The sequence below is a fragment of the Cydia amplana genome, chromosome 1 (genome assembly GCF_948474715.1).
Source record: "Cydia amplana chromosome 1, ilCydAmpl1.1, whole genome shotgun sequence".
Lineage (NCBI taxonomy): Eukaryota > Metazoa > Arthropoda > Insecta > Lepidoptera > Tortricidae > Cydia > Cydia amplana.
In genome coordinates this window covers 5,985,361-6,057,449 of record NC_086069.1, presented here as the reverse complement: position 1 = coordinate 6,057,449, position 72,089 = coordinate 5,985,361, and the positions used below count along the sequence as shown (strand labels likewise).

The window sequence follows — 72,089 nt, the reverse complement described above, 5'->3', positions numbered from 1 at the left end:
TTCCTTCCAAACTGCGAAAGGTTACTACTACCTATGCGTTCTGAAGACCTTTAAGTAGTTAAGAATAGATGACAAATATTTATGTTAAAACTTGTGCCCGCGACGTTATTACAAATTTTTGGCGGCGGTTGGCACAGAGGGGAAAATATATATTTCTAAATCATAAAATTTATTCGATTTTTTAGTCTGTTTAGCCCGCTTTTATGTACCTGCTTGTACCTTAAATGAGGACTTCGCATAACTGTAAGTAACTCTACAACTTTGTTAGGGCAATAAACATATTTTTAGCGTTTAGTCCCATACTGTAGACACGGTGTTAAATTTTAAAGTAGTTACCCTAAATCAACCTAAGTACCTTCACAAAGTACCCATCAGTTGATAGGCAAACTGCACATGCCATTTAGTGACATGTATAATGTTGGCACAAAATCAGCAGTCATAATAGGCTACATGACTAATTTTCATTTATGGTATCAATCGATCGGGTTTGTTTTTAGGATCAAATGTCTATATGGGACCCATTGCATTAAAGTAACACAAAAGTCAGAAATTCTAGTCAAAGTTCGACAGTCGCACTTCACTCGCGAAACGCCCTATACAAAACGGCCAGAGGCCGTGACGTCATCGCCCATCTTGTAGTATGGACAAAACAAGAAAATTGCGTTTTTGTCTGTGAAATATTGCGTTTATGTATATAGTTGCTCTACAATATTTTTTTGGATGACATGTAAGGAATCGAATGGTACCCTTACTTTTATCGTTTTTGGAAGTTAAAAAAAGTTAAATGTTGAAACTTTCAGGTCCTGTATTTTTGTAATTTTTCAATATTTTGTTTTAATATCCACATTATTGTGATAAATAGCTTATTTTCTATCTATTTTACTAGATTTTGTTATAAAATTCAACATGTGTCATCATCCCTATATCACAAATAGTGGCTACGAGATGCCAATGCTATTTGAGCTCGTGTATGTACCTACTTGTATCAGACACGCCCTATGAAAAACTCAAAAATACTCAAAATACGAGAATATAAACGTTTAAAAAGTTTCAAGTGCTTCAGACTTTATGTAGAGGCTAATTTGCTGAGCCGACATGCTCTGAATAGCTGAAAACGAATGGCCGACGAAGGGTCAGCTTACGAGTTGGGAATTGTTGGAAAATCACGATGCGAACAGACGTTTACTGCTTAGTTCATTTCGTTTTATCCTAATGTACGTAAGTTGTACACTATTAACTCTAAATACTTACCCACTTACTTAGTTTTGAGTGTAGTAAAGTACCATTTACGAACGCTTACACTAACGAATAGAACTTTCCTATAATTATATAGTTTAGTTAGTAAGTAGGTGTTAGTTGTAGTCGATTAAGATGCGTCGAGTTAACTTCAGAAATTACTTAGTATTAATATGGTAATCCCAAATATCGTCTAAGGAACGAGTTATTGATTGTAGAAGCATGAATTTGTCTTTAGACTTATGCCACAGGGCGGACACGCCATACATCGAAAATCATTGGCGTTTATATGTGTGAACGGCACGTCTGTACACGCGTCATTGTGTGAGTAAGGCGCTTAGGGCTGAATCTCGTGCGGCGCGCGGGGAAGGCTAAGCCGAAGCCAAGGCCGGCCGGCCGAAGTGACACGACGAGCCGCCCGCTGCATTGGATAATTCAACCGAAATATGTTAACTAATGTTTAAGTTTAATTATGCTCCAATTTTTTTTTACGCCATTATTATATTTACTTACGTTATTGTTGATACCTATTGATTTTATATAACATACATACCTCCGGGAATAATTCAATACGTATGTATTAATAACAGAGATTGAATAACAAAATAAATCAAAAATCTAACCCTAAATTAGCCTTAAATTAACCCTAAGTTGGATCTCCATAATATAAATAAATAAATCAATAAAAACGCGAATATTCCGAGCATAAATTCTTTTTTGTGAAAGAGTGTAAACTAAAAATAAAACATTTACAAGTAATATCTGTGTAGGTATTTACATTAAAATGTTAACTTAACAATGTTCCTAAATTCAACGAACAAAAAATCGGTAGGCGTGTATGCATGTGACGTTCGATATTATTACCTATTATTATACAAAAGTTTCGCCTTATACACATTTCGTGTATTTTAAATTGAAAAACTTGATTACTTATTTCTAAAATAACACACACACACACAGGGTACACTCGGTACTCGTACATAGACATAGCGCAATAGACCGGCATTTTGAACGTTCCGTCCGTCATCGCGTCGCTAACCGAACTGAGCGCGCGGCTAAAACTCTGCTAACTGCTGTCGAGAGGCGAGGTAATCCGAGTCGGGGCGGGGCGGTGCGTGTCCGTTCTGTATGATAATACTATTACTTATTCTGTGCTTATGCTTAAACGTCTTATGCAATTAATAACACACATGCATACAACACTTACGCCATCTCCTCCTAGTCTTCAGCTACCTATCGTAGCTGCTGCTGTGCTGTTTTACAGTTAGGATTTTTGGGAATTCTTAAATTACACATTACAATATATATCCGCTAAATTGCACAACCTCAAAAAACATTTACAGAGAGACACATATAAATACATGAAGACAGATTACTTCATATCATATCCTCTAGCCGCCCAAACGTCAAACCTTGCCAAGCAAAATGAAATTTTATTTTGTCAACACAAAGTTCAAATTAGAATGGAACAGGAGACCTTTTTATAGGTATCTGGCGGCTAGAGGATATGCAATAAAAACTCAAGAACCGGGTAAGCTTAGTAATCAATCCATTCACGTCTATTAAGACCTTCCTATTTCGTTGCTTGTCAAATCCAGAATTTTAACGAGTTGGAATTTGCATAATTAGTACTCGTTTAAAAGTTCCTCTGCAACCTTAGCATCCTTATTATATTTTTTATGGCTAACAACAAGTCTGGAATATTATACAAGATTTGAGAGCGCTTCAACCGAGATTAAAAATTATCGTACATGTACACAAATGCAAACAACAGCTCGGTTTGAAAATTTGAAATCTATTGCTTTATAAATCTATTATTTGGGTTTGCCAAAATTCGTCCCGCTCTTTTAATTAAAAAACTATAAAACCGAACAACAAATAAAATCGCCTCAAATAGAGGACACCCATCTCTCAACCCCTTCTACCGACCATAGATCATTACATTGATTCAATTTCTCCGAACTGGGTAAAAGATGAGGCTCCTTAAGCAGGTCGTCCATTAAAGAGTGAAGGATCCTGGCGTGACGGCCACGCTCGTGCTCCCGACACGACTCGGTAACCGCAACCAATTCATTACTCTATGGTTAGGTATTCGAGTTATTTTAACACGTTCCCTGTCCGGGTGACCCCAATGTAGGGTCATGAAGCTTTTTTTCATGTACCGTGCTTCCACTATGGATTCACAACTTCAAAGTGATAGCACAATTGGACGTGTGTCTTTGTCATATCATTTTGTATGGGGACAATGAACGTGTTAATTTATTCTTTCTCTTAGTGGTTGTAGTACAGTACTCAGATTTGATTGAACCGATTCTATCTGTGTCGATTCAACTCATGATAGTGTACCTATGATAGTAGCTATTCACAGATATCCGCCAGAAAAAAAATAGTATTAAACGTAGTACCAGTTCATCAGCAGATACTTTTGAACGCGAACTGTCGAGATATAAGTATTTCTCTATTTGGAAAAGTATTCCAGGGTGGCAAATACTTTTGACGCGATGTTTTATCCGCTACTATTGATATTGAGTGTACACCTACGACAAGTTAAATGTATGTATAATACTTATATACAAAAGTAACTGATTACATAGCTGTACAACGCTAATGGATAAAGTACCTTAGGTCCTGAAAGTATGCGGGTTGCGTCGTGTGTTCTGGGGTCAGGAATTCGCTCCAATAATTTACAAACGGACCGCATGATCGAACAATAAGCCTTTAGTTATTAATTCCATTGTAGATATTATATTAACAAATATATACTTACTAAGGATTTAGTAAATACAATAACAATCTTCGTTAAACCAAAAACGCTTAATAACAATAAGCGGTTAATGATTTATTCACATTGTTAGTGATGGTACTTGCTACAACTGTTCCAAATTTTAGGTACATCAAACGGTATTTGAGAAAAACGCATTTAACCGATTTGCAAGACCGAAGTGATCTCATAAGAGCTCCGTGAACAGTTTTATGCGGAGCTCTAAACGAATAATCTAAAAACGAATAAACATATTATACTTATAGGCAGCCAGGCTGACTAATAATAACTAATACCTGCCCCCTGCATAAACGTTTGTAAGGCGGATAGAATTAAATAGCTTTTTACAGAATATTAGTCCAGCTTCACAAATGTTCGTTCATCTGATCCCTCATAATTCATAACGTTTTTAGTAAAATACCTATGTACATATCTAAGTCATTGAAATAAAACTATATGACTTATTCTGATTGAGTACCTACCTATAGAATTATAATATGATGATAATAATGATATACGACCTCGTAGATAATAATATACCAGTAATACGAGTATATTCCTACCTCTTAGTATCAGTTTCGTACAAAAAAGGGAACAGCAAAATAATGCAAAACATTCTTTGTAGTTTGAGCTTGGGTGAAAATATACGCGCCTTTGAAACGAGATAATACGTGTTCGTTGATCTCAGTAAGATTACAAGCACATTTTATATTGTCTGCGAATACAAGAAACTGATATTGTTTATTTATTCTATGTTATTATTAAATCCATCCATACTAAAGGGGCCCACTGATTAACAGTCCGCCGGACGGTATCGGCCTGTCAGTTAGAACAAAAAGTTAACAGTCCCGAACAACTGACAGGCCGATACCGTCCGGCGGACTGTTAATCAGTGGGCCCCTTAAAATTATAAATGCGAAAGTGTGTCTGTCTGTTTCCATTTTCACACTTAAACCACTGAACCGATTTGGACTAAATTTGGGATGGTGATAGTTTGAGCCCCCAGAAAGGACATAATGTAGTTTTATCAATCATCATCATTATTCCACACAGACAAAGTCGCGGGCAGATGCTTTTAGTAGTAGGTACATACATAATTTGTCAAGTTAGTATTCTCTACTACTACTAACACACAAAAGTAGTATTTTTATTAATAAAACAAAAACATTTCAACTATCTGTCTTTTTTTTGTCTGTTACCTTCCGTGATTATTTCTCACTTGATGGTTTCATCGGAAGATCAGCGCTGGAAGTCGCCAGCAACATGCTGAGATGGGGCCATTTCGTGACACTTTATTTTTCACTGTGTTATTTCTATGTATGTCTTTTGTCTGTGTGTTTAGTTGTTTACGAATAAAAAACTATTCTATTCTATTCTATCCAAATTTTTTTCAACTTACTTGAAATTTTACTAGACGTTATACTTATACCAACACTGTTTGCCAAAAAGTTATAACAATTAATATAGGTAATATAAGTATTAAAGTATACCTACACTTGGCTAGTCTATTTTATTTACAGGTATAAAACGTCTTAAAGTTAATACTATTTCTGCTGCATCTTTCAGACACTTTAATTTTTTTAATTCTAAATTCAGCATCGATAAAATTTTCCTGCACTTAAATATGCAATGCGTTCAACTTTCCTTTAAGCGCCCGGCAAAGCACTCAAAGTTTTCGAGATACTGTCGAAGTTGGATAAAACCCTAATGTTTTTATTTACCGGCGTAGACACGACACGTCTTGAATGTCTCCTTATATTAGGATACTTTCGAGACTGCGCGATGTATTTTAGATGGTCGCAGATAACGTACGTAGGTAGCTTGTGTGTTATAATATACCAGATAATACTGAAAATTCTTAGGAAGGATCACTCAGAGATCATATTAAGTAACAGAAAGAGGCATATAATTTATGTAAATGAAGTATATCTACTAAAACTATATGCCTCTTTTTATTATATGATCTCTGAAATTTACCTATCTAATATTTAGAAATGTATGTGGTAGAGTTAGACCAAGATAAGTCTGCAACGATTTTGATAATGCACGCAGTGTTAGTGTTATTTTAAACATCAAACTTCTGTGAAATTATGACGTACTCGTTTGTAAAAAAATTTACAGTACATATGGGGCTACTTTTCCGCACTAGTGCGTAAAATAGCACTTTTCGTGCGTATGTCGAAACTTTAAAGTGCCATATGTACTGTAAAACGTTGTTCGATACACGATAATATCCTGAACGAATCCCCCGAAATCCCGAAATAACTATTTCGGGATTTCGGGGTTAGTGCCATAATAAAAGTAGCTCAGTTTAGCGAGTAGAATCGAGCCCTGGATTTAAAGCCCCATAGTCAGAGACACCCTGTATAAATAACTCTATATTTTATTTGGTTGTCATTTGTATTTTAAGGTTACTCGTAATTTGAAAATTATAGGTCGAGCGTTGTTGTGTATTTTAACCCGAGATTTTTTCGTGACATAATTTTATACGCTTTTCTTTGTGGGCTCACCTAACAACAAAGTTACAATATGCTTCAGTTATATTTTTATAACAAGTCTAGTTTTTGTATGACTTTTTACAAAAGCTGTTTGAAAGATAGGTACTTAGGCTGACTAATTACTACAGTTTTCTCTTTACTAAAAACTTTTAGTTTGGCCCCTCGTGCATAGAATGGTTTATGAAATTATAAGTTCTTTTTGCCCACACACAACAGAATATTTGGTAAAAGATGTTGACGTGATCCCATTCCGTTTATTTTGTTTTTGTACAGAAACTGAAAAACTGTTGATTCTTGCATTAAAACTTCTGTTCATACAATGTTAAGTTACCTATTTAGGCAATTAGTTCTTGGCTTTTTCTACTCTGATTTTAATCCTCGAGCAAAAATGACAACAATTGCATCTGTTTTTATTGTATTATTTCTATTTATGTATATCATAGTGATTAAAGTCCTATTCTGCCAATACCAATATAATTATATAAAATTCGTTATTTACTAAATTACAACATGTCTTTCAGCCTCTCAGATAACTACCTATAAATCTACCTAGAAGTTCGCACAAACGAATACCACATACCAAATAGGTACGGTAAAATATGCAAACAAGCAAAACAATAGTCAAACAAAGCAATAGGTACGTGCAAAATATGTACCCCGACATTCTAATATGACATATCTCGTGTTTACACGTGTAGAAGCACGAAAGTAAGACGGAATCTTACTATATTAGGCCTGAAGGTGCGCGATAATAACATGAATGTCACATAAATATATGCTCTCTTACGTTACGGGTAAACGGAGTGACACACTCGTGCACGTTATTTAAATTACTGGTTGTAGGATCGTTGAACTATTTACTACCGGTTTGTTGTTGTTGTCTGTCCTAGGGCACCCCGGAGGTGCATAGGGCCTCCACAAGATCCTTCCACGCCTTCCTGTCTTGAGCAACCGCCTTGGCCTCGTTCCAGTTCAGTCCTACGGCTGTCAGCTCGTTCTCTATGCTGCGCCTCCAGGTGTGCACAGGGCGTTTGCGGGCCCGCTTCCCGCCCTGAGGCCGCCACTCGAACGCGATACTGGCATTGTTTGTATCTCTTCTTCGCAGAGTATGACCGATCCATCTCCACTTCCGCAACGCTACTTCTTGGGCGATCGGAGGTTGTCGGCACATACTCCACAAATTCTCATTTCTTATGGTCTTCGGCCAGAATATCCGGAGGATCGACCGGAGGAACTTATTGACACACACTAGCTTGTGTGTCAGCCCCTTTGTCACTCTCCACGTCTCACAGCCGAAGAGCAACACGGACTTGACGATGGATTCGAAGAGGGAGATTTTTACGCGGCGAGTGAGAACGTTTGAGTCCCAGACAGGCTTGAGTTGAGCAAATGCAGCTTTTGCCTTCTTAATTCTGCTACGGTTTACATAATTCTTTTATGATAATGTGGGATACTATCTACGGCAACACACAATTTCCCCCACCCTGAGGGTCTACCGCGAAAATATAAAATCGAAATTTCGTTACCTGCCTTTCTTGCGCTCTTGCATATTCGAGCGATTGAGAGGCAGATAACGAAATGTAGAATTTAGGTTTTTGAGGTAAACCCTCTGTTCTTGAAAATCCACGGAGTTAGAAAGAAAGTTACTAAGTTACACGGAGAAAGTTACTTAATATACTTAGGTGTAATGTAGTTCGTTGATATGTCATTCTTTTTCTATCTTTTGGAGAGTAAATATGTATGAAGGTGAACTGCTATGCACTCGATGCGCAATAAATGTTAGAGATGCGCATATCGACCGGCAGCCTGGCCGCCATCCAACCAAAGTTTGATACAGTTTTGTTATATGATATAGTAGGAATAAGACAAGCATTTCATTGTACTATCACTTCGTGAAACCAATTCTTGGGAGTCGAAAACCTAAAATTATGATAATAATATGACATATGAGATTGATTGTGATGTGTTAAGGTGTATTAGTACCGTAAAATGGGGTAAGTAGGGTTCGCGGGGAGAGTTGGGTTATGAATGGGGAGAGAAGGGATGAAAGGGGGGTGAGATGGAATTTTAAGGCTACTGCTACAAAAATTATGTATTCCAATTTAAAATGGAGCTATAGATAATACTCATAATAAAAAAAATCGATCAAACAATCTTCCAAAATCACCTTTGTATGAAATCCCATCTCACCCCAATTATGAGGGACTACGGGGTGAGGTGGGATTTCCTGTTTATCGTCAAAGTTATGAAATGGAACTACCCAAAATAAAATAAAAGCTAAAATACAAACGTCCCGAACACTTATTATATACACCATTCAGTTTGCATATGTAAAAATAAAATGTTATCGAGGTTTGAATGTCAGGTTTGCCCCTACTCACCCCATTTTACGGTAGTAATTTATATATGTGTTTAATTACTATCTAAACTAAAAATGTTGCGAGTGAGAAGAATTCAAAATTAACTCCTTAAACCTTTTTTCAAATCAACCTCTATAAATAACATATAACAACTTTTTCAGAAGTAGGTAGCTTTATACCTGTGGGAATTGTTAATAGCAGACATATTTACCGGAATGTTCGAAATATTGCACATCATTTAATTTATATGATCTATATTATGTTTGACATACTTCGACTTCGGTCGCCCACTGCTGAGCATAGGCCTCTCTTCTTGTACGCCACTTGTCCCGATCCTGTGCTAGTCTCATCCAAAAGTACCCCGCGATACTTCGATATGTGTAACTAGCAATATACTAATCGCAATATTTATTTATATATTATTCGCTAATTGTTTCCTCCTCATCCTTGACTTAGAGTGAAGATCAAACCCTAAAACATGGCAAAAATGTGTCAAAATATTTGATTACTAACCTGCTTAACAGAATCATGTAGTTAGGACTTTATTTTCAAAGCCAGGTCAGCGATAACATGGTTGGCTTATGATCACAAGCCTACACATGCCGTTGCTGAGCACATGCCTCCTCTCATAAGTTGCCGAGATCCTAGTTACGAGTAAAGTCAAACATTACCCACCAAACGTGAAACGTGCTACTGAAATAAGTACTTGGCTCATGTGATGCGAGTAGTACTCATAGTACAAGGCGCATCGTCAACCGGAACCCGTCATCGGCATCTTAGTACTTGAAAGGGATATTTCAGGATTTTTTTATACATATCGCGGCAGTAATCAAAAACACTGGAGTTAAACGGTAAAATTAGTCTAATGTTAGCATATAGCTACTATTTTACAGTTTAAATTCGACTATAGTTCGTTTTTTTAGCATTAGAAAGAACTTGAAAGAAGGTAAGCGATCTTGACATGTCATTTAATTGAAAAACGCTTTTTTTAAATCAGTAACTATTAGGGGAGCGGGGGGGAATTGGAGGAAAATACTAAGGAAAATTGTTAATAAAAATGACATATGTTTAAATTTTAATATATTTCAAGTATGAACATAAACCTTGTTTATTTGAGTATCAGATAATCACGTTATGAACCTGCTAAAGATATGCTTTTTGGAAAAACAAATCAAAATATAAAAAAGTCATTCGCTCTCATTACCCCACACTTCGGAAAATGAGAGCCTAATAAATTTTCATAAGGGTAATGGGAGCCATAATTTAGAATCTTGCTGGATATGATTTTTACCATAACTAAATCAGCAAAACCTTACTCTGCTAATAAAGATAAATCTTTAGATCCTTTAAATCCTTCAGATCTTTAGATAGATCTTTAGATAAATCCTAGGCTCCCATTACCCGCTTACCTCCATTTTGATAAATAATTACATAAATATTTTAATCAGCTTTCTATCAGAATCGATTGAATGGCACTTGATAGATGATTAATTTTTGTATGCAATTAATACAAACTTTTTCAACAATATCATATTTCCATGCTTATCTCGTCGCTGACAATTTGAACTTTTTTATAAGCACGGAACGAAAAACAAACAACCCTCTCCTGCGACTCAATGCTGCACACCAACGAGTCGGCCGCGTTACACGAATATTCCCGAAGGTCGAAGAACACGCCCGAGTGGTCACTCGTGCGCCAATAGGGGTAGTTTTCGGTAAAATACCATCGCTCTCATTACCCGATGGCTCTCATTACCCCCCGTTCCCCTACTTATGAAGGCAGAAGAATATAAATGATCGTATTAGATTCATAATTGTTACATATTTGCCATTATTTATTTTTAAAACATGTTTTTCAATAAAAAGACACGTTAAGATTGTTTACCTTATTTTTAATGCTAAAAAAACGAACTATAAGTATAATGCTGTTTTTATCTGAATTTAGAATCATCTTATCATAAAATTGAGATGTCAGAATTTTTCAAATATTGCGAAAATAAACATAAGTATTTTCATATTAGATTCCTACATAATTCAATAGGAGAGTTTCTCTTGGATCAACTAGGTTTTCTTTTCGTATTTGTGTTTATTTGATGTTTAGCTTTGATACAGATTGGATATTTGAAAAAGCTTTTTTACCGAAATACAATACATGAACAACAATGGAAAGGAAACATAACAAACAGTAGAGAATAGAGAACATCATTTGGAGTAAGGTTTCAAAAATAGGTATATACGAAGATCATGTAATATTATATAGGTACATGACACACCATACGAATTTTAGGTCCAAAATATTTACCTATTGATTATAGAATGTAGGTAGAAAAGTTATAATTACAAAACACATTTATGTCCGTAGGTTCTGATGTAGGGCTGAAAGATTTATGGACATATGTACCGATAGCCTAGCACCTTTGCATACAAATCTCTGTGCAGGCAGGTACCTTTTTGTTCTGCACCTGACTGTACCTAACTTAGTACATAGTCAAAACACTTCATTTTAGATCTAGAATAAATAAATAAATATAAAAAACTTGTCCTTAATGTTTACAACTTACAATCGGCCAAATATAAAAAAAATCCGATTTTTTTGCGGTTTTTTCCATTTCTAACTAAGTTGCGTTCGGCGCTCGAGGTCTCAAACTTGGATTATTCATTCGGCCAACATCATAAACAAGTCTGCCAAAGATCAGAACTACCAGATTAGACGCAAACGCTAAATGTATAAAGTTACTGGATTAATGAGATGATTCCAAAAAGTGCTGCCCTCTGCACGTGTTACCATCGTACGTGATTCGCGTAGCGAACGGTATCTGGGTAGGTAATCTGGGTGTCTATTAGATACAGTTAAATTCATTATTTTCTATATCTTTATTAAATAATATAGCCGAGGTCTGCGTAGATTTTTCTTACACAAGCATTAAGCACATAAATATTATACCCAGTAAGAAGCATAATGTTTGTTTATGGCAAATACGGGCCATTGCGATTCAGTGGGCAATGTGGAATGATCCCAACAAGCATTAGCCGGCGCGCTTGTAGCAGTATACGACGTGCTCGGCGTAGCGAGCGGTAATGACGAGTAGGTATAGGTACGTCTTCCGTATATTATTCAGACACGTAAAATATGAATAAAATCAATGCGACGTCTCAGTGCAGACACACAACTTAACAGCCAAGCCACCAAAATTGGTATCTTTGAAGTCTCTACATATATTAAGTCACTGCATATATTAGACAGAAACCAAAATTTTGTACATAGTTTTTCTTCTTATCGTTATTCTTTTAGAAACGATGACACTGAAACCATTATTCTGATTTTAATTTCTTGTTCCGAAACTGTCACGTCACTGTTGCCAGCTGGCAGATGAAATCCATAACCGTTTCAGACCCAAAAATTAATCAGAATCGGGTATTTGTACTTAATAAAACGTAGATTACCCTACAAACGTAGATAACACTACGCATGCCCGTGATTGTTGAAATGTAAATCCTTTAATCCATTTGAATTTGAATTTCCTTGTCCTATTTTAAGATGCGTAGGTATTAGATATATTCCTGCAAACATGAAATGCATCCGTAGAACGTTCTAGGTAGGTTGTTCAACAGAAAGAGGAAAAAATCTAAAATGAACGCTCCTCTAACTTTTCATTAAAGACACCGATTTGTGTATTCAAAATGTTGAGAAGAAACAACAACGGCGAAGTTTTCATGTTAAATAAGCTTATTAACCATTCCTGAACAGAATACACGTGTAGTTTTTAGGGTTCCGTGCCCAAAGGGTAAAAACGGGACCCTATTACTAAGACTCCGCTGTCCGTCTTTCCGTCCGTCCGTCTGTCTGTCACTAGGCTAAAAAGTATGTTTTTGTCATTATGCTTAGCCTTAGGTTTATTCAAATACAAATTAATTTTTTATTTAAACATAAACTTAACGACAGCTATTAGGTTCATTTTTTATGAATCTTCTACATTTTCCAAAATTATTACGTAACAAAATCTCAACGATGGGATGGGGAACGAAATGTTTCTTTAAAATTAAAATTATTCCATTTCTAGGGTTTGCAAAACACATTTTAATCGGTTATTAATTACCGACCGCTATTGGACTTAATTTGAAATCTCAAACAATTCCCTTGGTTACCTACCTTCCTGTTTAATTTACAATCCAATTAAAATATTTATTAGACCATAATTTCACCTTCCCAGCAATCAAATTAGATAACGAAGGGATATTTGATTTCATTAAATTTGATAGCTCAGCTCTTTCTAATGACGACAGGGAGTGAACCCTTAAGGCTCAGTTAAATAGCGATATCCTGGCCAAAATCTTATTATTATTATTAAATCTATTTGGCGATCGTAAAAAATGAGCCAAAAAAGATGTTCCGAACTGATTGATTGGTTAAATAAAAAGACTTACTTATTTATCGATAAAGTGAAAATTGAACTAAGCTTCTTATAGGTCCACCACTTAGGCGTGAGCTGAGGCGGCACTGGTAAGAAGTTATTAATGTTATTATATTTAACTAAGGGCTGGTCGAGGTACGAATTACTGTAAGTAAAACATAAAGTGGTACTTTAACTATATTTAGTACCGAAACAAAACTACATTATCCTAGATAAACAACTATGAACTACTCTACAAACTTCTCAAGGGATAACCATAACTTTATATCAATCACACTCGAACTTTTTTATTATTCTTTTGCATTACTTCTATAATATTCCTTTAATAACACTACACTACACACACTGTACTACACTGTTATTTTATTGCACACATGACACACTACTGTATCCTCCTTCGTAGTCTACCTTTTAGCATAATCATTAACAAAAATCAAATACACAATTACGTTAGGTAAGTAAGTGGCGTTTGCGAAGTTTAATGCAAGCGTTAGGTATACTTTATTCCAATTATTCCATACTTTATATTTTTACGTCTAAAATTCCTGAATCAAAAGAAATATTTTTACAGCTCCCACTTTACTCTGCGTACTTCTTACTACTTAGCAATGGTTCAGTTTCAGGCCGCTATTATTTGCAGTTGGAAAAAGGAATTCCCAACAACACGGTCAATAACGATATTCTAACGCAAAAGTAAACGGCGATAGTTATTTGCCTGGCTGACCAGCTTGGGAAATATGTTTGCTTCTGGGCCTTCCTCCGGGCGATTAATTGAATCAAGTGGAATAACTTGATTGTTTGCGGATATGGAGCCAAAAGCCACGAAGCCACAAAGTGCTGGAACAACATACCTCCGCCTATACGTAACTTCAAGACACTATCCACATTTTAAACTTCAGTTTAGAAAATATCTCTTCAGCCTACAACTGCCGTGCTCGTTGCGTCCCATGGATTTTTTAAATTGTCAGACAAAAGTTTTTTACCAGAGTTTATACATGACTTTAAACTCTTTTTCAAATTTTTCGATTATGAGTATGATAAGTTCTATTTTATTACAACCTCTCAACCTCTTAAATTGTCTTATACTATAATTATATAATACCTACCCTTACCATCATAACATTAAAGCCATTTTGTAACTTTTTTAGTACCTAACTCATCTAACTGTATTATCTATTATCTGGTTTTTTATATATTTTTCAAATGTTTATGTTTATTTTTCTGCTTCCTTTTTGCAATATTGTATGTTTTCCACTAACGTTAGGTAATAGTTCTAAGCTACCCTCCGGCCTGGGGCTCCACAGAAAACCAGCGCTGTGGTATTTATACCAGAACATAATATGCTGAGTGGTGTCCTTTTGTAGCCACTATAGCGGCGCCAAATTTTATTTTTAGTAGTTATCTTACTCCTTTTTCTTTTATTTTTCACTTTGCTGGTGGACTTGTCTATTTTTGTGTAACATTTATTTTCCTGTATCTAGCTTTAAGTGTTTAGTGAGTAAGTTCTTCTCTCTTTTTTGTAACTGAAGTGGCGCTGTATGTAGAAGGTTTTTACAATAAATGTCTTTCTTCTTCTTTTTCTTCTAAAAAGTCAAAGTTGAACTTGTTATAATAATTGCTAATAGGTAAGGTCAGGTGGTCAACGGTGGCTCACTTTTTTTCAGGTGGCCATAGCTCCGAAACTTATTGATCACAGGAGGTAGTTGTAATGAAGGATATTATAGGAAATTTTATCTAATTTATGTCTGCGTTATTGATTTTTCAAAGTATGTGTTAGGTAAAAAAAATTATGTGTTTTTTTTTTAAGTTATAAATGCGTCACTGTGTACTTTGGGGTCGAAACAGTGGCGCGGGCTCATTTACACAGTGGCTCGGGATGGTACACAGTGGATTATTTTAGAGTAAAATATTATAAATAAAACAATATCATGTATAAATTAATCAGTCTCATTATGTATTACTTATTAACAACTTTGCAAACAACTTTAAGACTTAATTGAATCAGTCATTTTGATTATCATCATATCATTTTGCATTTCCGGAAGCTTTCTATTTATCACTGTAGCGCAGTGGTTCCTAACCTTTTCAGTCCGGTCACCCCTATGACTAACTAGGGAACCTGATTTTACCCCTCCTCCCAATGGTAATAAAAAATAAAACGTGTATGTTTGTTGTATTGTTAAATTAGGTTAGCTTAGGCAGTTTTACCCCCACGGGGGTAATTACCCCCAGGTTAGGAACCACTGCTGTAGCGTCTTAGGGTTGTTAGGGGTATTCCTGTTAACTTGGCGGCTTTTCTAATGCTCGTCCCTTTGCGAATTTGATTTAGAGCCTCCGTCATGTTTTCTTCGGTATGGAGACCAATAGAGCGTGGCTTTAGCCGCCGAGGCATTCTAAAAAAAAAATGTCATTCAAAAAACCCACATTATATTATCAGATGTACCTAAAACTACTACTACTATTACCAACCTGGATAAGCAGGTCGTCAAAACATAGACAAAAGGAAATCATGGTTAGGTAAACAGTATATTCAACTTTAGTATACAGTGGATCATACGGTGGACTTCGTACAGTTCACGGTGGTTCATGTACCACTGTGTACCTTTGCGAGCTGCGCCAGTGTGACCTACGGCTCCATTTTGAACACATTAAAATACTTCGAAGTAACAAATGCCCATTCTTTGTTTAATTTTCGCCCATCACCTTCTCAGATAAGTATGGATTGTCAGACTGACACAGCCCGACTGGTGCGATCTTGCTTGAATCCGCAGCACTTCCGAACAACGACGATGCTGATAAAATATAACTATCCTTTTCATGCAAAATGCCTATGTGCCCCAGTAAGTACCCGCCTGCGCCACCGTTGACCAACTGACCCTAATGCAAATACAATACTGTGAAAGCAACCCACTTTGCCTGTTTTTTTTTACATATATTATAAATAGTAGTCGTACCACGAATGAATATCTTCGAACTGCCCTTTTATCTAACCCTTATTTGTGAACGGGATATATACCCGTCCTAATTACCTACTGAAGACATAGACATAGACATAGACATAGAATTTTTTTATTTAACACCACATTGAAAAATGTTTACAGGCAATGCTACAAAACATTACAAGCCTTAGAATTAAACTTAAATAGGCACAAATTAATTTTCACCTCAGCAGCTCGAACAAGGGTACTTTGCTACTTAAAAACAGTGAGCAAAATGCGATTTTGGTCACTGTTTTTAAGTAGCCAAGTACTCTTGTTCGAGCTGCTGAGGTGAAAATTTAATTGTTGGTATATCTTAAGAAAACATGAGTGAATAGAGGTAAGTGATGATGAAGGAATACATTTTTCGGGTTCTCTAATATGTTCTCACTGCTGAGGTGAAAAGTTTTGTGAACTACACGAGATCAAAGTTATTTACATCTCGTGCGCTTTTGAGTCCCTTACTACGCTCAAGATTCTAAATTAGATTCACTCGCTACGCTCGTGAATCTAGTATAGAATCTTTCGCTTGCACGGGACTCAAAATAAGCACTCGAAGAAATATCAAACTTTGATCTCTTGTTGTACAAATAACTATTGTTTACATGTAGATATAAGTTTTTTTAAATTATGATGCTAAAAAGGAGCGAACCTCAGCATGTGTTGCAGCAGGCTTACCTAATACTACAACGCTGGTTTTCAGGCCACGTTGCAGAGGGCGTTGTTGGATCGGCGTTGGTTGGGTGGGCAGACGTTGTTATTAGGTACGGTTAAACCTTAGTCCTTGACGATAAAAAATCAATATGAAATGACACGTTGCTACTATTAATAGGTACATAAATAATGTGTTGATATCGATCCACAATTCAAGCCTTGGTAAGCCTATTGACTCTGTAAGCAAACTATGTATTTAACTTACGATCCTGGAATCGGTGCTATCTTTGCGTAAAACCCAACCGCAATAATACGAGTAACAACGAGGCAAATTTAGAATTTAAAAATTTGATCCTGCTGAATTCGATTTGATTCAACTTCTTCCGCTTAGCAACCGTTGTTTGCAGCGAGGTCTCCATGTAGCCCATGAAACGGAAGCGGTAATACCGAAGGTCCGGCCGTGGCCTACAGCTGAAAAAGTTTATATACTTTGCCACAACCTATTATGAGCAAGCTAACAGTGGTTAAACAATCTGTAAATCAGCAAGCGATAAGACTGTTCAATCAGCTACCCATTGGCATGAAGGCAATCTATAATAGTTTTCTGTTTAAAAAGAAGTTAAATGCTTTCTTGTTGGAAAAATGTTACTACTCTGTGGAGGAATATTTTAGTAGAATTTTAGATTAATGCAAGTATTATGCCTGTAAATATTTTAAGATTTTTAATTCATATTTTTGACATGATTAATAAATATTAATTTTGACTTTACAAATGAAATATTATTAATTTATTATATTGTTCTAATTGTGTTTTATATTTTAATTTTCCTTTAATAAAATTTAATTTCAATATTTATTGTTCGTGACATAAGATTTATTTGTGTATATAGATAAGAAAATGTATATGTAAATTAATTTCAAACACAATGAAAATTGTTTATGAATAAACTATGACTATGACTATGGCTACTGTTGTTGCGTTGCCTTGAGGATTGAGGACGTGCGAATCCGGAACTTGCGGATTCAAACCCTGGCTCGTGTAATGTGTGTAATCAGTTTTTCCGAAATAATGTAGGTACGATATCATTTAATATTTACCAGTCGCTTTTCGATGAAGGAAAACATCGTGAGGAAACCGGACCATTCCCAATAAGGCCTAATTAGCCCTCTGGGTTGGAGGTCAGATGAAAGTTGCTTTCGTAACAACTAGTAGGTACCTTTACCTACGCTAATTCTTGGGATCATTTGCCAAAAGGCAAAAAGCCGAGACAACGCCAAAATGACGATATGTACCTACTTCATTGGTGCGAGAGGGATGCACTGAGAATGCTATCATATTAGTATAATAATTTTTAGACGTGAATTCACCTTAAAGCCAAAATGCTCATCAATATGTATTGTTTATTTATGCTATCTCGACAATATCGTGGCAAACTACTTGCCTTTGACTTGAGGAATAGGTATATAGATAGGACATGTATACTACATAATTTACTGACTATTAATTAACGTGCCTACCTGTGCATTGTTCGACATCAGACTAATTTACGGGTTAAGTCATCTGTGAAATTCTGGAATTGGAAATGAATTAATATTTTCCATTTGATTTAAGCCAATGTAGGTATTTTATAAAGTAGGTACGATTAAAACATCTCAGGTTGAGTGAGGTAAATTAATGAGATCAGGCATCATGATTTCATAATTAAAAGGCATAATTATGCTAATGAAAAACTCGTGACGAATCGAATTAAATGATAAACAGATAAAAGGAAAATTAATAAGTTCCATTATGAGGAGATAAAACTACAGTAAGCAAATTAAACTAATTACCTAACTGATATATAGTCCTTAAGAACTATTATATAATCTTTGGTCCTAGTCATAGCCCTAGGTACGACCAGTGATTCTATAAAAGGCATCTTTCTGAACGATTAAAATAGCACCCGCAGTCAGTTTTCATTTCAACATCAGACATTAACCTAAGTATTAATATTTCATTATATTCTACTATAATTACCGCATACGTGCGTCATCCTCTTCTCCTGTAGCTTTGCAAGAGCAATTTGTACATAGCAGTGTCAAATTTGTATCCTAATCAATTTTAATTATCTCCTATAACCCTTAAATGCATGATTTTTTCTTTTTGCCAGAAATTAATATATGTACTTATCACATAATTGTTTGCCGTTTCTAGGAAAAATAGTAAAAAAAAAATTATATCATTGATTTTCACTGCGAAATCAGTGTTAAAAGTTGCATAGGCTATTTCGAAATATATAGCTATTAGTAAGGGGTATAGGAAAAATCTTAACTGCCATCAGAAAGGTACACTATTTATGATGTGCTATGATAAAGTTTGTAAATATAAAATAATTACAAACCCCGAAAAATCTGCCCCAAATTAAATACTAAAAATCATCAACTTCCAGGTTTTTCCAAGTTTTCCGACATTTCGTCTATAAACAAATGTAATTTTTATAAATTAAAATACTGCGTACATTTATGTAAAAATCGGAAAATGTATTAGTTTTACTATTGAAATAATATACAGGAACAAATAGAATTTGTTTAACCCTTAATCTGTGAGCTGTAATGCTTTGTAGACATTTGACAACACTATGCATTTAAGGGATAATGAATCTCACTTACTCGATGAATAAACCACAACCACCATTATAATAATATATTATTTATAAATACGATAGTTAATAAAGTTGCCACGCAAATTTAGCAGGATCGTCGCCACTTTTGCCTTGGGTACCTATAGAAGGTGATTTTTTTTAACCTTTTCGACGCCGTGACAAAAGCTGTCTCTCAGACGCCACGTCATCGAAGTGTCAAAACTGAAATTGAACTTTATGCATATGCACGTAGGTCTATGTTGCTCTGTGCTCTATGACCGATTAATACGTCTTTGGCGTTGGACCTGCGGTGCGTATATATCGGTCATTGGCGTCCAAAAGGTTAAATGTAATTGCGTTCACCGTAATCGTATTTTTATCGAACTAGGAGCGGTTTCATTTAGATCTCAGCATGATTACGGGCGCGGATTTCATATTAGCTATTATGTGCAAATTGATACAGGGCCCCGAGGGAAATTTCACTTAGATATGAAAGAAATTTTCAATTTGATGCTTTTTGATGCTTATCACCAGTGATTTTATTTAAAATAAAGCTTCCATTCTACAAATCTTTTCGACTTTTACGTTTTGTAAAAATTGCCGTTTGACCCTGTAGGTAGGTAGGTGTTATTTACCAAGAATTTCGTGTTTTAAGTTCACTACCTATTAGATAATTAGTATTAGCAGGCGTGGCTGACTCCGCGATTTCGTCGCTTTGCTACAGGTGGCTAAAAGTACATCCGTTCCACACCAATTTTGGTAGCTAGCCATAAACCGCGCGTGGCGCTGTCGCCACCTAGCGGCCATATCTGTGTTGATCGTAACAGACGCGTTTTGTTAGAGAGCGAGTCTTCTGTACCTAGTACCTACTATTATTTATTCTGTGGTATTAGGCCGTAGTAGCCTATAAGCATTCATTAGTATTTATATGTAGGTACTTAAAGAATAATTTATAATTTTTATGAACTAGGTATAGATATTTTAATAACAAAACTTCCGTGAGACAAATTCAGGTAACAGACATATTAAATATATTAAAAACGGGTCACTCGCGTATTTTAACGTATACGTGAGTGACCCGTTTTTAATATATTTAATAGGTATAGATACTTATCATCATATACAGTGGAAGAAAAAATCAGGTAAATTTCTGACAGTCTTTATTGTTATTAAGTAGAAGCTAACAACATCATCAATCTGTAACATTGTATAATAATATAAATCAGGAATGAAGGCACTCGGCGAGTTACACAAGGCCCTAATCTCTAGTATACATCGGTGAGTTAATGCGAGGAAGCCTCAATATTATAATACGATAAAGCAAAGGTGTCTCCCTAAAATAATGTATAACCCTTTGAACCCTTTGACACTTTACAATCCCAGTCGGACAGAACCAGAGGGGCTACCGCGAAAACCGAAATTGGCAAATTGCGGAGATCTTTCTCTTTTACTCCAACGAAGTCGTAATTAGAGTGACAGAGAAAAATGCCCGCAATTTGCGAACTTCTATTTTCGCGGTTATAGCCCAGGACAACCATCTAAACGAGTAAACATCACAGCACTTGAAGCACTCAATAGTGCTATGCTTATTAAGGACAAGATATACCCTGGTCGACTTGAAGTATGTTTTAGTTAGCTAACATAATAATGTAAGTATTGTTACTAGTTGAAGTTTGAAACTAGCGACTACTAAATAGGCACAAAAAGTTCCATCAAAAGAAAATCGAATATAAAATACCACAAATCGACCTAAGTAGGTATACAATATTTTTCGCCTTAATAGATGACCCACGCTAGAACGGTCTCGGTCCGGGCCGAAGCGTCCGACACTTCAGTTTTCTATAGAAAACATCACGTGATAGCCCATCATAGAAAATGAACTGACGGATGCTTCGGACCGGACCCGGATCGTTCTAGCGTGAGTCGTCCTTAAAAAACAAATAAGACATACCGTTACCCAACCATCATTCTATCTAATGCCTCAAGGGCTACACAAAACATAAAAACCAACATTGACTGTTAAAGTCTCGAAAATTAGATATTTTAAAAATAAATTCATAGACAAACAAAAAATAACAAAAATATTGTTTCATATAAAAATACAAAAATATATCGTGGAGCAGTTATCTCCGTGTACTACCGGAGGTTTCAAAATAAAAGAAAAACTAGACGCCTGTGCAAAGACATATTTTCAGCACATCTTTTACATAATTACAGACAATCAGTCGCCTTACTAAATATATCCTAATTCTTTTTCATATATTTCCTGAGATAATTGAGTCCGAGGATCAAATGTGCTTTCTAATTAGTAATTACCAAAGTAAGTGCAAAGACAAGTGTAAGGAAAATACATCTTTGTTGGAATTGCACGTAACCGTACCCATACTTTTGTAACTTTACAGAAAGCGACTTTCCCGTACGGACGCAATGATCTCAGATGACCTTATCAAAATACAAAATATAATAATATAAACTATTTCGACTCAACATGAGTCAAGCTAAATGTTGTGTTGCCAACATTCAAAAATATAAGTAAAACTATAGTTTTCAGCTATAACTTGCGTACCTATATAAAATCATTGTAATATGCATACATAATAAATATCCCAAGGCACCTGAATTTGTACTAAGGACTATGTGTAAATATATATATGTATTTGATATAATATCTTAAATAACTAGTATTTACATTTAATTTAGGTATCTTATTTACATGGCACATGATTGGCTTTGTCATATTGGAAATGCCTAGTTTTAGTAGCAATAATATTTACATTTGTAATCATTTAACTTAATAACATTTAAAAAAATAGATTTTTTTTACAATTGTTATCAACATGGCACTGGATTTTTCATAAAATTCACTCATTCATAACCGCTTATCACATTAAAAATACAAGGAATCATTGAAACAACTTACATAAAACCTTTTTCAAATAACCCGTAAAAGTAAGTAGTAGGGCAAATTCAAATTATTAAAGAGAAATAAATGTCAATATTAAATTTTTTAACGGCATCTGTTGTTTCTGAAATACTTTTACAAACATTATTTGTTTCCAAGAATGCTCAAAAAAGGCAAATAACACTATTTCTTATTATCTACTAATACCCATAGTTAAGGCACATAACGTCAAATCCCTACGGTTGCGATACAAAGTCGTACATAACCAGTGTCATGTGTCTTCTACAAACGGATTCACACAAGGCTAATATTACCCCATAAAATATTCCCATCAGAGATCTAATAAAGCACTACGACCTTGACATGGTCACGTTTCCGCCATATTTAGACTGCAATATGAAAATGGAAGCGTTTGTCTGTTCGTTTTTGTTGCGGCTACAATAGTAGCGCAAAATTACCCAACCCAATACCCAATTTCGTCAATTTTACCCAATTTTGACCAAGTCAAGTTTAACCAACATCATAGTCGCATCTAAATTCAAAATCGCTATTTATTCCAAGCCATGCTTAGTACCGACTACCTGAGTCAAGAAACCATGAGCTTAAGTTATGAGCGAGCTAAGACTTGTCCCATTAGCTCATTACATACTGCCGTATTCAAACTTCAAGATATTCACAAGAGACGACACGTACTAGATCCATTTTAGATACGTTATAGTTTAGATTTCAACTAGTTCTCTTTTGCAGCGCAATTCGGGCAACCAATGTCACTTTTACGATAGATCATGTTAGATATCTATTAGATGTGAATTAGATTTCTAAGTAATATCTTGTGGGAATCGTTCAAGAGTATCTCCAGAATCGCGGAAATGTCAAATTTGACAGGTTAGAACTTAAACATATTGTTATCGTATCTTGGCGATGTCTAAAAGATATCTAATAGATGTCTATTACAAAATCCGAATCGGGTCCTATAGACATTTCGTCAAATATTTGAACCTAAGCGGGTAGACCCGCGAGTTAAGCCTATGAGCTAATAAAACTTGTCCTCACCTTCAAGGTTGTTCCTATTATTGGGCTGGTTGGAATTCCTCCGCAGCGTCCCCATGGAGTCGTATTCATTGGCGATGGCCTTGGGGTAGAGCTTGGGCGTGGTCGCGGTGTTGTGGTTGTTGGCGTTGGAGATGTTGTTGCTTTTGGAGAGCAGGATGCCGCTCGGGTTGCCGATGCCCGTGAATGATGGCTGGCGCTTTGCTTTGCGTGGCTGAAGCAAAAATAAGTTTTTGGCAAAAGAAATATTTTTGGTACAAGCTCTTATCGCTGAATGTACTTTTCTTACGACAAACAACTAATACTAATCGAGACAATTCTAAAAACCCCTAACACGATTAGGTTGCGTTGTTTCATCACAGAGTTCCTATGGCCACCTCCTGTCTCCATCATCAGATCTGCTCGATGGTACCATAATATTACATTGTCACCCGACTAACATGTGTATGCAAAATTTCAGCTCAATCGGAAACCGGGAAGTGGATCAAATTTAACTTGCAAGATTTGATTACAGACACAACAGTCAGGTGAAAGTAAATAAGAACCTATCCGGTGGCGAATGCACTAGTCCCAAAACGCACTATTAGTCAATACACTCTAATTTCGAAAGCCCCTCTTCTCATAAGAAACTAGGCCCAAAATACCATATTTCCAAAAAGGCTCATTCTCGATTTACACGAGAACCATTGAGAACTAGTCCCAAAATACACCTTTCCCAAAATACCCCAAATTGTGTTCACCTGTGCGTGGCGTAATACTTTATTCTCATAATGCGTAGGTCTCAAAACACTCTAGTTCCAAAATACCCTATTTTTTTGGAATGTCTCTTTGTGACTGCTTTCAGCCGTAATCATTACCCGTTTGATGCCTAAAATATTTTTTTCAAAAATAGGATTTACGTATTTAATTATTATTTTGAGCTATACAGGGTGTAATCGTTAAGTGTTGCTCGGCGATAGTTCCGTAAATATAGCAGATATCAGAAAATTTCAAATTGATATCGAAAGTGCATATAGTGAAAGTGAAGGGCAATATACACACGAGTGTTTTAATGCCTGTGTTGATAAAGCAGTGTATGGAACTATCATAATTAGGTGGGCGAGAAACTACCCTCATAATAATCTCTCTCTTAATGCCATAAATGAGGGTAGTTTCTCGCCCACCTAATTATGATAGTTCCATACACTGCTTTATCAATACAGGCATTAAAACACTCGTGTGTATATTGCCCTTCACTTTCACTATATGCACTTTCGATATCAATTTGAAATTTTCTGATATCTGCTATATTTACGGAACTATCGCCGAGCAACACTTAACGATTACACCCTGTATAGCTCAAAATAATAATTAAATAAATCCTATTTTTGAAAAAAAAATTTTAGGCATCAAACGGGTAATGATTACGGCTGAAAGCAGTCACAAAGAGACATTCCAAAAAAATAGGGTATTTTGGAACTAGAGTGTTTTGAGACCTACGCATTATGAGAATAAAGTATTACGCCACGCACAGGTGAACACAATTTGGGGTATTTTGGGAAAGGTGTATTTTGGGACTAGTTCTCAATGGTTCTCGTGTAAATCGAGAATGAGCCTTTTTGGAAATATGGTATTTTGGGCCTAGTTTCTTATGAGAAGAGGGGCTTTCGAAATTAGAGTGTATTGACTAATAGTGCGTTTTGGGACTAGTGCATTCGCCACCGGATAGATAAGAACTTGTAAAAAACAGTTGAGTCAGATTATTTGTAGATAGACAGTATTTAGAGAGTAGTAAACTGCACTACATATAAATACTTAAATAGAAAAAAAATAACACGATATTTTGCTGGCTAACGCAGTATGCGTATCCGGACGCAGCTCCGGTGTGTGAACGAGACAGCACCATGCACGTATACATACATTTGTATATCGATGTCTCGCTCGCACACCGGAGGGGCATGTTTCAAGAACAAAAATATTAAGATTAAAATTAAAATACTTACAACATCCTTCAGCGGTACTGTGACATAGCTGTTCTGCTTGGCCGTAATATAATGTGGGCTTGAAGGAACACGAGTTGACCGTCGCCACGGTAAGCGGGTACCTCGTCTTTGGATGTATATCACGCCCGCCAAGCAAACTAGGCAGCCTGAAACAAACAAAAACATATGTAGGTCGCTAAAATTTTAACCTTTTCCACGCCGTGTCAAACACTCGGACGCCACATCATTGAAGCGTCAAAACTGATGTTGAACTTTATGTATATGCACGTAGGTTGATGTTGCTCTATGCTCTGTGACCGATTAATCCGTCTTTGGCGTTGAACCTACGGTGCGGATATATCGGTCATTGGCGTCCAAAAGGTTAAAGAATAGATAAATAATAATGAGGGCATAATCTGAATCAATACGGGCAAGATACTGTAGATTTATTTAAGCTTTTTGTATTTTACACGAAGTTTCGCAGTGAAATAACCAGACACTAACTTAAAAGAACATCAAAAGTTTGTTTAATTATAAAAAACAAAGAAATATTTATAAACATGGAACACAAAAACCGCTACAAAAAAAAATACAAACAATGAAATATGATTCTTTAAAAAAATGTGGTCAAGATTGTGCCCTTAACCATTTTGTGTGTTCCATCCTTGTCAAGGGGAGTGCTAACCGTCTCTCCTTTCAATAGACACGGGCAGATACAGTTCGCATTTTCTTATATACTAACTCCAGCTAAAACTTCAATAGTGCGTTTTATGATATTTGTTAAAAATATTAATAAAAACTGGAATATTATAACATTTTTCCGCATACCGTACAAGAGTAGAGCTTTAAGAATTAAATAAAGCTATTTATTCAAAATTAATATAGTTAATATTGGTGAAAATCCAGATCATAACGAAATTCAACCAGACTCGACTCGTTGGCGCCATCTGTCGATAGTGTTGCGCAACTGATAAAGTGAAGGTCAAGAGCACAGGCAAATAAATACATGCACAAACATTCAGAATTAATAATGTCATTTAAAGCGATTCAACTGTTTAACTTAATACAATTAATGTCATATTAATTTAATTTCTATCGTATAAACGTAACTAAAAAACAATCTAGGTAATATAAGGATGGTATTCCACCTGTCCAATTTCTTGGTCCAATTCCAATGTCATTGCGTCTCACTCTCTCATTAAGCAAAATATGAGACGCAAATACACATTGGACAAAGAAATTGGACAAGTGAAATACCAACCTTACGTAGAAACGTCGGGTTTAATAAACATTTACCTAGTGATAAACCCAACAACACACCCGCACACAAACCCGTCTTGCACTAGACGTTTATTGTCTTTATATAAGAAACAGACACGAAAAATGAATATATTATTTTCTGCTCTTCCAATGTAAAATTAAGTCTCTCATATTGTGAACCTTATGCCATGACAATAAGTACCAATATGTTATAACTTACCCATAACGAAGGCGGCTACAACGCAGCCCACAATGCCTCCTACGCTGAGCGAGTCTCCCGCCCTCACGAACGAGGCCATCTCGACGCTGTCGCTGTACGCGGGCAACGCGTATAGTTCTGTGAACAAACGTGTCGTTGAGAGGGTGGAAACTAGATGGCGTTGCACTCTAACATGTATGAATGCCTTTATTATGTTTCCGTTGTAGTTCTTTGCCTATGACACCAGTAAACCCAAGTCAAATTTTACCTTTTGTACTTGTAATGACAAATAGCACCATCTACAAAAAACGATAAAGTACGCGGTATAGTATAGGGGTTACATCTCTTTATTCATTTACTTTTTTCTGAAGACACAGAGCGTTCGTATGCCTCGGACGAGGATCGTTTTTACAAACAGAGTAGCTTTTTGCGATATGGTTTAATCATAGACTAGGAATCCTCTAGACGGAGTTTAGAGGAAGTATTTCATGAAACCGATGCTGCCAAAAATACGGGGGTGCGGGGGGAAGAGGTGAGCGAATCCCGTGCCGTGATTGGTCCGTTCAAAGACACGGACCAATCACGGCACGGGATTCTGACACTGACTCGAAGATGGAGTAAAACTACCGTATATAGTGGCAGAGGGGGTATCGTTACTATGCTCAGTCTAGAGGATGTCTTGTCTGTGGGTTTGATACTGTGAGGCGGGATCGGGAAATGATATGTTAATTTCTTAAAAGAAAGAGGATTAGTTTAAACGGTCGTATTGGTGCATTACTAACCATTGCTCATGTCGTCGTTGTCGCAGAGCGCCACCTGCAGCACGGCGCCGGCGCAGGCGCCACTGTCGCAGCTGCGGCGCCGCGTCCGTTCGTTATTCTCGCACTCGCTCCATTCGCCCCAAGCGCTCCAATTGCCTTCCGATTCTGAATAAAAAACGTAGGCATTATTAAGTACTAGAACTTTTCGGTCCGGTAATCCAAGCATTATTAACATCAACTAAGGGAGAAGGGAGGCACGTATTCCATCTGTCCAATATCTTGGTCCAATGTGTATTTGCGTCTTCGGACAAAGAAATTGGACAGATGGAATACCACCCTTAGATATAAAAAGGTCATATAATTGGTTTGCGGTTAGTGCCGACCACAGATCACCTCGACTACAATATGGTGCATAGTTACAACTCGCGGTAACCGGTAGTAATATAGTGTGGTTAAGTATCCGTTGCACGGCTTATCCTTATTTACAATACTTATTTACTAAATGTATTTCTAGGGATGAACATGGGATGCGTAGTATTCAATGGTGTACGATGCAACTCATTAGTTTAAACGGCGAATGAGTTAAAATCAAGACGAATAAGTAAATTTGCACTACCCGGTTGTCAATGGTGCCAGCTAAGTGTCAAAATGAGTGCAACAGTGCGTAAGGTTGACCGGAGTATAGTTTAGTACCTGCGCACGGCAGCACGCAGACGCGGGTCTCGAGCGCGGCGCCCGCGTCGGCGCAGCCCTCGCGCGAGCGGCACGTGCGCGTGCGCGAGCGCCGCCCGGCCGAGCCGCAGCCCGAGCTGCCGTCGCCGCTAGTGCACGGGCTCCACTCCGACCAGCACGACCATTCACCTGAAACACATATGTGCACTATAGTTTTTTATATATAATTAGAGAAAGTCACCACTGTTGACAGTGCAGTTTCAAGATTAAAGAGTAAAGCTTTGGTTTCCTCCGAAAGCGGTGCCGTCATATAGCGGCCGTCTCCATACAAATACTACGACATATTTAGCCGTATTATTTAGTATGGAGACGGCAGCTATATGACGGCACCGCTATCCTAGGAAAACCGATCTTTAGCGAAGCAAACGAGAGCTAGTTGAAATATAGGTGCGTACCGGAACAGGCGTGAACGTTACAGGCCCGCAGCATGTCGGGCGCGCCTGCGCAGGGCGGGCGGCGACAGCGCCGGCGCCGCGCCTGCTGGCCGCCGCCGCACGGCGCCGAGCACGAGCCCCAAGCGCTCCAGGGCTCCCAGCCCGCGTCGTCCGCCGACACGCACGACCCCCGCGGGTCGCAGTAGCGCTCTTCCTCGCGGGCCAGCGTCAACTGGTCAAACAAAACGAACGCGTTAATACAAGGAGTTAGGTTAGGTTAGCCTCGTCTCCAGCGGGCGGCGGGCATGGGGGCGTCCCCGCCCATGACGCTGGCTCCCGAGATGGTAAGCGCGACCTTGTGTCCCGGAAGCGCTTCCACTGGGACGGATATTAAAAAAAAAACATGGGTATGGATCTAGTCAGGATAGCCGCTGCGGGGTCGCGGACGCATTGCGCGAGCTTCCCCGTAACCCCGCAACCATAGCGGCGAGAGGACACCATGGGGTTTAGTGGGTAGTGAGGCCTCTTTACAGCCCTGAGTCCCACATAACCGTCCGGGTTTCTCCCCGGCCCGGCGGTATGCGTAGAAGCATTCCCCATGTAAAAAAAAAAAAAAAAAAGGTTAGCCTCGTCTTTTTTGGTAAGGACGGCTAAGGAATGGAATGCGCTCCCGTCATCCGTATTCCCTGAGAAATATGACCTCGGTCTCTTTAAAGCTAGAGTGAATAGGCTATTACTGAACCGGTGAGCTCCATCTTAGGCTCTGTCTTCACTCTCCATCAGGTGTGTCTAGAGCCAATCGCCGATCAGTTTATCATAAAACAAAAGGTATTTGTTTTCATTCGTAAATGAACAGCCATCTGCATCAGTAGTTTTATGCATAAACTTCTCTACTTACTTTCACCTGTTCCGGAGACGGCGCCTTACACGAGAATTTGAATCTCTTTTCCGTGTAGCTCCCATCCGAAGCGTTACCTGTGAAAATAACAACTCGATTACGATTAAAATTTTAACAGTCAAGTAACTAGTTTACGACGTCACCCGACTAGATAAGGAAAACTTCTAACTTTCCTGCTCCTTCGATTCTGCGATTGCGCATGTCCCAGACCCACAGACAAGACATCCTCTAGACTGAGCATAGTAACGCTACCCCGTCTGCCACTTATACGGTAGTTTTACTCCATCCTCGAGTCAATCCCGTGCCGTGATTGGCCCGTGTGTTTGAACGGACCAATCACGGCACGGGATTCGCTCACCTCGTCCCCCCGCCCCCCCGTATTTTTGGCAGCATCGGTTTCATGAAAAAATTGCTCTAAACTCCATCTAGAGGATTCCTAGTCTATGCCCAGACCTGACAAATCTCCCCCTCTAATTTCCCGGAAGAATCCAGAGGTTAAGCAATCAAACTTCTTAAACCAAGTGTCACAAGTATCTTACCCGGTATCTGCACCCAGGGCGTCCAGGCCGTGCCCTTCCTGATCTCGCAGGGGCGCATGTCGCAGAGCTGGCGGTCCGCCTTGCCGCCGTCGCAGTCGGCGCCGCCGTACTTGGGCTCGGGGTTGGAGCAGGTGCGCTTGCGCTCCTTCCAGCCGGCTGAAGGCCCGCAGCCCGGCCCGCCGGCGGCTGTGCAAGCCGACCAGGGACCCCAGGCTGACCAACCGCCGTCTACGGGGGCTAGCGCTGGATCTAAAAGGATTAATACATGTTAGGTTATTTTATCTACTCATGCTACACCACTGACAATCCAACCTCTAGACTGAGCTTAGGCCAATTCTTTCATGAAACCGATGCTGCCAAAAATACGGGGGTGCGGGGGGACGTGGGGAGCGAATCCTATGCCGTGATTGGTCCGTTCAAAGACACGGACCAATCACGGCACGGGATTGATTCGAAGATGGAGTAACGCTACCGTATGTGTGGCAGAGGGGGTAGCGCGACTATGCTATGTCTAGAGGTTGGATTATCTGTGTGTTACACACACTACGACAGTTGTCGCTACAGTCCAAGTATCATTTCCGTGCATTTTCGAGTGTTAAGGTGTGAGTGGAAAGGGAAAGCGCCCTCCCCAGCAATTCCTCGAAAATCCGCTCTTTTGTAAAGTGTACAGGGAAGTGGTACTTTATTATCTATACAGCACTTACCGGGACAGGGCGGCAGGTTGTTGCAGTAGAGGTCGTTGGTGTCCTGCCCGACGCACACGCGGCCGCCATGCTTGGGCTCGGGCGCGGTGCAGGCGCGGCGGCGCGACTTGACGGCGATGCCGCACGAGGCCGAGCACTCCGACCAGCCCGACCACGCCGACCAGCCGCCGTGCACCGTGCAATTCGTTACGGATATGCTTGCACCTGGAAACAGCGTAATAGTAGTTTATGTGACTGCTACATAATGAGAGGCATTAAAATACGAGTGTGGGTTTAAGAAACAAACATTAGTGAGTTTCTTAAAAGGATCACACGACTGTTTTAATGCCTAATTATGTACAGTTACATACACTACTTTATCTAAACACATACTTAAAACTAACTAAAAGATAAACTGTACGTCAAATGGCGGCGAATGAAAACTTTTTTCACGCATGTCACACATCCGTAGTTTTTTTAATTCCTAGACAAAAGAATGAAGTCCCTATTCTCATGTCACTCGAGATCAAATATCGTGCGGTTTTAATTAAGAAAAACATATTAAATTGACGTTTCGTATCGATAACTGTTTTAATATCTATGGATACTAGAATAGAGACCCACTTGAGTTTTGACTGCTGTTCCAAATTTAAACTCATAACCTTACAAAAATCTATAACGTTACCTATGTACTCGTACATTAAAGTACAAATTTTCCTACTACCACAGATAAGAAAGTTCTCATAGTAAAATTGGTTGTAATAAAGCTTGTCATTTCCTACGGTTTCTGAACGCATTATAGAGCACTAATGACATGTGTGTAGATAAATGTAATAAACGCCTGTGAAACATCGACGTGCCGTAGGCTTGGAGGATATAATCAAACGGAGACGCCATGTCTGTAATTTTCTGTACAAAACCGTCTGCCGATTTTTGCGGGGGAGGGGAACGTCAAATGTATGCGTAACGTAAAAATAGCCATGTCAGATAAACGTCAGTCCATACATTGTGTATGACCGTTGGCCGCCTATTTTCGACAGAAGGGAAAGCCTGTTAATGGCTACTCCGTTTAGTTGTATCCTCCAAGGCCGTAGGTGCCACGCGGACGCGTCAAGAGTTTTCGTACTGGTTTTGTATAACGCCAGTCGTCATCTTGCAGTTCATTGCCCAATACTGGAAAACAACATTACAGGAAACAACATTGACACGATACCTCTAGCTGGAAAACGTCGTAAATCGTCATAAACGAGTAAGATCTAGGATGCACAACATCTATGATTCGCTATTGAAGTGTAATATTACTACTGTAATGTTTATTTATCGACTTGTTGACAAAAATATGGGTATATCCGTATAAAATTGTAAGAATAATGATAGATTAGATTAGATACATTTATTTCTTAAAGAAAAAGACACATTATTTTACACAACAGGATAAAACAAAGGCTTTCATTAAAAGATAAACTACATTTCAGGTATTTGATTATTACTATAGTTACCTTCACACGTCCGCCCGCCGTTCACCGGTTTGGGGTTGTCGCATTTTCTCGTGCGACACATGCACATGTCGGGTTTCTCGTCCCCATACACCGAGTGCGACGTTCCGTCCTGCATGCAAGGCTCCCATTGCGACCACGACGACCAACCGCCGTCCACTGCAACAATAACGAAACTAGAACAATTGGAACTAATCGAAGGCCCACAGACAATGAGACAATCCAACCTCTAGACATAGCATAGTCGCGCTACCCCCTCTGCCACACATACGGTAGCGTTACTCCATCTTCGAGTCAATCCCGTGCCGTGATTGGTCCGTATCTTTGAACGAACCAATCACGGCACGGGATTCGCTCACCTCGTCCCCCCGCACCCCCGTATTTTTGGCAGCGTCGGTTTCATGAAAGAATTGGCCTAAGCTCAGTCTAGAGGTTGGATTGTCAGTGTCGAAGGCCATACCAAGGATCTCAACAACGTTCGTACGTTCGTTGCCCACATTTCATTTCATTTCATTTATTTTATGCATAAACCATGGTTATAATAAGGTGTTACATAAACATTTGGTACATGGTCGCCCTGCAAGGGCGTAGCACTGTCTTAAAAACTAGTTTAAAACTAAAAAGTTTAATTATACTTACAAAACACGATCATTTTTAAAATTGTTAGTTGTAGTAGAAATATAACAGTAATAAACAATTCACAATAAATATAGAACATTGATGATTTATCGTCAAGAAATAATTATAGTAAATTGGAATTATAATAATAAAATTAGTTTATCTACCCAAATATCATAAACCCTCCATGATGCGTTCAAGAACCACACATTATGACCACCATAAAAATATACTGTTTTGTTAGAACAAATTTCTTATCTGTAACAATGTTATTATTGCTAAATAATAACATCGATTTCGATAATATTATGCATTCAAATTTCGAACATCTTTGAAAAACAAAGAAATTTGATTTGACCTCTATTCTAATATCAGTCGAGATGACGTTTAGTTCGGAATGAATTGTTAATTTTCAAACAAATTTGACAAATGTCGCACGTAAGTAAGATATCGAACGATATGATAGTTGGGGCCGACTCTAGTTTGTCTCTGAATTCAAAAAAACTATGACAGCTGCCAGAAAACTTTTCAATACTGCCATTACAGGTTAAAATTTGTTTTGTTGCATAAAATTATTCAATTTGTTGAATTTAAACCATAAAATGAGCGATCAAGATGATATAGATATTTCGGCGACGCCTCCTGATATCCGTGACAAAGCAACTAACGTTATAAATGACTTATTACCAGCTAAGTCAAGGAAACAATACAAAGGAACATACTTCTGTCCGAGCTGGGCAAGTGAATTATAATAATTGCACCATCCAAACTGTAGGTAAATAATTATTATTGTTCTAAATCAATTTCTTCATTTTCGCATTTGTTTTCTGTTTTATTTTACTAATAATTATTGTTAGTGGCCCTGAACAACACCGCGATGCCGGTCATAATATGCGGCTCCTGAATGCATCATGAAGACTTATGATATGTGGGTAGATAAAGTAGTGTATGTAACTGTACATAATTAGGCATTAAAACACTCGTGTGATCCTTTTAAGAAACTCACTTCGTTCGTTTCTTAAACCCACACTCGTGTTTAATGCCCTTCATTATGTACAGTTACATAAACTACTATAAATGTCAAGTCGTTACATCGCACGGTAGTTAGCGTCCGTACCTGGCGCTGTTTTCTCTGGGCAGCTAGCGGTGTTTTGCACGAAGTACGCGTCATGTAGGTGTGTAGTCGTCCGCACACACGTGTCTCGAGCGTCGTCCCACCCGCAATGCGGGTCGGCCGCGCCCACGCAGCCCGAGCGACGGGCGTGACGCGAACAGCGCTCGCTGCCGATGCGCAGGACCCCGTTGTCGTTGCCGATGTATAGCGACATCTGATGGATTGTAAAGGAGATTTCGTTAAGTTACTTTTGACGACCGGTCTGGCCTAGTGGGTAGTGACCCTGCCTGCTAAGCCGATGGTCCTGGGTTCGAATCCCGGTAAGGGCATTTATTTGTGTGATGAACACTAATATTTGTTCCGGAGTCATGGATGTTTTCTATGTATATAAGTATGTATTTATCTATATAAGTATGTATATCGTCGCCTAGGACCCATAGTACAAGCTTTGCTTAGTTTGGGGCTAGGTTGATCTGTGTAAGATGTCCCCCAATATTTATTTATTTATTTATTTATTTACTTGACTGATCTTGCTATAGTCCGTTTTTTTAGCATTAGAAAGAAGGTAAGCGATCTTGACATGTCTCATGAAAAATGCTTTTTAATAATCAGTAACTTATACTTATGAAAGCAGAAGAATATAGATGTTCGTATTAGATTCATAATTGTTACATATTTGCCGTGACTTATTTTTAAAACATGTTTTTCAATTAAAAGACACATCAAGATTGTTTACCTTTCCGTTTAGGGCTACTTTCCAATGATTTGACGAAAATAGCCAAACTACTGAAACTGCAATAATGCATGAGAATAGGCTTAATGTTCTAAAAAAATAGTCCGTCAAAATATTTAACACTATTTTTTCCTATTTTCAATTAACTTGAAAATGAGGAAGATAAATTATACGGCCTGTCAAAGTTCCGCGCGTACTTTGACGTACATTACATTTGTATTTTTTCGTTTGATTAACAAAAGAAAAAATACGTATCCAATATTTTTTGATAATCTATCTGACAAGCTAACTACAATATTTTTATCCAGGAAACTACCTATTTAATTAGGCAATAGATATACTTACAGTATCCTTAACAAACTGCATAGCCAGCACCGCGAACCCCTGCCCGTCCCTCAACCTCCACCTCTCGACCAGGCACGCTCCGTCATACCGCGGCAACACGGCCAGCTTCAACACATCACTATCCTGAGTCGCGACGAACAACACCAGCTGTTTGCCCACGTCCTTGGATTGGGCGATGTCGACGGTCACGTGGGTGAAGCGGTCTTGACAATCTATCTGACGGGCTTACTACAATATTTTTATCCAGGAAACTACCTATTTAATTAGGCAATAGATATACTTACAGTATCCTTAACAAACTGCATAGCCAGCACCGCGAACCCCTGTCCGTCCCTCAACCTCCACTTCTCCACCAGGCACGCTCCATCATACCGCGGCAACACGGCCAACTTCAACACATCGCTGTCCTGAGTCGCGACGAACAACACCAACTGTTTGCCCACGTTCTTGGATTGAGCGACGTCGACGGTCACGTGGGTGAAGCGGTCTTGACAATCTATCTGACGGGCTTACTACAATATTTGTATCCAGGAAACTACCTATTTAATCAGGCAATAGATATACTTACAGTATCCTTAACAAACTGCATAGCCAGCACCGCGAACCCCTGCCCGTCGCTCAACCTCCACCTCTCTACCAGGCACGCTCCGTCATACCGCGGCAACACGGCCAACTTCAACACATCGCTGTCCTGAGTCGCGACGAACAACACCAACTGTTTGCCCACGTTCTTGGATTGGGCGATGTCGACGGTCACGTGGGTGAAGCGGTCTTGACAATCTAGCTGACGGGCTTACTACAATATTTTTATCCAGGAAACTACCTATTTAATTAGGCAATAGATATACTTACAGTATCCTTAACAAACTGCATAGCCAGCACCGCGAACCCCTGCCCGTCCCTCAACCTCCACCTCTCGACCAGGCACGCTCCGTCATACCGCGGCAACACGGCCAACTTCAACACATCGCTGTCCTGAGTCGCGACGAACAACACCAACTGTTTGCCCACGTTCTTGGATTGAGCGACGACGACGGTCACGTGGGTGAAGCGGTCTTGACAATCTATCTGACGGGCTTACTACAATATTTTTATCCAGGAAACTACCTATTTACTATAAGGCAATTACTTACAGTATCCTTAACAAACTGCATAGCCAGCACCGCGAACCCCTGCCCGTCCCTCAACCTCCACCTCTCTACCAGGCACGCTCCGTCATACCGCGGCAACACGGCCAGCTTCAACACATCACTATCCTGAGTCGCGACGAACAACACCAACTGTTTGCCCACGTTCTTGGATTGGGCGATGTCGACGGTCACGTGGGTGAAGCGGTCTTGACAATCTATCTGACGGGCTTACTACAATATTTTTATCCAGGAAACTACCTATTTAATTAGGCAATAGATATACTTACAGTATCCTTAACAAACTGCATAGCCAGCACCGCGAACCCCTGCCCGTCCCTCAACCTCCACCTCTCTACCAGGCACGCTCCGTCATACCGCGGCAACACGGCCAGCTTCAACACATCACTATCCTGAGTCGCGACGAACAACACCAACTGTTTCCCCACGTTCTTGGATTGGGCGATGTCGACGGTCACGTGGGTGAAGCGGTCTTGACAATCTATCTGACGGGCTTACTACAATATTTTCATCCAGGAAACTACCTATTTAATTAGGCAATAGATATACTTACAGTATCCTTAACAAACTGCATAGCCAGCACCGCGAACCCCTGCCCGTCCCGCAACCTCCACCTCTCGACCAGGCACGCTCCATCATACCGCGGCAACACGGCTAACTTCAACACATCACTGTCCTGAGTCGCCACGAACAACACCAACTGTTTGCCCACGTTCTTGGATTGGGCGATGTCGACAGTCACGTGGGTGAAGCGGTCGGAGGTGACGCGGTACACGGGCTCGTCCGATATGGGTTGGATGGGATAGTGCATTAGCATGTAGTTGTGGTATTCCAGGCTTTGTTGATTTCTGGAAAGAGGTGTCGGGATTAGTTGATTGACGAGCGTGTCTTACCGATCAGCATCATTTATTTTTTTACGAAAGCTTCTGCCATCTGACCTTCCAACCCAGAGGGGAAACTAGGCATTATCGAGATTAGTCCGGTTTCCTCACGATGTTTTCCTTCACCGAAAAGCGACTGGTAAATATCAGATGATATTTCGTACATAAGTTCCGAAGAACTCATTGGTACGAGACAGGGTTTGAACCCGCGACCTCTGGATTGGAAGTCGCACGCTCTTAAGCTTTGGATTCCTCCGAAAACGGTGCCGTCATATGACGGCCGTCATATAGCGGCAGCAAAAGACGGCCGTCTTTACGGTGGCGACATGTGGAAAGTACCACGGCGTCATAACACACCGTCAGCCACCAAGGTCAAAGCGGCAAATTTGAAAAATGTAGGCGCGATAGGATAACGTCCCATAGAAAATTTGAATTTCGCGCCTTTTCCTACTGATAAGATTTGCTTGATCATCTATAATTTACTTGGAGGATGAAGTATCATCAGAAGAGGAAAATAATCGTAGTACCGAATCATTTATTCAAATCTCGTGTCATTTATTCAAAATGGCGTCACCGCTATCTAATAAAACGTTCACGAAACTATCGACAAGGTCATGACGGCCGTCATCTTACGTTACGTTGACAATCAACGTAACGTAACGCCGTCTAGGAAACCGCGCCATCTTGTTTACATAGACAACGTTCTAGTGACGTCAGTCAACGCTATATAGCGGCCGTAATATGACGGCACCGTTTTCGGAGGAATCCAAAGCATTACCGCTAGGCCACCAACGCTTTTTACCGAATTAATAATCAGTACCAATGATATTTTTTTGGGTTTTTCTTCTGTGGTGGTTCACAATGAGTATAACTTACCTTGGGTTCTGTACGCATCTGTAGTGCTCCCTTGCCCAAGTAGAAGGCGACCTGTGTTCCCAGGAAGATGTCGGGGTGTTTTGAACCTTGAATGGGCCTTCAAATGCAGCATCAATGTCTGACATGTTGTATATGCATACAGCACTGCCGGCTATACCGTTTCTGTAAACAAATGGAATAATAAGTTACAACAATTTCTATTTTAAATTTCCGTTCGTAAAGAAGGAAATCTTTATATGACATATCCATCGTAGTATCTAGTATTTATGCCTGCGCATAATACAAATAAAATCTACATTATTATTCGTGACGGCGGGATTATGTTTTCTCGCCCTTCAATCAACTTCTTTTACAGCGCTTCATGCGTTTAGATCGTAATCTTCTAATGATCTGACTGCGTTGTAAAGTAGATTGGGTATGTCGTAAGGCAATAAATAAACCCATCAGAACGTGGTAAAAAAAATGATTCATAAAATAGCAAAGTCAGTAACATCCACTTTTTTGGAGTGGACGTTGCTGATTCTGCTTATATACGACTCAAATGTGTAGAGCAGGGCTCGGAACCGGTTTTTTGCAAAAACTTAGAAATAACCAGATTTTTCGAATTATTTTATACTCGAAATGTAGGACTCAGTTGTGTTTTTAGGTTACGACTTCGTATTATTAGATTGCCCAATTAGAAATGAAGTAATTAGCAAAGAACGAAAAAATACCGTTTCCGTTCCCATACAAAAAATACCGTCCGAAAATATCATCCGTGGCCCTGCTTTGGCTGCACTGTAAGTTACAGTAGTGAACACACCTGGGCGTGGTGAACGTGGCCACGAGCAGCTTCTCCTGCGGCAGGTACTCGACGCCTTGCACCTCGTCGTAGTGAAATGGCACGTCGCCGGGCACGGGGCACGCGAGGCGCGCCTTGAGGAACGAGCTGTCATCGCGGGAGTGTTACAGCAGTAAACACACCTGGGCGTGGTGAACGTGGCCACGAGCAGCTTCTCCTGCGGCAGGTACTCGACGCCTTGCACCTCGTCGTAGTGAAATGGCACGTCGCCGGGCACGGGGCACGCGAGGCGCGCCTTGAGGAACGAGCTGTCATCGCGGGAGTGTTACAGCAGTAAACACACCTGGGCGTGGTGAACGTGGCCACGAGCAGCTTCTCCTGCGGCAGGTACTCGACGCCTTGCACCTCGTCGTAGTGAAATGGCACGTCGCCGGGCACGGGGCACGCGAGGCGCGCCTTGAGGAACGAGCTGTCATCGCGGGAGTGTTACAGCAGTAAACACACCTGGGCGTGGTGAACGTGGCCACGAGCAGCTTCTCCTGCGGGAGGTACTCGACGCCCTGCACCTCGTCGTAGTGGAAGGGCACGTCGCCGGGCACGGGGCACGCGAGGCGCGCCTTGAGGAACGAGCTGTCATCGCGGGAGTGTTACAGTAGTGAACACACCTGGGCGTGGTGAACGTGGCCACGAGCAGCTTCTCCTGGGGGAGGTACTCGACGCCTTGCACCTCGTCGTAGTGGAAGGGCACGTCGCCGGGCACGGGGCACGCGAGGCGCGCCTTGAGGAACGAGCTGTCATCGCGGGAGTGTTACAGTAGTGAACACACCTGGGCGTGGTGAATGTGGCCACGAGCAGCTTCTCCTGGGGGAGGTACTCGACGCCCTGCACCTCGTCGTAGTGGAAGGGCACGTCGCCGGGCACGGGGCACGCGAGGCGCGCCTTGAGGAACGTGCTCCAGTTGTCGCGTCGGAGCTGACTGCCGCTGTCGTTCTTGCATACTCGGGCGATGCGGGAATATACGGCCTAATGAATTACAGAGTTTATGTTTCGAAGTCTTCATGTGTTTATGGTTACATTGCAGTTTCTTCACCCTATTTTATTTATGTAGCCTTTTATAAAAATAGTTACTCATTTCACAACACAGAATGCTACACACTTTGACCATTGACAAAAAGATACTACACTTTAACCACACTTATCCAGAATTCAAAGATCACAACTAAATAGTAATCACAAGCTGCTAATTTATACTTTAAAAACATCATATTTAATTGTTATTAAAAACCTCGCTTTAGTCATTGTCACTACTTGCCAATTCGATATGTAACATATTAAATAGATATCATTAAATAATTGTTACTATAAAGCGTTTAAAGAAAAATCCAATCGAATACAATAAAATTCTAGCATTACAAAAGCAATATAGAAGTGTCTAATTAAAAAATAAAATAATCTCACCTTGCCACAGTTCATGAACTCCACAGCGTACTCTCTGAACACGAAGTAGACGTAGAAGTCGTCCTCGAAGCTGCCGACGAACTCGGGCTGGTTGAGCCACGTCAGGTCGTACTCCCGGGTGCGGAGCGTGCCCGAGTTGTGGGCCGAGGCGCCGCGCGTCCTGCGAGCGAAGTGGTTAAGTGTTTCGGTAGATGGCGTGCATATAATAATCATAACATATTATAAGGCACCATCTAAATGCCACCGACTGTGGCAAAGACAAAATATAAATGCTGATTGTTAATAATAAGGCGTTACTGCTTAAAGATTATATATCTCTTAGATAGCTCTTAAGAACATTGCTTTGTTTAAAACATAGTCATGTAGTGTTGGGTGTATGGTCGATTTTTTTTTGCGCGTACAATACATCTTTGTTACACTCGTTACTGAACATAAGCTTGTTTCATTTTCTTTCGGAAAGCCGGTTTTATAAAACAGGTAATTTTTCCCAAATTATAGGCCCACGCATCTACAACAGGTTACCGTCTGATATAAAGGATATTGCCTCCGATCTCATTTTTACAAAAAAAAACTCAAGTGTTTCCTGATCCAAAAGGCGTTTTATTCGGTCAAGGAATTCATGAAAGGCTAATTAATGTTAAATGGAAAGCTATAGTATTATAATTCCTAACGTATTGGAACGGGGTATAGCTACTCTATTGTCAATTTAATTATGTTTATTTTTCTAATATTTACAATGATACCTAATTTTAATTGTATATATTTCCGATATACCTATTGTATATAATAATGTAAATAACGCGTCTGTGACAATGTATGATCAATACAAATAAAGAATATGAATATGGATATGAATATAAGTAAATTTTCTACCTGTAAATGGAAGTCTGTGAACTGGCGAAGTCGGTAGGAGTGGCCGCATAGAATTCGCCGCTGCTGGATAGGATGGTAGTCACGTTGGAGTGTGGGTTGTACGGACAGTTCGCCACGCCGGACACCCATTCTGTCACCGTGTTTATTGACTCGATCTGTAACAAAGAATATGGCTTAACAAAAATATAACGGCCAAATGCGAGTCGGACTCGCGCACGGAGGGTTCCGCACCATCAACAAAAAATAGAGCAAAACAAGCAAAAAAACGGTCACCCATCCAAGTACTGACCCCGCCCGACGTTGCTTAACTTCGGTCAAAAATCACGTTTGTTGCATGGGAGCCCCACTTAAGTCTTTATTTTATTCTGTGTTTAGTATTTGTTGTTATAGCGGCAACAGAAATACATCATCTGTGAAAATTTCAACTGTCTAGCTATCACGGTTCGTGAAATACAGCCTGGTGACAGACGGACGGACGGACGGACGGACGGACGGACGGACGGACGGACGGACAGCGGAGTCTTAGTGATAGGGTCCCGTTTTTACCCTTTGGGTACGGAACCCTAAAAAACACCAAGATCGCAATATCGTCAAGATTTCATGGGGCTATTTTTTTCTAGTTTTCTTTAAGCGCCAATTAAACGCTTGTTTGAACAGTTATATATGAATATCACTGTAGCTAATGGTATTGGCTTACATAGCCACGAAAAACGTTGTCGCCCTACCTGACACTGTTTTCAATAGTCTGTAATAGACTTTAAGGCCAATGGTGCATAATAAGTACAAGTATAGCAAACCTCGGAGTTTCTCAAACTGAAGTCAAGAAGTGTCTTATTTCCGCGCAGATGATCTACACCCTTATTCATAAACGCTTGCTAAGTTAATCAGCTGATGATCATCGTTTGTCCCTCTCTATGGTATAACGACAGATAAGGACAAACGACGATCATCAACTGGTTAAGTTAGCAGCCGTTTATGAATAACGCCATTAGATTTTATCTTTACATGTATCTGACGTAAATCCTAACTTATCAAACTAGTGTTAACATACCTCTCTCCAGCTGCACTCAGGGCTGAACGCATTAGTTCCACACGCGAACAGCTTGTGGCCGTAGCTGAGCAGCACTTTGACGTAGTTGTGGCAATCGTCCTCCGTCTGGCCCTTGTCTTGGCACAGGTGGGACTTGTTGGCGGGCGCGGGCCAATCAGCGCGCTCTAAAGGACGGAGACCGCGCAACGAGAGCCGGTATAGCGTATCCCTGTGGTAAAAAGTAGTTTGTGTTACAAGGGATCAAAATGATATATTTCCGTCAAGGGCGTACATTGAATCCTGAATGAAGCGATGGATTCTAAAGTAGAATCCTGAGCGTAATGAGAGATTCAAGTGTTAACGCCCAAGACGAAATAATTTTGATACTATGAGGAAAATAAAAAAAATTTAGTGTTGACACAATCTGATGCTTAAATAGATTATTTAAGCTAAAAAAATAATGTGCAAAAAAATGTAAAAATAGTGTGCTAGAACAGAAAAGTGTTACTTTGATCCCTCCGAGCAGGGAGGAAAAGTGCCACTTTGATCCCTCCTAGCAGGGAAGAAAAAGCTCTTTTCCGAATAGGTGGTGTAAAAAAGTTTTTTGTAGTTTATGTTACAATTTGTAAACCTTATAACGAAGGCATAAGGTCCACTCTTGAGCATTGAATAGTGTATAGTACTGTTGAAACTTTATGAATACTATGCTGGTTGCGTACAGTTATTAGGTGTTAAACATACCAACAGCAGTGTGTGACGTTAAGTTTACATTGTTGACACACAATTTTAAAGACCGTTGCCTTTTACGAGGTATTTCATAGTGATTCGCCTGAATAGATGAATTTGCAGTAAGTCATGCAGTGTAGGCGCATTATTCCATTCTTACAATATTAACTTATCGCATACATTACAATAACACAACCCTTCGCTTACCTCAGCCTTATTAAAACATGTTATTGATTTTCTAGGGAAATATAGGTTATCGAGTGCATAATACGATTGTAACGTAATTTGTTCGAATGCTACTGGGTGTTCTAAGATTTCTAAGAATTAAGGAAACTCCAGCTACCTGTTGATGTTGTTCTTATCGGTAACGATAATTAACTAGAATATTTATTTATTTTTACTCATGATAGTATTAAAAATACCAATCGGTAAAACTTTTCGACCAAAAGCACACTTTTTAGTATATTGTTTGTACTCCATGGTTACAATCCTATACGAGTACAATAACCTCTAAATAAATACTCTCTCACACCTGAATAAACGAACAATACTTAATAATTCCAGGCAACCTTTAGATAGCGGAGATTGATGAATTAATCAAATTCAGTAGCCTTGTCTTGTACCTTACTTATATGTATGATGTTATAATATATTAGGTACCTAATGAACTTCAACAAATACTTGCATCAACGCTGTTTAATTAGTTAATATATGTGTAACGTGTATTTTATCATTTTTATACATAAAATCCTTTGGAACAGGGTGAAAATCTAAAAAACACCCCTAAGTATTTATAACCGGCAATGATTCGCAACCAAAGCTATAAATGTGCGAGTAAATAAGCCATAAAATAAGGCTATGCACTAGACCGCAGCGTAACCTAACACTCCGGCGCAATCGTACGTTTCCTATATCGAATGACCCCCACGGCCACCGCAATGACTTCGATCGGAGACAGGTAAATTATAACAACTATCAATCTCCATGCTGTTGTAGATGGTGCCGTTGTGAAGTAAGATCTTCGAGACGGGCCTAAATATTTTGTAAACACTTATTGAGCGAGCTTCCGTGCAGGGACCGCCGAAATTTTGCTATTGCAAGTGACTTGAAGTTAAAATTTGAAGTTCAAAAATGCGTGGCTAACGATGACAAGAGCCCATCGGGACCTCTGCACAGATGCCCATTTAATACCACAATCGTAAACCTTGTTAGCTATCAGTGAAAAATACGTAGATAAGGATGTCACTGCTTGTCTGTTCTGTTTGTTGGACCTCTGGTGTCCTCACCACAAATCCACGCAGCATAAATGAGTATCAATAAACATAGATCTCCAGTCTGTATTATGTTATCGGTATCTGCTTAATATATTGTTGAGTGTAATATTTCTAACGTTGTGCAAGCTGTGCACTATCCGATCGGGGGCTACTCTTGCAATAGCTATATGATTTCATATTTGTGTCGTAAATGTCGTAATTATAATCGTAGCATACAACTGAATACGTCCGGGAGGTGGAGGAATGATAAAATTGCAGTAAATTTTATAAATAACTTTGGAGACAAATTGCACAATGATTCAAACGACATATCATAAGTCTGTTTTTTGGCCTCCTGGCTTTCAAACAATCGCCAACGGCAAAAAACAGTAAATTAAACAGTTGCTAAATGTACAGCTTTAGTTAAATTAGACATGAGCTCACGTAATGGACAATTTTAATTGACTTGATTGGATTGACGGATCGTAATAATTGTTTGTATTCAGAGGCCAAAAATGCCAATTAAATTGTAACTCGTTTCTAAGATGATTAAGAAGATTTTCATGTTCTCTGGCAAGCATAAAAAATAAACTAGTTGTTTAACAAATATTTTGATTTAAAATCGTCTGTTTCTCACAAATATGAATGATACATACTTACAAATAAGGAATAAAAATGACTTGCACAAAAAATACAGATTTTTATGAATGACAAAAAACCTTTTACCAGTTTAAAACTATGCAAGAAGAAACTCAAAAGTTAATTAGATTTGAGTTGAGTTGATAATGGTTTGAGTTAATCCATTCCACTGTCCTCATTTTTTGTATACCACACTGCATTAGAGCTTCCTGCATGAACAGCGGACTCTAAAACCACTTGCTCAAACAGAACTGTTTTAATACTTGCCTATACACTCACTACTTGAAGGGCCCTCTAATAAAAGCTCGTATAAGTTCTTCTGAACAACTCACAAAACGCTGTTTTATAAGAGTATAGACTTAGTGGTATTGACAAAGTGCATTTCGGTACATTTCTCTTTCTGATCGCCGCAGCAGTTCTCACTGGCTAATGTTACGTGATCCATATACATCGTAAAGTTTTGTTTAAACTACCGTGCGTAAACTTTGTATTGTAGCCAAGGAAAACATAAAATGCTGCACTTGCTTGCTGGAATTACAATGGTCTGGTTTTAGGCTGTATAACTGAATAGGTATGTTGAAGATTCTTCAGTCGGTTAGCAGGCAACGTCGTGACTGCTTCTTGTTTTATTTAGGACTTAGCATTAAGCCGCGATTTGTCAATAAAGATTCATATCTTCTCGTGCAAAACATATACAGACATACTTATGCCGTATTACCCTCTCCACAGACTAGGTGCCTCGACCAAAAATATACATAAACTAGAAAGGTTTGTAATATGTTGTGAGTTTAACTGAGCATAGACCTAGGATACCTGTTGGTTGAGATTAAGTATCATCTGAAGCGTATAGGAGCTTTAAGGCTTGGCCAGACACAGAGCGCGACGCAGCGCCGCGTGATGCCGACGCGATGACTGTTCAAACAGGGCGCGCGCGGACCGCGCTCTCAACACGCCCTCATCGCGCGCGCGAACGCGGCGCGGCCGCGCGCCACCGCTCGCTGCCTAACGTCCGATCCGACTGATGTGACCCAGCGCGACGCGGCGGCCCGCCGCGTCCCGCCGCGTCCGCGCGGCGCAGCGCTGCGCGGACGCAAGGGGCCGCGCGGCGCGGGGCGCGACAGAAGCGGGGCGTGATACCGGCGGGACGCAGTCTGTTTGACGTCGGTAACCTGTTAGTTTGTGCCGCGGTCGCGCGGCGCGGACGCGTCGCTGCGTCGCGCTCTGTGTCTGGCCAAGCCTTTAAATCACGAGTCAACCGATTCACCGTATGTTTGTGGTGAAAATTGAGAGGCTAATATATTTTATCGTCGTACATGACACCAAGGTGAAACTTATTTCACCTCAAATTGTTTCCTTCGTTTTGAAGTACATATTTTGGTTGGTACCTTCGAGCTGATCTATGGACACAGGAGATGGCCATAGGAACTGTGCGATAAAACAACGTCAGCTGGATTAGATCCCCAAGAATTAAGACTTTTTATTTTACGGGATTCGAGTAATTTGCGGATAACGAGAGAGTTGACTACGCGTACCTTGAAAAGTGGCTTCTTCTAAACACACAAGTCTCTCCATTTAAGACAAAGTGTTGTAATACTAACGTAATGAAATATTTTAAATGAAATTTTTTTTTCTTTGATTGTCGCTTAAGTATTAATAAATACAAAATGACGTAATTATTTTGATTAAAAAAATATATTAAAATTGGCAGTTCGTTTTGTACGACGTCCGGTTAGTACGACGTAATATCAGCGGTCCCTTGTGCGTCGTTATAACCGGACTCTACTGTACCTAAAGTAGGACGTTTCTAGGGAGCCCGGGTATATAGTGCGTAGCTTGCCAAGCTTAATGTGTGGTCGTCATAAAAATCATACAATACATATTTATGCGTTTTATGGCATTTGATAATACGATACGATTGTGAGTTTAAATCGTGGCATATACTTAAGAGTTTCATGGATTAAATACATTTTAAGGTTTAACTCAGATATTTTATTCACTTGCTCTCAGGAGTCTCAGGTATCCTAGGTCTCAATTTTCCAGCACTAACATATAGTATATCTTAAGGATGGTATTTTAAGCACTACGTTCCCGGTAAGAATAAAACTGGCTTAGTCATCAACATGGCCTCATTTTTTCTGTGTTAAAAACTATGTATGTACTATAAAAGTACATAAAGTGGCTTATGAATGTATTCCATTTATAATGTGTCCATGTAATATTGCAACTTGCTGAAGCTATTTTAGAATACTATCGGGAAAAGCAACACGATCAGGAAGTTCAATATGAATTTAGTGAGTTAGATCAATAAACTTATCGGACCATTTACGCAAATCTAGACACGCGGTAGCGTGTCCAGCCAAGTTCATCTCTTTCTAGTTGACCTGACAATCGACTTGAATATTATTAGCCATATATAATTCCCAGTGGGGCTTATACTTTATCGATCCGAGTGCCAGTTTCATGAAAGTTATACGCAAGGACCGGAAAACCCCTCTTTACGCTTAATCCTATCCATTCGGTAACCCAATCAATTCGGTTACCTTATCATTCGGTAACCCTATCATACTGTTACCTGATTGTAACGGTAAGCTTATTGAAACGGTAACCTTAACCGTTAACCGAGTTAATCTCAAAACCCCATCGCGTTAGGGTTTTTGTTAGGGGTTTTTAACCGGTTTTTATTCAGTTATGGTAACCTTTATTATCGGTTGCTTATTGGTTTGCTACATTCGTATTTAGTGATGTGCCGTCAGTCAAATACTAAGAAAAATTGTTAATAATAAATTAACTACATATTTTATAATAGTTTATTTTGTTATTTTTGTCAATTTTCTTAATTTTGCTTATTTTAATGTTTTTGTTTATTTTATTTATTTTGTTTATTTTTTTATTTTGTTTATTTTACTTATTTCATTTATTTTATTTGTTATTAATTTTGTTAATTTTATTAATTTTATTTATTGTATTTACTGTATATATTGTATTTATTGTATTAATTTTAGTTTATTTACTTTATTTATTTTATTTACTTTATTTACTTTATTTACTTTATTTACTTTATTTGCTTTATTTGCTTTATTTGCTTTATTTGCTTTATTTGCTTTATTTGCTTTATTTGCTTTATTTGCTTTATTTGCTTTATTTGCTTTATTTGCTTTATTTGCTTTATTTGCTTTATTTGCTTTATTTGCTTTATTTGCTTTATTTGCTTTATTTGCTTTATTTGCTTTATTTGCTTTATTTGCTTTATTTGCTTTATTTGCTTTATTTGCTTTATTTGCTTTATTTGCTTTATTTACTTTATTTACTTTATTTACTTTATTTACTTTATTTACTTTATTTACTTTTTACTTTATTTACTTTATTTACTTTATTTACTTTATTTACTTTATTTGCTTTATTTGCTTTATTTGCTTTATTTGCTTTATTTGCTTTATTTGCTTTATTTGCTTTATTTGCTTTATTTGCTTTATTTGCTTTATTTGCTTTATTTGCTTTATTTGCTTTATTTGCTTTATTTGCTTTATTTGCTTTATTTGCTTTATTTACTTTATTTACTTTATTTACTTTATTTACTTTATTTACTTTATTTACTTTTTACTTTATTTACTTTTTACTTTATTTACTTTATTTACTTTATTTACTTTATTTACTTTATTTACTTTATTTATTTTATTTATTTTATTTATTTTATTTATTTTATTTATTTTATTTATTTTATTTATTTTATTTATTTTATTTATTTTATTTATTTTATTTATTTTATTTATTTTATTTATTTTATTTATTTTATTTATTTTATTTATTTTATTTATTTTATTTATTTTATTTATTTTATTTATTTTATTTATTTTATTTATTTTATTTATTTTATTTATTTTATTTATTTTATTTATTTTATTTATTTTATTTATTTTATTTATTTTATTTATTTTATTTATTTTATTTATTTTATTTATTTTATTTATTTTATTTATTTTATTTATTTTATTTATTTTATTTATTTTATTTATTTTTTTAATTTTATTAATTTTGTTTATTAAACATAACCTAACCATTGTTCATTAATTTTTGTCATAAGCATTTATTTATTTAATTTTATTGTTAAACATTTTTTTTTACTCTATTAAACATTTAGAAGACCTGACGTATTTTCCTTTAGGTATATAGTTAAATGTTCCCAAGTCTTAATTCAGGCGTTCTGGGTTTCTGGCTTATATTGATATAGCTTGCATTTTTATACTACATACATTACTACTTAATTCCTTTTACTCTTTCGGGTTTAAAAAAATCCCGTGAATTGGAGAAGAAAGTTTTGTTGGAATGTAAAAAGCATACTAAGTCTCAAGTCTCAGAGTTGGACTAAAAATAACTTGAATAAGAAGAAGAATAAGAACATACATTTTATTCTTATTCCAATCGATTTGAATAAGAATAATTCTTACACTCGTTATTTTAGAATAAAATAAAAGTTAATAAATCATGTCACTTTTATTTTATTAAATGAAAAATAAAAAACGGAATATTTATTCCAGGTGTAGGATTATTCTAAATAACGTTTTATTCAATTAGAATGTTAACTATAGATAGATAGTAAAATGAATGTTCGGTATTAAAACCTTCTCCGTTTAGTTATATTGATTTTATACATTTAAAACATTGACATATTAAAAGAGTGTGACTTTTCTATTTAGATTTGCACCAAAAACATGTATTCTTTATTAATAAATAAGAAACAACGATGATACGTGTTTAAATATACAATACATAATCCACTTCAATTTCACCCCTCTTTTCAATGGTCGGATTGATTTGAATTTTTTTTTAGCGTAAAAGATTTTATTGTGATAGATAGGTACATTTTTTGAAGTCTTCGAAACGGTGATGATAATTTTATAATGAAGCTACATATAAAGTAAACTGCGAAATTATAATTATGATGGTTCAATGTATATTTCTTTGCGTATTAAGTATGTATGTATTTTGTTTATGATTCCTATCAGCCTTGAGGTCATACGTGTGCTATCTCTTTCACACCTACGGAAAGTGAATGAGATAGTAAATTACTGCAGGTAAGAAAAGAGTCCTACGCTTATCAACTAGATTTGCAGAAAGTTGCAGGCGTGTTTCCACTTGAGACCGTCATTTATTACTCATTGGTAATAACAATAGGATTAAGTCGTGGTGTGGTGAATTCTTTGTCAGCATTTGCTAAACACGTGCGGCAAGCGTTGTGTCAAACGATATTAATATCTGTTAATTTCCGTCTAAATAATAAATGCAAATTTTAAATATCAGAAGAACTTTTAAAAACACCATAAGTCTTGGTAGTAACTCGGACACTGAAACCACATACTAAACATAATTCGAAAACAGAAAATAAACATGAGTATTTTCCCCATTTGTTCCTGCCCAACGTGACCGCCGCGATACATGAGGCGGGGACATATGGGAATGATTTAAATGAAGCGCCTATACCCATCTGTGCCCGGCGGGGAGAAATAGGAATACACCATATCGAGCCATTCCTTATCCTACCTTTAAAAACATCTTTCTTAGGGTTCCGTACCCAAAGGGTATAAACGGGACCCTATTACTAAGACTCCGCTGTCCATCTGTCTGTCACCAGGCTGTATCTCATGAACCATGATAGCTAGGCAGTTGAAATTTTCACAAATAATGAATTTCTATTGTTGCTATTACAACAAATACTAAAAACAGCATATAATAAATATCTAAGTGGGGCTCCCATACAACAAACGTTATTTTTTTGTTGGTTTTTGCGTAATGGTGCGGAACCCTTCCTGCGCTAGTCAGACTCGCACATGGCCGGTTTTTTTTATTCATAGCAGCTGAATTGTACCTGATGATTTAGATCACATTAAAAGAAATACGGGTATCGTCCAATACCAAGACTATGCGGCAGTAAATTAAATTTGTAAGATTTTATTGCATAAAATCAGGTATAAATTAGACAAGAAACATAGTAGTTTCTTGTCTAATTTACTTCTATCTATACGTAACGCCTATACGGCACCCAGACTGCATGTTTAATCTAGGAATATTATTTAGAATATAAAATCATGATCTTGGGGCACGGCAGTGCCCCCGCCAAGTCGAGCGCGAAGCAAACACTGCCGTACCATCCTTTACTGGAACCATTTCGCCGCATTTTCAGGCCCCTATTTGAGAACCTCTGGATAAGACCAGAACGCAGAAATTTTCGTCATCCAGTAAGTTATAATCACATACTTAAAATCCAATTTCAAGTCTGTAGGTCATTTAGTTCCGAAGTTAAGCGAAAGCAAAGTTTCGCATTTATGACACTCATTCACTCATGATCATCAGAATAGAACTAGTACTTCCCATAAACTCAGAGAGCTGAAATTTGGTACAGAGTTAGGGTTTAATGGCCACATAAAGGGTACACCTAAAAATATTGCAATATCACTCACGTTTTAAAGATCTAAGAACTGCATAAGTAAGTTTGTAATCCCATATAAATATATGATATTACAAATTTACTGTTGCAGTTCATAAATGAAGATATATTTAGTTATGATATGTGTATACATAGTATGGGTATGAGTACCCGAAAAGAAGGACTGCCTACAAAAAGAGATGAGATCCCTTAAAAAAACATTACATGTAAAAAGGTGCAAGTCTCGCAACGCTTTTACTACAAAAAAGTTTTGAGATGTAATGTGAAACCAAGTCGGTTATTTCAATCAGTGCCAGGGGGTATTAAAACCGTATCAATAAGATATCTTTAATTTGTAATACATATAATGACTTGGCAATCGCACATAATGCTTTACTCGTACCGTACTCGTAAATATGTGTAATGCTCAAACTGCAATTAGCGCTAGCGTTATGTTCAATTAGAATTATTTTAATAGGTGACGATGATCCTTTTGCCATTATGCAGCCGTGCGATGGCCAAGTCATTATACGTATTACAAATTAAAGATATCTTATTGATACGGTTTTAACACCCCCTGGCACTGATTAAAATAACCGACTTGGTTTCACATTACATCTCAAAACTTTTTTGTAGTAAAAGCGTTGCGAGACTTGCACCTTTTTACATGTAATATTCTTATTCAATTTTTTCACATACTAATTATTTCCGATCAAATTTATTTAAATAATTTTGACGGGAATAAAATCAACATGATTTTATTCTTAGGAATTCTTATTTAAATAATGATTTTATTCTTGAATGACCAACACTGCTTACTAAGTATGTATGTATCTATTTAATTTAAACAAAACTATTTCACCTAGCAATGTTATAGATACCCAATAAATATAATGAATTCTGGTATTAATGAAAGATTTGAAGTATTAAAATAAGTTTATTTATCACTGCTATAGATATATATTTTCTGATCGCTGCATTAAGCGGTACAAGGTAAATTACGGCTTTTAGCTCATACAAACTCACCGCATATGAAAACATTTTAAACTAAAGTCTATTTTTTATTCGGTAGACTAAAATGACATTTCATAGTATGAATGAACATCATGTGTCATTTCATTTCATACTGTGAAATGTCATTTTAGTCTACCGGATAAAGAATAGACTTTAATTGCTTATTATAAAATAAGCTCGTAATAACTAGTACATATGTCATTTGTTAACAATGGTAAAATATCTACCACAATCCACTAGCGCATGTATCTTTATCACAAAGTGATTTTTTTTAATCACTCTATCTCTATTCTCTGGAATCTAAAGATAAATTATACCTAACTATGTACCAGTAAAATTACTAGTTAGGTAAAAATTTTTCTTTAAATCAGTCTTTAATCTGTAGGTACATACCAAGTGTGAACCCGAAAATAAAAATAATAATCTAAGTAGCATAAAATATAACTATGTAAATAATAGCAGATATTACTAGGATAGGATGTTGTTTACTTGCAACCCCTTTTCTAAACATTTCTAAACTAGAATTGCTCCGAAACACAACAATAGGAACACACAGGTATAAAGATAAACAAAGGAATAACCACGCTGCCTGCGGCTGTCGCTCCAAAATAATACTGTAATCGCTCACTTATGTTTTCAACTTTAGCTTAAGGACTCAAAGTGCAATATTGTTTGAATTGACAATAAGCGAAGTTACCGGCAAAAAAACTTGTTTGTGCTGGAGGCTTCATAGACCGCCCATGCCAACCACGGTTATTCAATAATGAGTTGAATTTAAGTCTGCGTAAAGATTACAATCGTTTGAACTGGTTCAAAACCTTATTATGAGGTAACAGAATCGACTGGGTTTTTATTTCGGTTACCGGTAACAGGGGTTAACTCGATCTGATACGGTTACCGAATCAAAGTGTTACCTTATCAGACGGTTACCGTTATGGTAGGGGTTTTTATAACCACTTCTAAAATAACCCTATGAAAAACCCCGGTTAAGGTAACCGGTTCCGGTCCCTGGTTATACGGCATGTAATACGAGCATTTCATCGTTATTTTATTTTATTATTACGTGTATTATATTTCGTACAGGATTTCGTAGACAGGCACGTAGCAGATTCTGATTTCTACTGCTGTGTAGTGTGTAAACCACGCCATAATTATAGGTACACGACTGGCTGGTAATCTTCGGGCCAATTATACCCACTTTTCACGCGGGAGGGAGATGAAACTTGCGTCGTGACACTTTCTTATTGAAGGATTTTTTACGTACATACTTTATCCACAATAGATCTCGTAACAATTTCAATTTGAACGGTCGTTACAATATTTATTGTAGTGTTCTCTAGATTCATGAATTTCTTAATTTGTACGAGTCTTTTAAGTATTTACTTTGTTCCTCACATGTGCAGTTAATCTTATAGAAAAGGCAAACATATTTTTTTAATTCATTAACATACATGACGTGTAGTTACAGGCCCGCTAAGAAGATAAATCGCTCAAGTGCCATTACGGGAATGGGCATTAAGTAAATCTGCGTAACATTGCCCACGAGCAGCCCGTAACATTGCCCGCGATGCGAAATTCTAGGACGAGCCAGATTAGCGTGGCCTGAGAATCCGTGAGAAATATCAGTAGTTGAAGCGCGCTTTTATATTGGTTCAACAACGCGATAAACTCCAGCGAATGCAATGACACCCATTGCGTTTTTTGCCTCTACTCATTTCCTTTTACCGCGACATAATATTAACTACCAACAGCGGATGAACGAGTGGTCTTACACGTTTTTTACTTATCAGTACTTATAAGGTTTCTATTTCACGGTATTTTGAAGTCGCTCTGGCCAACTGGGAATACCTTGCTTTATACAATAAGATTTAGATATTTTTTGTTTGCCGTATGTAATTAATCACTGTCATAAGTCATCAGAAGTGCCGGTTGGAAAATGTAATGTCAATTAGCGACTAGCAAGTACAAATATATGCGCATACATGGACCTGCAGCCTACAGGTAAACAAAAAAGTTTATATACAAAGGTGCGTACAAGTAACTTTGTAGCCTGTAATAAACTGGTTTGACGAACTATTAAAGAAAATAACCTCTGCTCGATATTAACTACAGATTTTAGAATTTTGAAACTTATGAATACTAAACCGGTCAAGTGTGATTGCATAGAAGATTTAAAGGACTTTTATTACGTACTTGTTAGGTAAGTTGTCATATTAAATGTCTAAGATATAGACAGCAGTAGCAGCTAACCTACTCTAAACAGTTTTATGTAGGTACCGAACATTAGAAAAATGTATATAAATTTCATAAGATCAACTTCCTCGCTCCTAAATCGCATACAATCTCGCGATCAATAGGCACGAAATTACTCAACAAAATACCAAGCGCCAGACAACATTATTATGCATTTGCAGCGGCCTCAAACGCGAAATCAAGCCATTTGTATAGGTGCCTAGATTGAGTTGCAGTGACATTCCGCCATAACCTGTCCGGTGCAATGATAAGCAAGTACCTGACAGGTGAATGACTCAGTGTTTGTACAACTTATTAGGCACCATTTATCAACATTAAAATCGTATTAAGATAACGTTTACGGGAATGTTTTTTATCGTTTGTGTTGTGAGTAGCAACGCGCCGAGTTTATAAATTGCAAATGATACAGATACAGGCCCTAAAACAATTCAAAATATTGCGGTGTAAAATTTATTTCTTTTAATTTTCGTGAAACGGAACTTTCTTTCAATTTTCGTGAAAGGTTCCGGATACGAGTATGTCCGAGACAGATCCTGCGTTTATTTACGAGAATATTGTCCACCTTTTACATTACTAGTTGTGACAGCAATTACGCACGCCTTTTAAGCTATCTGTAGCCAGTCGACCGTCTCAATCAAAAGTCATTGTAATCTGCGAAACCTCAAACATGTCCAGTTTTTTCCGTACTAATTGACAGTCAACCGTAAACATGTTAATTAGGCTTGCAAGGCCGGAATGCATTTCGGTGTAGGTACATTCGCGGACATAAATAGCTAAGGCACTCACCTTGCGCCCACGATCAGCTGGTCCCTTGCCACATCGAACAGCAGTTGTGAAAATGACTTAGTGCTGTTATCTTGGAACATATCGCTGTCGGACGCCAGGAGATCTATAACGGGGGAAACTCGTTAATTTGCAACAATGTAAACATGACATACCCAAATTAAGAGGCAGGGGAAGTGCTGTTATTACTCATTTACCGAGCGTATCGGCCTCAGGTATAATAATTATAATCTCCCATTATTACATATCTTTTTTACTGATCTAAAGGACATCACTGACTTGGTTGTCTCTAGGCTTGGATAACAGGTGTTTAGCTAAATGAGGACATTCAATTAGAGATCAAAATTGCGAAAACCCGAAATCGTTCGCCGTTCGCATAATATCTGGGATACAGTCATGTCCTTTTAGCTTTTAAAAACTTAGGTCGCCACTGGCAAGCCGAGAAGAGCCGGAGGCAAAGCGCTTAATAATGGAAATAACAGCAGCACAAACCAATTAACATACGAAAACTTCACAAAAATGAATACGTATCATGTTTAATTTCTCACGAGCGCGGCATACTCTCGTGCCTGCTATATGGTAAATACTCTATTAGCTGTGTAAACTTTACGACGGCACGTCCATCAAGCAGATAACTCGTACGAGCTGTTTCGCGGTAAATATTTAATGTATTTACGATTGTTAATTAAAGCTTGCGAGTGCCGGGACGACCTCAATGCAAAATGTGGACGGCGGCTAAGAATTAAACCTGTTCACATATTCTTCACGTGTATTGTGGTCATGAAAAAACATTTCTGAGTCGCTTTGGGGCTTGATTAATTCGAGATGTCGCCGCATTTGCATTTTATCTCTCAACAACGCATAATGCGTTAGCATACGCTCTCAATGTCAACGAACTGAACGTAAGTCAACTTTGTAGCAATTTTTTTATTCAGACACCGAAAACAAATGAAAAAACTCTTTTGTGTTCACCGGCTTTTCAAAAAGCTGGGAACACTTGTACGTTTAAAACTTACGTGAAAACCGTATGTTTATGGGCAGTAAACGAAAATAAAGAACCTCACCTTGTCTGTTGACTATCCTGAAGTCATCTTCGGGCAGTTGACCCTTGCTCAAAGTTCCGAGTAGTATTAAAGCAGCGACTTTGTACAGTCTGGGCCCCATCATGGCTGGCGGTTAAACTGTCGGACAAAAGATAAGCTCACATTAAACACAAAGGCAGGCACTTGACGTGTTCTCTCCATAAATAGAGGGCAGGAACTCAAACCACACGGCGCTTCCATGCACCTAATAGAAGTTTTATGCAAATTACTGTCTATTTTTATTACATACAAGTTAATTACTGAATCTCTCCTTTATGATAGCCGAATGGGTCGGATGCTCTAGTTCTGATACAGACTGGTCCAATGTTTTAATCAATAAGCCAGTTTGAAGTAAGCTTAACATGCAAAAGGCTCATTGAAAACGGTCAATATTCATTTTAAGTTTTTGTTACAATAAAAAGTGGTCTGTCTCGTAATAAGTAGGTAGACTAATAAATAAGTCAATGCCAATCGTATCGTATGACTATATCATATGCGTAATGTTTTATAACTACCAATAGAAGTGAATTGACTAGATGATTTCTCTCATCAGCGCGATTGGTGTTTTTATTTTATCTTTGGAGAGCGCAACAGTGTCGTGATAAATTATTACGTTATTGCATCGATTAGTTGGTAATGCAGTCATCAGCGCATCGTGTACAGGTTTTTGTAATCATTGTTGTATTTATAAAGGTCGTGATTGAAACGGTACTTATTTATATTATACTTACTAACAATTCACATGGGAAACGTTTGATTTAACATCACCTCATGACTCAGGATAATCCAAGATGAGCAGAGATGACTACAAATAAAAATGAAAATGAAAATATTTATTTCAGACACCAGGTATCCATATTTTTGTCTACAAAACTATATTAGTAGGTAACAAAGAAAAATAAAATAAAACTAAAACTATAAAAATAAACGTTAATTATAGTAAAATATATAATGCTCATTGGATCTTACATGTATTGAGATCCAGTGAGTTATAAGAGGGCTATCGACCCTTTCCGCAATCACCTTCAGGAGTGTGTTAGAGCTGTCCCGCACGCCACAAATGAACCTTTGATTCTTAGTTTTCGAATCATATAGGAAATAGGAATATTATAGCGAGATCGTGATGATATATTTTGCCAATAAACTATTAACGCTAAAAAAATACTGCACTCGAAAAAAAAATACTTTAGTTATAGTAATCATTATATGTATGGTTACTTGCAAGATTTGTACTATTTGTAGGTATTCAATTAAAAGTTTCACTGAATGGATCCGTCATCTATCCGTATGTTTTTTCCGGCATGACACGATTCAATCAGATTCGTCTTACTGACAATAAGGAAGAACGGAGGTCACACTACTGATATCTACGAATATGATAGTGCTTTTAAAAATAACCAGTAAATACTTAATACTGATTTCCTATAAGTAATACACTATTGGAGAAATGATTAGGAGTATACAAGTCAATATAATACAATAAAACAATAAAAAATACAATAAAAGTCACCTAAACATAAAAAATTGCTTACAAAGGTTGGACCCACTAGACTCAACAATACGACAACATTTTTATCGAAGCGTTAGCTTAGCATGATATGACGTTGCTGACTCAATAGCTAATCAAGCCCTTATGCTTGTTATTATTGAGACATTTGTTTGTGTAAGACTAATAATTATGCCAGCGTAGGCCGATCCATCATTATTTAACCAACTAACAATTTTCGTAACCCACAACAGGCCGTCTGATAACACACGTCTGCTTATAAATTCACTATTTAATCTGTATTAAATATATGCCTCAAGTGCGTTCAATAGATTCGACCCACATTTCGAGAGCTCCGTTTCATATCTGAAAGATAGGTGTATGATATTTACATTAGGCAGAGTACAGATTAGACTAGACAGACAGACGAGCGGATATAGCGCATCGCGAATTCTAGTACCTATCCAGACTATCTACCTCTTACTCGTAATTTATCATGCAAAACATGTCACTTCAGTGCACTGTTTACTGGATCCAATAACTGTTGTGGTGTGTAAGAGTTTGAAGAGCACAACTAAGCTATTTACTAGATCCCTAAGAATCTACCGTGCGTAAACGCATTCCCACTCCATAAAAAAAAGCGGCCAAGTGCGAGCCGGACTCGCCCATGAAGGGTTCCGTATTTAGGCGATTTATGACGTATAAAAAAAAACTACTTACTAGATCTCGTTCAAACCAATTTTCGGTGGAAGTTTACATGGTAATGTACATCATATATTTTTTTTTGTTTTATCATACTCTTATTTTAGAAGTTACAGGGGGGGGGGCACACATTTTACCACTTTGGAAGTGTCTCTCGCGCAAACTATTCAGTTTAGAAAAAAATGATATTAGAAACCTCAATATCATTTTTGAAGACCTATCCTATAGATACCCCACACGTATGGGTTTGATGAAAAAAAATTTTTTGAGTTTCAGTTCGAAGTATGGGGAACCCCAAAAATTTATTGTTTTTTTCTATTTTTGTGTGAAAATCTTAATGCGGTTCACAGAATACATCTACTTACCAAGTTTCAACAGTATAGTTCTTATAGTTTCGGAGAAAAGTGGCTGTGACATACGGACGGACAGACAGACGGACAGACGGACAGACGGACAGACGGACAGACAGACAGACAGACAGACAGACAGACATGACGAATCTATAAGGGTTCCGTTTTTTGCCATTTGGCTACGGAACCCTAAAAAGGTCCCTAAGAATCTCTCCAACTGCTATGTAAACTCCGAAATATAGATTAAAATAATCATTTGAAATGGCGCTTACAGATAAGGTGACCACGATCTCGAGGTCAAAACATAGGTACTATACAACACACAATATACTGACAGTCTATACGCACCTTTAAATTTTTTGTTAGCGTAAGCTACTGTAGGTAAATACCTAAAATATAAATAAATATTTATATCAAGTAGGCGCGGCAGGTGGATAACCGCTTGGTAAATAAGATCGATAAAAACCGTATCAATTTTATAGAAGTGCTTAAACATTGATTAAGTACTTAGTAAGTGGGCAATCACCTACATCTGGACAACTATAGTCATTAGCAACAACATCTATAGTTGACTTATTAGTTAAAAGTAGGTTAAAACGAAATCAATCATATGCTGCGTAGTTAGTTGATACGAATTATTATGTAGTTACGAAGAGCCCATTCATTTTTAAACGAACATTACAAATAACTCAAAAATAAGTACAATCACTTATATTTAAGTGCAAGGTTATTACCCCGTTTTTAGGGTTCCGTATTAAGTGTACTTTTTGTTATGCCTACAAAAGTCAGTTTATTTTCTAATTCTGGACACTACTTTCAGTGTGTAATGGAAGTTAGTACCTATTACTTAGTAGTTACCACTAATTAGTGGTTAAGGCACTACTTCAAATAACCCTGATGACCCTTAATAGCTCTGTTGTATTTATAATGTATTTAGCATTTTCTGTAATTATTTCGCGGATTTAATTAACCCTCGATAACAGTTGTTTGTTATTTTATTAACGCATACTATGTTGCAATAATAATAATGTTTAAAGTATTTTAAATTAGTTATTACAATTCAGGCAGAGCAAGTGTGTTAATTGCCTTCGCAGGCCTGATTTAAATCGTAATCGTGTGGTGGAGTTAACAACAGTTAACGCAAACAAGGCACGACCTTAAACAAACAAATAATTTTAAAGCATTACCGCCTGATTAACCCGGTTCGATACGGAAAGTGTACACATATAGTAGTGCTCCTTTACAGATAAGATATACCGGCACTTATATGTTATCGCTCAATAAGTATAGTAATGGAAAACGTGCGTTACGGATTATGCAATCCTGTAATAGGAGTTTGGAGTTCAAACGGTATGGGGTTAACAGCGTAGGTATCATTAGAAATACATAGTGTATAGTTGGAAGCCAATTTAGATGAGCTCAGGCTCGACATTTGTCTCATTTCACAAGTATGACTTATTGCGGTAGTTTTTAACACAGTAGTTGTCATGGAAATGGTGACCACATGAAGATCGTGGTTCATGTCCTTATTTCTACAAAAACCTGGTTTGCCGGTGCATCTTCACCCGGTTGTCTTAAAAGGGATTGCACTCCAATATTATGTGGTTCAGTATCGCGTAAAGGTTTTTTTTTATTTAGTCAGTGAACTGATAATCGGATACCTCTTTTCTTGCCGTCAAACGTAACCTGTTAGTAGAATCTTCTCCCAAACAGGTACAAATTTGATGTGTACGTAGTGACAGTAGTGTATTTCATAAGACAGAAAAAATGTTTGCAAACAGTTTCAAAACGCATATTAAGTATATAAAGCCATAAAGACATCAGCCTATTTGCTGTCCTCGGCAAGAAAACGAGTAAACGAGCCAAATGGCTGCAATATGTACACAAATGTCATCTAACCGACTAGTACACGTAGTTGTAGGTATACTAATGGTCGATAAGGTAATATTCCACCGGATGCGCAAACCAAAACAAAAATAGAATAGATGCAACTATGCAAACTTGCAAAGCCAAGCAGATGGGTGTTGTTAACATGCGGCAACAAGGTATCATTTTGCACGTTTATGAAACAAAACTAGATTCCGTCATGACTGAGTCTTGCCAAGATCCGGTTGGTTAATAAAAAAAATTAAAAAAAAACAGTTTGCATGTGACACCTCTACAAAGGCTTGTTCGCTTAGGGAGGAAAAAATGACCATTCTTGGATAGAAATCCATCTATTCATATCTATCTAGTTATTGAAGTTTCCACGTGCGTGTGCATAACAGGGCGCCTACCTACTACTAAGACAAAAGGCTACCTCCAGGTCCTCCAGGATTTCCTCCTTTTCTCTTTGAATAAAAAACATCGCCAAGTGAAAAATAAGTTATTCAGAAAATCTATCAAATAGAAAAACAGCTTTGTGGAAAGGTAGAGTTAAACTGTGTTCGTCTGACGGGTTTTGACGGCTAGGTTGCGGAAACATGTTCATGTCATCGTCATCATACACATGGAAAGCTAAAACGCCCCAAAAACTAATTTGGGTGTGGTACATTTTCGCAACCACTTTCGTACTGGATTGTATATAATTGCAGGTACGTAGACAGAGCGCGTACGTGCCATCGGCCGTGTTCACACTCGTGTGTTAGAGTCGGAACACATAAGTAGTAAACAAACTGAACAATGGAGGCCCAGAGTCGGAACAAGGGCCACTGTTTCTCGGAATAGCGTCGGGCCCATATATCAGAGTGAACTGGTTAGGTTAGGATCGCGCGTGCGGCACGGTAACTTTTGGCTGTAGGTGTACCTACGTATACCTAATAATTTTTTGGTCTTGTGCGTAGTCAACACATGTCATATAATTCGCCAAAGACGCCGTTTCGTGTCGGCCTCATTTTTCTTTTTTGCGGTGAACTCTGAATCGAACTATAGTTCGTTTTTTTTGCATTAGAAAGAACTTGAAAGGTAAGCGATTTTGACAAGTCTTTTAATTGAAAAACACTTTTTAAAAATCAATAACTATTACTTGTGAAAGCAGAAGACTATAAAATATCGTATTAGATTCATAATTGTTACATATTTACCGTAACTTATTTTTAAAATGTGTTTTTAGGGTTCCGTACCCAAAGGGTAAAAACGGGACCCTATTACTAAGACTCCGCTGTCCGTCCGTCCGTCCGTCCGTCCGTCCGTCCGTCCGTCCGTCCGTCCGTCCGTCCGTCTGTCACCAGGCTGTATCTCACGAACCGTGATAGCTAGACAGTTGAAATTTTCACAGATGATGTATTTCTGTTGCCGCTATAACAACAAATACTAAAAACAATAAAATAAAGATTTAAGTGGGGCTCCCATACAACAAACGTGATTTTTGACCGAAGTTAAGCAACGTCGGGCGGGGTCAGTACTTGAATGGGTGACCGTTTTTTTGCATGTTTTTTTGCTTGTTTTGCTCTATTTTTTGTTGATGGTGCGGAACCCTCCGTGCGCGAGTCCGACTCGCACTTGGCCGGTTTTTCAATTAAAAGACACATCAAGATTGTTTACCTTATTTCTAATGCTAAAAAAAAGAACTATAGTTAGTTTTCATGATGTGAATATCGTACCTAGGTAGGTAGGTAGATACTTGGAAATAGTTGTAGGTAGGTAGATATGATAGTAATTTATGTAAGCATTCATTAAAATCAAGTGAGTAGGTAATGAATTTAAATTCTTAATGAAGCATTGACCATGAAGAAGTCAATGGCATTGGCAGGAGCTCAAAGAAGATATTGTTGTATCTCATGTACACACACTTCATTGTTTTAAGTATTCATGCGACTCTCCTAAAGTGATTGGGGATGTGCAAAAAGGTAAACCTAGACTTAAGTTTTTAGTCTGGTACTGTAACATTCCTCAGATAGGTCGAAAAATTTGCACCAACCATTTAAGTATGATCTATCCAAGATGAACATATTTCTGGAAACAATCAGATGAAATATCAACCTTATTCTCTATGGAAGAAAATTTTTACAAATGTTTATCAGAAATAATTTCAACCATACAAACCAGTTAAAACAGACATGTAAAACATGACATAAATTAATTTTACAACTGACAAGCTATTATTCCTGGCAACCTAACAAATGACTAACTCTGCCTCATCAGACAAACTTAATTGAGCTTTTTAGTACTTCAGCATTAGAAAATTTAGAAAGGGACCTATATTCCTTAACAATTTAGATAACCTCTTCTCTTAATTAAGGAACATTTTATAGCGAGTTGTACTAGAAGTTTTGATGGTAAGAATTTACACAGGACTCATTAACTCTTTAATGTTTTTTTTAGGATTCATATTTCAAGGAGTGCTATGTGGGTAGGTAGATAGGTAAATAAATTTATATGATATGTATTTTTTTTATAAATATTACTTTGTTTCTAATCGCAATAAGTCTAAACAATATTTAAAATGCTAAACTCTCATTTTGATTGGATCACTCAGCGACTACTAAACAATAAATGAGTTTGGCCTCATCTAAATGGTATTGTGGCCATGGTTATGATTTGATGTTCATTGTGAGAGTAATTTGCATTTTCGTTGGCACCGCAGCCGACAATTGAAGCTTGCAACATGTAATCAAAGTTTGAGGCAAATTCAACTTGTTTTTTAGCTGTTTGTGACTTAGCAACCATTAAAAACTATTATTTCGATATTAGTTGTTACCTATACAAATATACCTAATCATGTTCAGACAAAAATATCAGTAAGTAAGTAGGTACCACTGGGAATTAGTCTAATAATCTTGAACAACCACCACCAGCAAAAATAACAACTACAATTCTACTACCATATTATTAAATGTATTTTGAAATCAAGTGCATTAAGCATACAAAGTTCTAGTTTTTTTGAAGTGCATCAAGCATACAGAGTTCTAATTTATATTGCAAGTTCCAAGATTTATGTTGACACAGACTAAAAATGATGTGGAATTGTATCCCTCATTTTTCTAATGAAGTCATCCACAAAGTCATTTTGTCAGTTTGATTTATTCAGGTAAATTGTACATGGCTCATTTTGCTCTGTGGCCCCATTGTTTTATATTTACAAACAAAGATGGTGTCATTTCCATACAAAATGGAATGTCTATTTACATGTGTGTAAACTGATTTATGAGTTTGAGACTCATTATGTGTTCCATTTGGTTGTTAACTTAAAGTGGAAAAGGAGCATAGAATGTGAGAGTAGGTCTTATTTATAAATATTCCTTTTATGCCTTAGAAATTAACTATTTCGAAAAAAAAATTCTAGCTCCTGTTTACCTTAGTTAGACTAACAAGCAAGCAAGCTGATTTCAGACATCAGGGCATTTTAAACATATGTTTCTAATAAACATAGCAAGTACATATAAATCTAGATTTACTAAAGTTCTAACCAGTGTGTGGGCATAGGGATAGTGATATTTTAACTAAACAAGTTTACAAGCTGCAGGTATGGCAAGTAAAGGTTCGGAAAAGGCAATTGTATAGTGTGTGGGCTTCCCTACCATTATATTATTTGCGTAGGCACATAAAAGTTTCGCAAACATCCTTCCAACACAGTTATTGTTCGAAACCAGTACACATCTTCACACAAATTAGGTTCACAACTCTCATAAATCCCCGTGCGTGTATTTATAAAAACATTTAAATGAGTTTTGATTGTTTTGAACTCGATTTCTGTGAGTTTTGAACTTATAAACAAAGATGGGTTCCAAATTTGAAAATTCGAAAACATTCAGGGAGGATTATGAAACTTATGAAGTTAATATAAGCACGATTTAACTTAAAAATTGCATGCGAAAGTAGAGTCCGTGAAAAAATTAAGTTACGAAACAAGACACTTCATTCTTACCATAAACGTTATGTGGGTGAAGTCGCAACAAAATTCAAGTTCCAATAATCCAGTGGCGCGAGTGAATGAAGCCCATTCTCCGATATCCAGTTTAGACCATTGTTTAATTCATCACTATACGCTTTTTGTTTCGTATAACTCGTCCGGATCACTGTTTATATTTTGTTGACACAAAACGAGGTTGTTGCCGTTTGCTCTTCTAACATCTGGACTTTACTTGACAGATTTCACTTGATGTAACTAGTAAATTTATATATTTTCACAGCATTGAGACACCGTTTACGAAGTAATTCGAGTCAAATATTGTAAAACAAAAGTTATACACTTGTAAAAAGTCAGTGAACAAGCCAAGGCAGCAAGTGGCTGGCAGGGATTGAAAAAATAACAAAAGCGACGACCACCGCCACGCAGAAGTGTGCGTGAATGCGCGCGCGCTGCTTGCTAGCTTGCTACTTCTCCCGCCTGCAGAAAATATTGCCAGGTTTAAATTTATTATCTCCGAAAAAAATCCTGGTGAGCTGAACTCGATTACGTGTTTGAAATTTTTATAGCTGGTCAACCAAATCTTGTCAGTAAAAAAAAGCGCGAAATTCAAGTTTTCTATGAGACGATATCCCTTCGCGCCTACATTTTTCAAATTTGCCGCCTTTTTCTACTGTCAAGATCTGGTTGACCAAGTATATATTCTTATAAAAGCAAATAAAGTAGAATTTCTTTTGTCGCCACGAAACATAGATAAAAATATAATCTAAAAAATCGAAATTGTGTGATGTAATTAATGGACGACCCCAAAAAGGCGCGAAATTCAAATTTTCAATGGGAAGTCAACTCTTCGCGCCTTCATCTTCTAAATTTGCCACCTTATTCTACTGACAAAGCGGGTGTGCCGGACCGGAGTATACATGTACAGTTTTAGAAGCTTTTGAAAGTCTCAAGCATTGGCAACATTATACCAAAAAACCGAGCCGGCTTAAGCATGACGTTTCATCAATTTTAATTTCTGCTTAAAAATAAATGGCACCATACTGCCTATGAGGCTATGACCAGGGCCGGATTAACCCTAAGTCAGAGTAGGCAACTGCCTATGGGCCCCGCTTCGGCTAGGGGGCCCCGCCTTGGCTAGGGGGCCCCGGCGGCCCCGCGCGCGCCAAAAACAATATTTGTTTCATATGGCCAAAATTAGACCACCACCCTCACACCTCCCAAAAGCCCAAGACAGGGTTGAGAGGAGGAAAAGTGAGGAGGCTTCACCCAGCAATGGGATCTGCAGTCAGCCCCAAAACAAAGTTAAAAAAACAAGAATAATAACAACCTGACTGTAGAACAAACTAAGCTTTAATAATTAATAAAATGGCCAAAATTCATAAATATTGTTTTTATTGTACCTAAATATTTATACCTACTTAATGTCCAATATCAGTTTCTCAGATACACGATCATTAGATGATTTTGTCAATTATGTTATTTTATAGATTTTCAGGCTCCCGAGGGCCTAATACCTCATCTCCGAGTAACTCTTGCTTAAGACATATTATTGTCGAGTAACATTTGACGATTGGTTCGTGTCAGAGCGCTGCTTTCTTACAGTTCGACCTTCGGCGTCGCTTTTTAACAAATATAAACATTGATTTCAGAAGCTTGGCCTTTTGCCTCGCATGAAAGCTCACCTCGCTGGTTATAAGTACGCTTCGGGCTTGTTAAGTAATATGGAGATTGCTGAGCTCGACCTTCAGCCTCACACCTCCATTTTTGGTTTGTCTTCCAAATCTCCTCTTCTTCAGCTTAATAGCCTTTGGCCTCGCTGCGCCAAGCTCGGCCTGCGGTCTCGCTTTTTAATACAATGGACATTGGTTGGCGTCTGTGCTCTAGCTGAGCTTATCCTGTAGCACGGCTTCGACCTCGCATGAAAGCTCGGCTCACTGGTGAACTTCGAATTTTTAGGCCCGGCCCGGCCTTTTTAACATGCTTTCACAAATTTTTAACAAAAAATTTCGCGCTCGCTGCGCTCGCGTTTTTTTGCTGCTTTTCTGGTTGACCCTGTACCTACCTGCTAACTTGACTGGTGAATGAATAGGAATTTAAACCGAATATCTTATGGAATGGAATATCTTTATTATTACGTTAATTTTAATCATGTGGCTCGGCGTATGGTATTATGGTCGGACAATCGCTATTCAGCCTCGCACAATATTTAACTACCTATTGAGAAAAAAAGGGCTCTCCCCACACTTGACGCAAATATGGATTCGGCAAAGACTGATAGAAAAAAGCTTTATGTCCACGCAATAAGAGCGAAAAAGACATCGCTCGGCATGTTCGGATCGGCTCAACCAACACCTGAAGGTTGAAATTATAACCATAAACTTACTTCCCTGAACTGAAAAATGAACATTATGTATGCAGAATTGACTGTAAGGGCCTAAGGGGGCCCCGAGCATTGCACTGCCTAGGGGCCCCGACATGCTTAATCCGGCCCTGGCTATGACAGGAATTTCTCTCAAGTAACGGCTGCGTAGCGTGAAACTTCTAATCTAGAGTTTTCCATAGGTTACGGTATCCTATACTTTAAGGCGTATTGTACGTAATTTTGCTACCACCGTAGCATAATAAAAGACAAAAGATAAAATAATAGTGTCTATAATACAGGGCGTTTTTTCAACAACTATATCTAGCCATATTGTGCGAGGTGATTATGTAGGCCATACTGAACAACTTTTTCTATGGGACCAATTCCGAAATCACAAAAAATATTTTTGGCCGTTTCTTACTTTTTGGTCGAGTGGATGTCGACGTTTTCTATGGGAAGGTTAAATTTTTTTGAGATTTCGGGGTTGGGCTCATAGAAAAAGTTGTTCAGTATGACCTACCTAAACACCTTGCACAATATGGCTAGTTGTTGAAAAAATGCCCTGTATAATAGGTTTGTTCAAAAACATTCATAATCCAAGAGTAGGTTTATCACTATAAATATTTTTGTCACGAAATATCACAGATTTCCAATAACCGGCAACACCGCCATTCAATGTCAGGCTTTGATTGCATACGTATACGGATGTACACGCACACTGACGACACAGTGTTACGATTGGCCAAGAGCTTTGTGAGTTTACCTCAGCCCGCGTACGAACGTCCTTGCGGCCAGCGGCCACCGACCGCGGTGCCTCCATTAACTAAGTATGTATAATGTATAGTATATGCATGGGTCTATTACAGAATCCATGACTATGATATTGATATTGCAGGTTTTTAAAGAATCAAATATGAGAATACATTTATACACTGAGAATTACTTTACTTAAAGATTAAAGTAAAGCAAAATTAATGAATTATGATATTTATGATATTGTGGTATACTTTGGGGTAAATGGTCATGTTATTGGCCTTTTTTAACCGACTTCAAGATTTCAAAAAGAGGGTAACAATTCGGTCAATCAGCTAGGTACTTATGTAGGTACTTTTTAACTTCCTATTCCTATATGTACCATCATAAGAACTTAAGAAGTAGGAAGGATATGGTGGGCTTGCAAAAAAGTCAGTTACTTAAGTGAACACTGCCGGAAGGAGCAAGTTAAGGTAACATAATCTGTAGTCTTATGTTTCCCTAAAGTAGGTAGATATAATTAAGTATTAAGTTTTTGTTTGTGTTTTTTTTTAATTGTATTATTGTATTTATATTATTGATTTATAATTAGATATAAGAACTGAATTTATTACAAAAACTCTGGAATATTTACATACTAAACGATTATATTAAGCATATAGGTACCTACCTACCTACACTTCCGATCGTCGTAAGTCTTCTGGGTTTTAAGCAAAACACTGGTCTATCTATAGGCAAAATATTATTTAAAGGAGTTTGACCTGAAAATAATAATTTCATTTAAGTAGGTAGTTAAGTAATGAGTATTGAGACTATTGAGTACAGTACAGTACCTTACAGATTTTAAACGAAAGGCACTTACTTGCATAGTACACTTGGCACTTACTATCTAAATCTTATTACAAGTCCATATTTTTTAACCATTGATGGGGTACCGAAAATGATGTAAATATTTATATAATACCTGCTACAATACCAACTTATCGTTGGTATTGGGAGAATCAACTAAAACTTATATTTGAGCAGGGTGCTTCCTGTAACAGGAGCAATAAATTAAACTAAAGGCTGTACTCCTCAAACTGACCAACATTTGTTCAGCAACTTTTAAAAATTATGATTCCTTTAGACTTCCTCTTTTTCATACAAAATAAATATTGCCTTCAATGTACGCTGACATCAGTGTCGTCCAGTTTGACGTTGCTTGTCACGCTTTAAACATAACAAAATTTGCAATACATTGCGTCTTAGAATAAACTTTAAAGTTTTAAAGTGTAATAAAAATCAAAACATGAGTTATTTTCAAAAGTTGCTGAACGAATGTTGGTCAGTTTGAGGAGTATAGCCTACAGTTTAATTTATTGCTCCTGTTACAAGAAACACCCTGTATGGTAAGTATGTAAGTGGAGTCACCACCGGATTGTTGCGCCATTTAGGGTCGCAGCTAAATTGGTTGTTCCATACTTACGCTATGGAATGTCCAATTTAGCTAGAACCCTAAATGGCGTAACAATCACGGAGCGTCACTGTCCCTTACCTATATTATAACCGTTCAAGATTTTTGATATGATTATAATTAGTTTCTAATGTAGTACGGGACCAGCACGTAACCAGTTAAACTTGTTCCATGTTATGTAAGTAGGTATTAGGTAGTTATCTGTGTGTGTTTTTAAGTATTCTATTTTTCTCACAATAAAGAATATGGATCATAATAACTCCATATTTTATTTCAAAAATATTTTTTATATATTTTTAATGGATAAAACGCATCTTTCTCCATCATTGTATGTACTACACATATTTGAATTGTTAGCACAGAACGAGTAATGATTTTTTAAAGAGGTGTTCCCAAATATTTCATGGTTGGGGCTATATGGAAATCGATGGGTCTCTCACTGGTTTTTACTGAATTTTTAAGCTTGTGTTGTTTTAAACGTGACTGTGCCTATTTGAGACGCTTTAGAAACGAACGCCTAAGGAAATAAAAACACGGTAACCACAATTTTCTAATAGATTTCGGGAAAAAAAAATCACAAAGTTATGCACACTAAACAAGATTTCCGAAAATCTCTTTTTTTCTGTAAAATACCTTTTATTTAACTATATTCACATGTATACATGTATACCTTTTATTTAACTATATACCCAAAATGTGCGCTTTTAAAAATTACATAAAACTAACGTTTTTGACAGCAGTAAATCAATTTTAAAAAAAGAAAAAAAGGAGATAATCTGATTATATATTTTAGTCAAATCAAGATGGAATATTTTTCCTTTCCTGTCTCTAAATCTATATGAAAAAGTTATCAAAGTGTATATTTGGTAAATCTATATGGTTCTTAAATAATAACAGGCATGAATAGCAGTGTCGATAACAGTCCTATCGTTCGCAAATTAACTTTTTGTTACAGTCCACAAAAAACATATGAAACGTAACTAATGCACATGGCATTAGTTACGTACGTATTAGTACATGACATGTAGGGTAGATTTTTGTCCTAGGGCATCTATTATACAGTATATCTTTATTTTGCAGTATTATCCCGTTAAAAATAAAGCATGGACAACCTACCTTCATAGAAATGTTTACAAGGTGGGTATTTGGTACTTGAATCTAATTAACCCTAAAATCGTCTTAAAAAGCCCCACTTCATACACTCGTCAAAATGGAATACAAAATAAAGGCCTAAAATTATGTCATATACCTTAAAATAATCCCAAGAATGTGTACTATTAGGTAGGTACATTTAAAGAAGCTTTAACCCACCAAGAACCAAAATCTGAATAGAAGTAGGACGAGGTTGTATCGCACTGATTTTCCAACAATACACACAAAATAATTTTTCAGCATGCGTTTTGCAGCACGTTCCTCGGCGTCATTGTGGCCATTAACCAATACTACATTAGATTGACTATTGTCAGGCGAAGATCCACGTTTCTACCAGGGCCATGAAAGAAAATATATAGGTTCAAAACTTTTAATTTTGTTTTTCTCAAATAGCCCCGTGGTTCCCAATTAGCCCCATTTTACGGTAGAGAAAAAAATACATAGAGTGCTCACTCCATACATCAGTTTTAGTACCAAAAAGACTTAGCATCTAGCATCGAGTACCGGAACTATCAGTACGTACTGCTACTTGACAATAGATGTAGCACCGATCGGAAAGTCTTATGCTATTGAGGTAAGAGTTTCCGGTCGGTGCTACATCTATTGTCAAGTAGCAGTACTGATTTTTGAAATTCGACCGCTCGATTTCGTGTATTTCGTTCAGTAAGTAATATCTCCACTACTAGGCACATAAATTCTACTAATAGAATTGAAAACGAGTGGTCAATACCACTCGATTCCAAATTTCTATCACTCGTATTTCAAAAATTAGCATTTCGCCGTTTTCCACCGATTTTCGAGTGACGAAATCGAGCGATCGAAATTCAAAAATCGGCCCCCTGAACTGATGTATGGAGTGAGCACTCTTGTCTTTATTTCTCTATGCCCAGGGTAAGCCGAGGCTCTAATCTATTTTAAAATAAATAAATTAAGTAGGTAAGTGACATTTTAAGACACTTAAAAGTTTATTAATGGGACATGGTTGACACAACCGGTCAAGTTTTTTTTTGAACGCTTATTTATTATGCGACATCCCTGATCAAAAGGCGGCAGCCGGTAGGCGCTAATCTTCTTATAAATTGGAATCTGTCTTGTTTCTAATGTGAATGAAGGGCACAAATATAAAGTAAGTATGTCCCAACAAACAATTAGGCGACACTTAGCACTTATTTTATCACCTAAAGACATAAAACGGCTGTAGAATAGCTACATATTCTAAGCTTACAGGCTCTGGTGACATCAAGGTCTTTAAGAGGTCCATGTATAGCTTTAAGATCCACAGTAGCCGTTTTGGCCACTATAATGCATCTTAATCAGCTAGTGTTATAGCTAAAAGTGAATTCTACCACCTTAACATCTATATGAGTAATAAGCAGCTGCAAATTTCACTTAAGGTTCTAAACAGGCGATAAAAAGTCTTTTATAGCTCCGTGTATCGCAATCGCTACTTAACTCTCTTGTATCACTTACAGTCGAAAAGAGAAGTTATGAGTCACTATTATAGCAAGATGAATGAAATGAAAGATGAATCAATAAGCAAAACAAAAACTATTGATTAGAACGTAAATACTGAATAAAAATCGATACTTTTACTCAAT

General features: G+C 37.7%; 1 protein-coding gene and 1 non-coding gene across 2 annotated transcripts; both read right to left on the bottom strand.

The window, feature by feature from the left end:
• Nucleotides 1-23,418: 23,418 nt before the first annotated feature.
• LOC134662465 (semaphorin-5B) lies at nucleotides 23,419-65,223 on the bottom strand. The gene is made up of 20 exons (XM_063518698.1): nucleotides 64,787-65,223; nucleotides 56,386-56,502; nucleotides 55,325-55,427; nucleotides 42,254-42,461; nucleotides 41,203-41,357; nucleotides 40,330-40,489; nucleotides 39,698-39,894; nucleotides 38,091-38,252; nucleotides 36,887-37,181; nucleotides 34,111-34,321; nucleotides 32,379-32,534; nucleotides 30,901-31,104; nucleotides 30,197-30,445; nucleotides 29,658-29,734; nucleotides 28,781-28,991; nucleotides 28,347-28,514; nucleotides 27,675-27,818; nucleotides 26,914-27,030; nucleotides 25,455-25,600; nucleotides 23,419-23,686 (listed from the first exon to the last, which is right to left on the bottom strand). Exons 2-20 carry the CDS (start codon nucleotides 56,486-56,488, stop codon nucleotides 23,456-23,458), a joined length of 3,297 nt encoding a protein of 1,098 aa, XP_063374768.1. The 5' UTR covers nucleotides 56,489-56,502; nucleotides 64,787-65,223; the 3' UTR covers nucleotides 23,419-23,455.
• Nucleotides 26,049-26,140, bottom strand: LOC134655013 (U6atac minor spliceosomal RNA). Its single transcript, XR_010097405.1, has one exon. It is a non-coding gene; the product is annotated as a U6atac minor spliceosomal RNA (small nuclear RNA).
• Nucleotides 65,224-72,089: the final 6,866 nt, after the last annotated feature.

Excerpts from the sequence above, each read along its gene's own strand:
- LOC134662465 (XM_063518698.1), bottom strand. The coding sequence starts at position 56,488 with ATGATGGGGCCCAGACTGTACAAAGTCGCTGCTTTAATACTACTCGGA. Across the intron at positions 42,462-55,324 it reads CAGCTGATCGTGGGCGCAAG|GGATACGCTATACCGGCTCT; the intron begins GTGAGTGCCTTA and ends TTTTTACCACAG. Across the intron at positions 30,446-30,900 it reads CAACCTGCCGCCCTGTCCCG|ATCCAGCGCTAGCCCCCGTA; the intron begins GTAAGTGCTGTA and ends TAATCCTTTTAG.